Source organism: Pseudopipra pipra, chromosome 3 (genome assembly GCF_036250125.1).
Source record: "Pseudopipra pipra isolate bDixPip1 chromosome 3, bDixPip1.hap1, whole genome shotgun sequence".
Lineage (NCBI taxonomy): Eukaryota > Metazoa > Chordata > Aves > Passeriformes > Pipridae > Pseudopipra > Pseudopipra pipra.
The window spans coordinates 82,074,742-82,141,090 of NC_087551.1; the positions used below are offsets into that span (position 1 = coordinate 82,074,742).

At 39.9% G+C, this 66,349-nt stretch overlaps 1 protein-coding gene and 1 long non-coding RNA gene across 3 annotated transcripts in view; both read right to left on the minus strand.

The window, feature by feature from the left end:
* Positions 1-2,200: 2,200 nt before the first annotated feature.
* LOC135411901 (uncharacterized) lies at positions 2,201-9,547 on the minus strand. The gene is made up of 4 exons (XR_010429376.1): positions 8,948-9,547; positions 8,619-8,705; positions 8,344-8,441; positions 2,201-3,110 (listed from the first exon to the last, which is right to left on the minus strand). It is a non-coding gene; the product is annotated as an uncharacterized LOC135411901 (long non-coding RNA).
* A 55,546-nt stretch (positions 9,548-65,093) lies between these two features.
* TPBG (trophoblast glycoprotein) overlaps positions 65,094-66,349 on the minus strand; it is a 5,197-nt gene continuing 3,941 nt past the window's right edge. For both annotated transcript variants that reach the window (XM_064650059.1, XM_064650058.1), the window contains exon 2: positions 65,094-66,349. This exon is cut by the window's right edge and continues 3,075 nt beyond it. The gene's annotated coding sequence lies outside the window, so the exon portion shown is untranslated.

A 66,349-nucleotide genomic window follows, 5' to 3' on the forward strand; every position in this document is an offset into this window, starting at 1 on the left:
CTGTAGGAGAGTACAAGGACCTGTTCTGCTGACCACCCTGAATCACCTCTCTGCTCCTGCCCACTACATGCAACCCCACTTATAAGCCTCTTGAGTGTCCATGTATTTTCTTCAGTCATAAATGATCTAGAGGTAGCAGCCTGTAAAGTTTTCTTTAGAGTTAACAGCAGACATGCCAGCTAATTCAAACACCCTACATCTCAGTTTTATCACTCATAACTATTGTGTTTAAGCTACTAGATGTTAAAAGTAGGCTAATTTTCATTATATTATGAAAAGATGCATTTAATTAATAGCTTTGTAGTGAATTTCATCTTAAAGAACATAAAAAACCAGAATTAGGTTAATTCAAATACACATCAAAATGTATGTTAAAATCATTTATGAACAAAATGGGCTGATCCCCAGCCTTAGCATCACGTAATGCTGTAGGGCATCGTCACAAGAGAGGATTGACACACCTGCAAGAAGACAAAAGCTGGAGGGGTTGCTCAGCTTTATGCAAGGCAATTTTCCTAGAGCACTTGATCTGTATCTGCTATCCATCTTAACACAAGAAAAAAATATTGTTGCTCTAAAAGCCTTTCTGAGAGCTGTTTGCCTGGGGTGAGCCATAAAAACCAATTAGAGAGCCTCCCATCACAGCTAAAGTACTGAAACAACTAAGGAATGCTGCCACTTTTTAAAATGTCTTTAATTTTGACAATGTGTTTCCTTTTTTATATATATATTTTTTGTAGCCTTGCTTCATTGTTGCACTCTCCTGTGTCCTTATATGAATGTACTGTATCATCTTTACATCCTACCTTGGAATCAAGCTACACACAGGTGAGCTGGTGTGCTGCATGGCACTGTGCTACTGCCAGCTTGGGCACTCACAAAGGCCAGGCAGTCTTTCAGTCCTCAGCACGGTTTCCCAGAGTACTGCTCCAGGGCATGCAGAGGATAACAGGGAGTATTTCCACCAAGTGATACTGCCCAATTTACTAATTATTAAAGTGGGAAGACTGAGTGGAAGAAGCCTCTTCTGGGGGTTGATATTATTGAAGAAAATCCCTGCAGGAGAGTACCAGTGCTCTCGTCTCCCTTTGGGAATCCTCCAGGCTCATAGGGAGGTATCTTCAGTAGTGGAGTCCCTAATCAACCAGCCTAGCTATTTGGTCCTTGTCCTGGCTGTTAGTGAATCTGCTGAAGACACAAGTGGGAGAGAGTACCATCAAGCAAGGGATGGAGGCAGGGAGAGATGCTGATCAGACTCTGCTGCATGAGATGATATGTTATTAGTATGTCCCTGCTGTACTTATTTCTAGTCTTCAGTGAGTGATGAGAAGTTTGGGGAATGCCTGCTTGTTCAGATCCCTCTCTGGAAACCAGAGCAGATATTTGAGAGTATGGCTTCTGCTCATTTACTAAAGACCCATTTAATGTTATATGATGCCATAAAAAGATCCAGGAGAGAGGCCATGTCTTTAATGTAGCACTTTAAAACACTCAGCCACCAGCCGGGTTGGACTGGGACCACCTGGAATTCCTCTTGGCTTAGATTCAATACAGAAATCACCTAAGTTCATTTTGCACCTCTGAGTCTGATGGGCTGTGAGCAAACAGAAGGGGCCAGAGGGCTTGAAAAGCCCAGAGAGAGATGAGCAGAAAGGTTTGTTTGGGTCAGGCTGTCCTAATGTCTGGTCCTTGATACACAGGAACACAAACAGCCTTTTCTACCCAGGAGAGTGAGCAGAAGCACATTCACACACAGCTCTCCCCAAACCCCAAATCACAGCTAGTTACTGGCTTTGCAAGAGTTCATCAAGATGGATGTAGGTTCCTGAGCTGCTTTATTTCGGCTTTGTTTTCAGGTTTTTTTTTGCTATTCAGCTACACTCCTTAATATGTTTCTCAGCCGGATTTCAGCTCTGCTGGCTGACACCTGGATTATTTTTGGTTTTTTCCATTTGCAAAGTTATGTTGATTGCTGGGTAGTCCTTCACTCAATTAGAGGTTGTAAGCATAAGATCTTCAAACTATCTGATACAGTGCTAGAAATGGGAGAGCAGCTTTGCAGACTTGATACCAGTGGAAGCTGCAGGGGGATGCCAATGAGAATTTGGTGGTTTGAGGCATTAAGGTCTGAAGGAGCTTGTGAGCCTTGCTGAGAGCTGAGGCAGAGCCAGCTCAAGCCAGTTTTGTCTATGTAGTCTGTAAGAGTAGGCTGAAACACAAGCCAGAGAGAAGACTGGGTGAGCAAGCTCCAGATCTGGATACAAACTCAGGGCTGAGCTAAATAAGCAGATGCATAATGTATGCCATGCAGAAGCTACTGTGACAGTAAAGGTGTAATTTATGTCAAACAGTATAGATAGAATCATATCATAGAAACATAGAATCAACCAAGTTGGAAAAGACCTCCAAGCTCATCAAGTCCAACCCTTAATCCAACACCGTCGTGGTTACCAGACCATAGCACTAAGTGCCACATCCAGTCTCATCTTAAGAACCTCCAGGCACAGTGAATCCACCATCTCCCTGTGCAGCCCATACCAATGTCTGATTACTCTGTAAAATATTTCTTCCTAATATCCAACCTAAACCTCCCCTGGCAGAGTTTAAGACCATGCCCTCTTGTCCTACTGTTGGTTGCCTGGGAGAAGAGACCAACACCCACCTGGCTACAACCTCCTTTCAGGTAGTTGTAGAGAGTGAGAGATGTTGTATTCTTCTCATTGCTGAGTGCCAGTATTGTGTCAAGAGACACGAAGAAAAAACCAGTTTTAAAGTAGCTCAGCAGTTAAGTATTTTTATTGATTCAAGCCTTTATATCACACACAACAAAGTAGAAAAGCACGATCAGGGAGACAGATGGTAACGAGTCAGCTTCAGCTGAACATGAGTCATTTCATACAAAGGGTTTGGAAACGATGCTGTGATTTTTGCTACTTACCTGTCTCTTTGCTATTGGTGCCTGAGGCACTCTCACAGAAATGGTTCAAAGGACACATTCCATATCCTTGGATGCTGTGATGGAGAGAAGTGATTTCTTCTCAGCAGAAAAAAGTCTTCCAAGGTGAGGAGCTTTAAGTCATGACTCAATACCACTTGATAATCTGCTACAACTATATATAAAGAAAAAAGTGGTCATAGAAGAGGAAAAAAACTAAGTTGTAGACTTTCCTTGAGATCACTCAATGGAGAAAGACGTGGGAGGACATTAGAGAGGGAAGAAGAAATTAGGACCTGAGGGAGACCCAAATGGAAATGTCAGCCCTGTTGGAGCGTGCAACTAACTTCAATGGGGTAAATATATGGTCTAAATATTTAGACGAAGTTTAAGGACATTGATGGAGATACATTTATATGTGGAGCTTGAATGATTGCAATCACCTGAGCTCTGTTTCACCAACTTCAGTTACATTGCAAAGGTTTTTGTTTTTTACGAATAACAATAAAAACCAGATTTTGGCTTTCAATTCCTTTATGTAAAAATAGCTCTTGCATTACACTATAAAATAGAAAAGTTGAACATGAATTTTTTTTTTTACAATATACAACACCTATGAGCATAAACATATTTATTATATACACGACCTGGCTAGTTAACAGACGTTACAATAGCCTACACCCTGTTGACACAATTTTTCAGTCAGTGGGGTTTCTTGTGGTAATGGGCAAAAATGCAAAGTGGAATGAAAAACAAAGCAGAGGCCAAAAGTCATGGAAAGAAAAAGGAGAAACTATCACTTTTCTAACAACCTCAGGGGCTGACCCTGGTACGGCATTACTGGCATAAAGAGTACAAGTATCTTCACTGTCTGCCAGGAGTTTTCTGATATGCTGCAGAAGAGCTACTTGATTGTGCTCATTTGTAGAGTAAAAGCAAGGTCAGTTCTGCAGGGGTACAAAACATTGGAGGATACATCTTGTTTCTCTCATAGGTTCTTTTTTAAAATAAAAAGCAAAATAGAAAGAGCTCATCCTTTCAGCTGAGGAACAAAGTCATTCTGAAATACAAAAAAGCTGCCACAGATTTAACCTCTGATTTTGACCATAACCTTACTTTTGTGGGATTTTGGCAGAAGATCTTTGTATCATCATCAGTGATAACAATGAAATCACTTACGCGTGTCTAGCTATGGATTACAATGCACAGTAACATATAAGACAAAGTTCCAAATAAGGCACTGTATGGGTAGCACAGTTAAACATGGGTCATGCTCCACCGAAAATAAAGTGGAGGTGGAAAACAGATGAATTTAGGTCAGTGCTGCATTAGGTGTCCATCAGGCTCCTGCAGCAAGTCCACAGAATAGGTCTTGTTGCTCCTCAGGGAATAAAATTTAATGTAAATCATGCTGGTTTTCATCTTCATAGTAGAGATTGCCAGCAAGTTGATTTCCAGATGAATGTGTCCTCTTCCTGTCTCACTGACTTTTAACAAATGAGAATAAAGGACCCTTAAAAACAGGATTCCTATATCTTTTTTTTTTTTTTTCCAAATGGGAGCTGTCTGAGTCTTTGTGTACATGTGGATTCATGAAAGACTGTTAACTGTTTTGCGTATGAGGAGCTCCACCAGGTTCAGGTTTCTGCATCCAAAGTCAAATATGAACTAACATGCACACAAGGAATGTTTTTTATTCAGTGGCCAAAATCTTTTATCTAAAGCACCACCAAGCAAGTAAAGCATTTGTTCTCAATTTTCATAGCAAGTTAACAGGGTCAGACTGTTCTTATTCAAAGACTCTTGCCAGATACTACCCTATCAAACAGAATTATTAGAAAGTAGTCAATGACTTCAACATTTACAAATGAAATTATATTATAGACCAAGATCTTACTCTGGATTTGTTTGTGGTTTTTTCTACTGGCTGCTTGTCCATGCAATTTGTGGATCTATCAGGATAGTCATCCTTTTCAATATGTTTTCTTGGATGGGTGGGTGTGTTTATGTGCAGGATAAGAAAATAATTGTTTGTCATTAGCAAAGTCTCTAGATTAGTAAGTATCCTTGTACTACACACAAATGTGGGTCATTGAAACTACTAAGCTCAAAAATGTGTGGTGCTGATGTCTGGTTCAGGGAAAAGGGGTAAATCCTAGGAAAAGCTGCTGTAGACAAGAGGACAGACCCAAAACTTTATTTTGAAGAGAACTGTCCTGTGTTCTTTTATTCAAGTGCTTTTCACTTTATCTATGCAAACAATAAAAACAAATGACTCAGGATAAACCTGGTCAAGGGCTAAGATATATTATCACCTAGAGTCAGAAATGGATGTTCCCACTTAGTAAAACAGAGAAAGACTGGATGCATTGCAGATGTTTTACATCTTGGCAGTGCATCTGTATGAACACTCATTTATTTTAAGGAAATTCTGTTTAAAATAGAGGCGAATGTAAATCTATTCTCTTGTTTTCTCTGGTGGTCTCTATGCTGCATATAGCTGCTTTGTTGTGTGCAGCTCTTCTGGCTGTCTGTCAAACACATACAGATCTCTTGGGGGCACAGATGAAGGTGGAGGAACAAAACACAAGAAAGAGGTATATCGACACTGTGTAACAATTAGCAAAAAATGTACACAAAATGGATTTTTTGCTGATCTTACCAAGAAAGAACAGCAAAGGAGAAACAGCTTGCACAATACCATCTCCAGCAGATATTTCTACCTGAGAAGCTTAAAAATTAGAGAAGATAATGCAACGCTGTAATTTCATCCACTAAAGCAAACATACAGGCCTGTACCAGCACAGCTGCGCTTCTGATGGTTTGAGAGGCTTCCCATGCACTCAAAGGCAGAGAGATGGGTCCAGGGCAAGAACAAGATGGTTCTCTCTGCCTGTGAGACCAGACTCCTTGGGACTATCCCTGCTACAAGATCACAGCCAAGACTGACCTATGACCCTGAACTCCCATTAAACCTCTGAGCTGGTGGACTCCAGCTGCAAGTATCAGTGCCACAAACTTGTACAAAGCAGCAGCCCTGGCAAGCCCCAAAACCACCTAATAGAGTTCATCAAGTAAAAAGGATCATGCAAAGCTGCGTCAGACAGACAGTTTTGTGTAGAGCTGCCCAGTGACCTCCAAGTTGATTAGACAGTTGCTTTCCTTTGAATCATAAAATTTGCTTAAATTTGCTTGGACTGAGGATTTAGAAGATGTGAGAGGGAGAAGAAAGGAGAATTACTCCAGGACAACAGCCAAGTTTAAAACTGAAAGGTGGTAGAGATGATTGAATATAATTCCTGGGAGAATTGTAGGCTGACCTCTGTTCTTGACGAGGCAGTTCAGTAAATCTCCCCTTGATAATGAGGCTCAAAGCTTCAGAGGTTGGAAGGTCCCAGATTTTTGACAGACTCTACTGAAAAAACACCTCTATTTGAAAAAAATTGTTAACAATTACTCCCTGTAAAGGATATGCTTTCATCCACAGATCAAACATATTGCAAGTTACAACCCATTAAAAAGATTCTCTCTGGGCTCCTGTCCAAAATTAATGCCAGCTTTCTCCAAGCATTTGAGCAAACACAACTGCCACCGTCAGTTCTGCCTTCCTGGGGAAAAATCCTCTGATGGTCTGTGGCTGTGTTATTCAGCCAGACACTAACACACGCCTGCCATTTCCTACTGCTGCTTACAAGGTACAACCAGGCTGAACAAAGATGCATGACTAGGAGCTGATTCCCACAGCATGAGGTCTTCTAACCCTGCTCACCTTCCAGGCATTGTGTGGCTCCAAGGGTGAGTTATCCAGCTAGGCTGTGGGTGTGAGACAGGCTAGCTGTGTAAATGCAAGCACAGAAGCAGAAAATGTTCTGGCTCGATTACAACATCTTATGGCAGCACAGTGTCTTTTGGCTTTTCCACCATTGCAGGTGTCCAGGGTTTCCATGAAATTCAGAGGGAGAACAAGGCTGCTCATAATGGGATGGAGAGAGGCCAGCCTGCTTGGAGCAGAGAGCCAAAGTTAATAAGTAGGAAATGTGTAAGAAGGAGGAGGCAAGTCTGAATTCGTGTTTCTTTTGGGAGTGTAATTCCCTTACAGTGGCTGCAGTGCTGTAGCAATCCCTAATAAAGATGTAGTCCTCCAGTCCTCCAAACACCCCTGGGTTTGGATGCTGACACCAATCACAAGGAATGGAGCTAATGAGGGGCTTGTCATCTCTTTGCCACTGCCAAGCAGTCATTAGATAAGTAATTCTGGTGTCAGCTCCAGAAGTGCTTGAAGAAACAGGTAAACATCAATATTGCATTTGCAGATGTCAGGCACCTCAGTGCTGGTAGCTAGCTGAGACATTTGGGTTTTCTCCTAGGAGAGAGCGGAGTTTTAAGAGGGCACTTCAGTTCACTAGATAAAAGAGAGACTTAACATTTCATATCTGGAAAAGATCTAACAGATGTTTACTTTGTACCTCACCAGGGCTGGAATCCCCACTATTTAATACTACTTGGCACTCACAGTGTGCTAGTGAAGGACAAAGTACTGTGCAAATATTAATTAACCTTCAAAGAGTATGACAGGTTCCTTTCTCAGAGGCAAAGAGCCAGAGGGCAGAGATCTTAAACAAGGTCACACACATAGCATCAATGTTGTTTCAATATCCTCTGCTTTGAGAGAAGATCCTCAGGAGGAGGGGAATAACTTGAGGAATGCGGACCTAGTGGGGACTGCTGAAATAACTAATGGGTGAAGAAGGGGAGAAGCCTTTTGCTGAGCCAAGCAAAGAAGAAATGCCTCAGGGCTATTGGAGAACAGGAGTGGGCTACAGATTATGTTCAAGGACAGTAATAGCAGGTGTGCAGATGAGATCAACTCAGAGCAAACTGCTTCCAAAGAAGTGCAGACTCACAGGGATTAAAATAATTGGAAGGTTCCTGAGCTATAGCACCAAGTACAAAGTGTTAAGTTTCACCTCTCTTGGTCAAATAACTGCTCCAGCAGTGGCACTTCAAATGTCAACACTTGCCAATATTTACTGCTGAATGACTAGCTCAGCTAAGGGTCTGGCCCTGAGATGCACATTGTTCCTTTGTGATCAAAAAGGGAAATATGATGGTAAACATGCTGGAAAATATGGTAGGAAATAATTTTAAATGGTGGAAAATGCATATCTTATCCCCTTTCAAACCAGATGATGCAGAATCTAGTTTTAGTTTCACTGGCACTCACTGTGTGGAACTACCATGCAGAGACTTGCAGTACATTGCACAGCAATACTGAACCCACAGGCTTTTAAAGAAGACATGAAAATGCACCTTGAAAGAATGGTAGAATGTATTCCACAAAATGAACTCTTTTTTGTCTTTTCCCTTTTTTTGCCTGTAGAAATATTCTCTCCTGAGATGCTGCTTACCTTTGCACATCTGGTAAGAGACTTGAGAAGAATTTAGTGCAGGTGCCAGTTGAAAAAGTCACTTGCAGTCCTGGGATTACTTCTGACTTCCTACTTTCCTTTTAAAGCAAAGGAATAATGCAACTTTTCAGTACAGTATTACCATGCTGCCCAGAAAGGCAGTTTTAAAACATTCAGCGCCTGAATAACATTTTCAAATAGTTTTTACTGCTTTTTTTAGTATTTGGCCCTGCAAGTTACTGCACAGATAGGAGGTTTATTGAACAGCATCTTACCTGGATAACAGCAATATTAACTATAGTAACCAACTGTCTGTTTTTGTTTGGCTCCCTGCCAAGTCCCCAAGATCCAGCACAAAACCTCTGGCAAAGAGCAAAAGAGAAAAAACTATGAAAAATCCAGACTAGCCGAACTATATTAAAATATATATGTCTTTACCTATAATACAGTTATATACAGTTGAAATACTATACACAATCCCAAAAGGGAAAGGGAAAGGGAAGGGGGGAAAAAGGGACAAAAAAAAGGACAAAACCAAAACAGATATGCACAATCAAAAACTCAGGATCTAGCAAACGAAAGAATTAGCAAAAGAATATCTTACTGCTTTCCTTGGGACAGCAGAAATCACGTTGAACAACTGCTGGCACCCTCCGCCTCCCAAGGTCTCCAAGGCCTCATCAGGCCTCAGTCCCCCACACAGCAGAACAGACTGCAGGGAACCTGCGCCTCCGGAACCACCGGAAGGGAAGAGAGCAAAGGCCTCTCTTCCCTTCTTCTTTATACCCTGGCTTACGTAAAAATCATAGGGAATACTGGGTATATGGCCACTTCCTTGTTTACAAACTGGTCACCAAGGAAGGCCTAGACTAAAACTACCACACCAACTACGGGTTAAGCCTGGTTTTATGGATCTGCCATTTCTCTTTAAATCATTTTACCATTCTGCAGAAATTTGCTTGTTTCTTTTGAATGTCTCTGAATAGCCAACAATTATATATGCAGGCATCAAGGCGAGTATATTCATGGAATAAGGCTGGCAGCCTTTCTTTGAAGGTGGAGGAAAGGTGGCCACTTGCAAAGAGTATTCATAAGAAGTGAAATGACAGTTTTCCTGTCAAGGACAGCAGAACAACTTGGACCTTCTGGCTCTGAGACCGGTTCAAAATTAACAAAACAGAATTTCTTGGAGAACAAAATTGCAAAACACAATGCTGTTAAATAAGAGGTGTAATTCTGCCATATTTTGTTATCTTTACAAACAGCCACTTTATTTACATCAGTGAACTATATAGAGCTTTGAAGACTTTTTGCTTAGGTTGTGGAGTATATTAATGGATCATTCCAATGTATTAATATTGTGGTTTATCAGTATACCAGCTTCAGTACTCAATTTGGCCAGTTCTAGAGCATGATTTCATCGGCTTACTGTACCTTAGTTACTTACAAGTTCTGTACAGCAAGCTCCCTCCTTAAATTAGGGTTCTTCAGCAAATCTTTCTATAAATGAAAATGTAAATTTCAATGTCTGTGCTCAATAAGGTATTGTTAATTCCATTACAAAATTCTACCTATCATAATACCATTTGGGAAAACTAAGCTTATTACTGGAAAATTTAGCTCTTTTTAATTTTTAGTTTTGCATTTGAAAAGTAGGCCATTAAAATGACAGGTGAGTGCTGCAGATTCTAAGTAAACTCCTACCTATAGATACATGGGATAACTTAAAAACTGGAATTAAATCCTTCATAAGGGAATGGTTATAAGACAAGCAGACTTTGCCAAAGTGCTGTTGGTCAGGAATTTCTAAAGCTGAGGGATATCCCTTTTGATAGCTATAAATAACTTCTTATTCAAGATCAAATTCAGGAAAAAACATTATTTTGAGGTACCCTGCTTTGTGGTCCACTGAAGTCACTGAAGTGCTACAGAGAACATAATTTGGCATATGATGTACTTGTAAGTTGATGCTTGCATGTATTTCTTGCCTGACAGTAAGTGAAAGAATTGCAGCTGTACACCTGCAGAATTTTGTTTATTTTCCACTGATGCTAATCTGGGGTGATTACGCTGATACCAATTTGGAGACCCTAATTCTGCAGTAATGTCAGAGCCAAATTTGCCACCCCACTGCTTCGTTCTTAACCATAGTCTTAAACTTCTGAGTACACTGGAAAATGTTATGAGGCATCTGCTGGGTTACTGTAAGTTTGGCACAGAGCGTTTGCCAAAAAGCAGGGCTGTGAAAGAGACTTTAAAAGGACCTTATAAGAACAGGTATCCCCCAGTGATATGGCATTGCTCACACACATTATAAGCTTTGGAGTCTTCCCAGAAACCTAAAGATAATCATGTTGATTCTGGACCCCAGAACTGCCCCCAGTGCCCAGTTGCACACTGGTATCTGAAGCACAAGCAGCTAGAGAGGCTGAGCACACTGCTGATGTCTATGGGTTTGCAGTTTGCAACAATCTTTTAATTTTCAGGCTACATTTCTTTGTGATCAGTTTGTACTTTTTCTTTCACATAAACTGCCCTCCTGCCTCCTTGATGTTTACAAACATGCATTTATATGAAGCAGACACCTGTTCTCTCAGCATTCATTCTTCTAGTGTAAGCAAGGCAAGCAGTTTTAGGGTCTTCTCCTATGAAGACTTTCCACAGTTCCTCACCCTGCAGTAGCTGCTCTTTGTGCCTTTTACAGGTTGAGATCCTCTTTCTGGGGCAGAAATGACCAGCACTGTTTGCTACATTCCCTGTCAGTCATTGCCTGCTCTTTCCAGGTGCATTAATATTTCATGTTGTGCTTGATGCATCAATATATCTATCCCATATTGCAGATGGCTGCTCAAATGTATTGTGAGACTGACTGTACCAAGCTGGGAGCTTTCAGCCATCCTTTGCTCAACTGCTATGTCCTCTCACCTTTTGTATAATTTGGTTTAAGGTGAAAGCAATTTTAGCTACTCCACTTAATTCCATGACCCCTGGGGACTCACTGGGGGATCAAAGGGAGCAAGAAGTAACAAAAGAGCAGGGCCTGTCACGTCTCCTGCTAAAGTAAGCCATGATGGAGATAAGCTATTACCTGTAGCTGTCACCTTTTTTGCCCCTTGGCTGCAGACTCTTCTTCTTAGAATCATGGAATCATAGAATCAGTCGGATTTGAAGGAACCTCTGAGATCATCAAGTCCAACCGTTAATCCACTACTGCTGTGGTTACTAGATCATGGCACTAAGTGCCACATCCAATCTCATGTTAAAAACCTCCAGGGACGGAGAATCCATCACTTCCCTGAGCAGCCTGTTCCAATGCCTGATTACCCTCTCATTAAAGCTTTTCTTCCTAATATCCAACCTAAACCTCTCCTGGCAGAGCTTAAGACCATGCCCTCCTGTCTTACTGATAGCTGCCTGGGAGGAGAGACCAACCCCCACCTGTCTACAACCTCCTTTCAGGGAGTTGTAGAGAGTGATGAGGTCTCCTCTGAGCCTTCTCTTCTCCAGGCTAAACAAATCCAGCTCCCTCAGCCTCTCCTCATAGGACTTGTGTTGGAGTCCCTTCACCAGCCTTGTTGCTCTTCTCTGGACCTGCTCCAGCACCTCAATATCCTTCCTGAACTGAGGGGCCCAGAACTGGACACAGTATTCCAGGTGTGGCCTCACTAGTGCTGAGTATAGGGGAAGAATCACTGCCCTGGACCTGTTTGCCATACTGTTCCTGATACAGGCCAGGATGTCATTGGCCTTCTTGGCCACCTGGGCACACTGCTGGCTCATGTTCAGTTTCCTGTCAGTCCAAACTCCCAGGTCCCTTTCTGCCTGCTCTTGAGGCAAGAGTAGAAGAATACAAGCACTCGGAGCCTCAGGTGTTCCACTTCAGGCTGGTACCTTAGCTGAAATAACTAAAGAAGTCCATTCTACACTACTAGGCTGTAAGCTCTGGTGATTGAACTAAGGATGTTTACCCTGTCCTCCAGTTGCAGCAGAGTAGGAAGGTTTGCTGAGGGGAGAACAACTGGATGCAGTGTCAGCTTCAATTGCCCAGGCCAAAATCAGCACTGAATTTCTGATAGAGCTTGTAGTGGGCCTGCTGTCATCATCATTGATAAAAGAAGAAGTTAGTCCTTAAGCTCAAGTGATGGAGGTCTCCTTTCTGTGACTGAGAGCTCTGTATCCAATCCTGGCCAAAAGCGTTGCCATAAGGAATGTTAGCCTTGGCTGCAGAGAGCAAAAATCTCAGTTACCTTTGAAAATCCAATAAAACCCTCTCTTATTATACAGACAGCAGTTCAATAGATATGTTAGAGTTATTGATTTATCCTTCAACTTCTGATCTGTCCTTCATTTTATTAACCTAACTTTATATCACAGGTTTTATGACTGATTGAAAAATATAATTCTATTTCCATGCACAGGAAATGTTTCTTGTGCCAATTTCCCTAGAAGAGATGAGTGTCCAGTGACACCATCTTTGTGTCTTCACCATCATCTCTGACCACCTGTATCATCCAGAACCTGCTTTTGCCTCCCAATCAAAGAATCAGAGCAATATAAGCAGAAGTGCAGATGTTGAATAACAAATATTACTGTTGCTCACGGGTGAAGAAGAGTATTTGCGTGAACACCAGTAATACTCCGAGTATCTGTTCAGACAAACATTTGCTTTTGTGAATGGTCATAAGCAAGAATACTGGTCAAGCTGAAAAACAGCTGTTTCAAAAATGTAAAAATACGTATTTGGCCAGTTCTATTACTCACGTGTGTTTCTATCACATTTGATCTGAAACACAGAGAATATATTCCCTAGTTGCTATTTCCAATTTCCTGTTTGCTGATGGATTCCTCTTCTGCATGATGGTTTGCTACAGTATATCACTGAAAGATAATGACACATTGCTTAAGCATATTGTATTCTCATAAGAAAACAAAATAGAAAAAAATAGTTTGTACCTATATCTTACTTCTGCTGTCAATCACTAAGACTGATGGACTGTCTTCTGTTTCTTTCTTCATTCATGATGGTGTTTTTGTTCAAATAATTGATTTATCATGTATCTAATTATTCTTTTCTGGTTTTCACCTTGAAAAATATCCATGCCCTGGCTCATTGCTGTAGTATTTGTAGCCAGAATAACACCATAAATCATCTTAAGTTTAAGATCAGACTGGGAAGGTGGAGAAAGGTCTGGATGATTTAAAGATATGTGCAGAAGAGATCTGAAAAATCTTTTCTGCTTTAGAGAAAGATTTTAATTAATAATAAGGCTTTACTGGAATTTCTCTAGAAGGTGGATACTGTGAGCTGTGGAGTTGTTAGAATAACAGTATGCACTGTTTTATGTGTGCAGAACTTTGGAGGTATTTATTGATGGATTTGCACATTGTATTGCCAAGAAAATCTTGTATCAGCTTTAGCTTTGGTGTTCATATTTAAACTCAATGGCTACAGCTGTGGTTAAGTGAGGTATTCAACCGGTATGGAAGCAAAAACATGGCACAGGGAGAGGGGAGGGGAGTCACAGCTTGTCAGAGTCGCGGGGACATGCCAAAAGTGAGAGCTTGGCCATAGGCTGGACCATGGTGGAGACAAGTTGGTTAATAGGGTTTCTGTCTGGCCAGCAGTCTGAGGCTTCTGCTCTGACAACCAGGAGGTTGAGATTTGGACATGGAGTGAAGCGGAGAGATCAAGGGTACAGCTTGCCTGTAATTATATGCCTGTTCAGGGTCTATTTACAATTCCCCTGCTCTGGCTGTTGACACATAATCCTGGTTCTTCCTTGTGGAGGTACCTTCAATAGGACATTAACATAGAAAATGTGATTGAGGAAAGTGGGCATTGATTTCCACTTTCCAGTGAAGTTCAGGCACTTTGGCATCTAGTCTGAACTTCATGGCCATGAAAACTACTGCACTCAATTATTTTAAAGCAAGTTTTGAGTTTATATATATGTATACATAGAGATGATCTTTCAAATACAGCTTTTTTTTTTTAAATGCCCAAGGAGCACAATAAATAAAACAACATGTCATATTGCTTTTTGCATGATAACTTCAGCAATTTCAGACACTTCCATTTTAAAAATAGCAATATATGGGAAAAATAATTAGGTCTAAATTAATTCTTATTATATAATAATATTTACCAATTGCATTTCTGTGAGGAGTACTTGACTGGTCTATGAGGTCAGGTCTCCTTCATATCTGAATTAATATAACATGTTCTTTGTGATAAAGATAGCATTGGAAACCAGATCTTATCCAGTCTTCTAATGTGGTATCCAACTTAGCTGGTCTCCAACATACTAGAAAGTGTGATTTATTAGGCTGATATACATATTCTCAAAAAAGTCTAGAGAATTTCTTCAAATACATTTTAAAATCTGTTTTACTGAGATACTGACATTACCATGAGACGGAAAAAATGTTAGCATTGTCTTTTTAAATTAAGAGCTTGAATACTTAAAATTTAATTTAAAATTAAAAAAAAAAAAAAAAGAAAAAGTCCCATTTGGCTTCAAAGTTTCAGTTAAAGATGTTCAAGCTTCTAAGTTAGCTAAGGTTGTCAAATTTTACTAGATCAACACAGGCTTTTCAAATCTGAGCTTAAAAACATCCTGAGGGAGTAACATTATTGATTGAATGATATCTAGAAAAGTATACTAACACACAGTGAGGAATTGGTGATAACTGCTGCATGCAGTCTTCATGCCCGCAATATGCCCGCAATTCACTTAATATAAGAGAAAATGGCCAGCTGGTCCTGTTGAACTGAAGACAGCAAGCTGTGCTCCCTTGTCATTAAGCTCAGGAAAAACTCCGTTCTTGAAAATTTAACTTTTCAAAATGACTTGAACTTCTGTACTTTTCCACAGATATTTCTATAAATGATTGACTCTTCTAACTGACTGAAACATTTGAAAGAAGTTTTGAGTTGAGGTCAGAAGACATACTTGTTCTCAGAACTTATTTTGCAAATAAGAAAATGTGGCTCATTTTTTAACCTAATGTAAGGTGAAAATAAGACAGAAGTTTAATAATTACAATATCAAACTTTTCTTAGTGGATGAGTTATATATTATTGTTTCATATCTGGAAAAACATAGAGTAGAGCTCCATTACTGTAATAACCAAGTTCTCGTACTTGGCTACATTAAAGACATTTGCCATTATCTTCAAATAAGGATGGTAAATAAAGACAAAAACAGAATTAGGATTGCTGTGTCCAAATATATGGAGCAGTTAGGTAGAGAAACTGGTGTAAAATTATTTTTGATCCTTCAAGACTCCAAATTGTTTCTGTTTCACCCTTCTACTTAATTTAATTTAGCAAACATAAAATCAGAGTATCGTTGAGAAAAATGTTATATAAAGAGCACCAAAAAGTCCCATCAATCCTCACGGTTTCCATTTACTTTATATAATGCTTATGCTGTAAAACAGAAAAGAAGCACAGGCATCGTGGGCAGCATGCAGCTGAAAACAGTCTGCCCTTTCAGAGGCATTTGTCCTCTTATTTTTTTCCAGCAGTGAATCTGTACACAGGTTTCCTACACAGGGAATAAATTACTGGATCTATTTGAAAGGGATAAATATTATACTGCAAGCCATGCTCATTCTATCATGGCCAAACAGATGCCAGAGAAGCAGCCTTTGGACATTGTTTTTGCAGAAACAAAAGGTTCAGCACTGGAGTGGTATAACGTTAACATGGGTACTGACCTACTTACACACCATAACACTCTGAGGAGCATGTGGGGAGATGGGAGACCCTGGACCAAGGCAGGTTTTACAAGAAAAGTCATGAAACTACAACCAAGAGCACAATTTTCCTTGTAGCAGCTATTTATCCTTGACAGAGAAATATTGGGCAAGTTTATTACAATCTTAGTACAGATACTTAGGTTTAGTTGTCTGATTCTCTACTGACTGCTCTAGGTTTCCACTGCATTTGTTGGGGAGCAACCCACACATGCAATCTCTCTGACCTACTTTAACTACCTACCTCCAGATGAGATGAATTTCTCCCTGGATGTGCCTGCTTTTCCCAGCTGCCCATAATGGGAAGCAGTGTAAATAGCTGAGAGTTTGGAAACTAATTTTTGAGACCTGAGATAGATCCTGCTGTCTAAGAAGAGTGCCTCTATGACTTACAAACACCTGAGCTATGTAAAGAAATGAGCATGTTCTCATGAGTTTTTTATTAGTGTGAGTAATGGAACTATTATTAGCTGAATTGATAAGGGTTCTGTTCACACTATACCACAGACTCTTCCTGGTGGGTGAATGGACAAACTACCCAGCTTTCCCACTTAGATATTATCATAGTTTACCTCATGGTGAAACCTAGAAATACCTGAAGCAGAAAAGCTGAATAGCATCACGTCTACTCACCATGGTGACAAAGTGATATAAAAAGGTGCATCCAGCATAGAGACAATAAAATAGCTGAACTAATTTTACTGAAAAAAGGTAAATGTCTGTTATGCAAAGATATCAAAGAGGAGACTTATTGAGGCCTCTCAATATTTGCAGGGTTCTATAAGGAAGACGTAGACAAAGTTTTTAGCAGGGCCTGTTGTGATAGGACAGGGGTAATGGTTTTATACTAGAAGAGAGTAGATTCAGATTAGATATAAGGAAGAAATTTTTTATGATGTGGGTGGTAAAACACTGGAACAGGTCACCCAGAGAGGTGGTGGATGCCCCATCCCTGGAAACATTCAAGGTCAGGTTGGATGGGACTTTGAGGAACCTGACCTAGTTGAAAGTGTCCCTGCAGGGGAGTTGGACTAAATGGCCTGTAAAGATCAGGGGGGGTTAAAGTAGATGACCTGTAAAGATCCATTCCAACCTAAACTATTCTATGATTCTATGATCTTCTCTGGGGCATTAAGACCCAACTGCTATTTAAAGTAGTTAGTTTTATTTCCTCTAAGGTTCTGAAATGTATGACGTGTAAATGCCACTTTGCAGTAGTGTAAGGAGGTTATGATAAACTGGTTTTATGCAATTGAGATTATACAGGAATACAGACAAATTTACTATTAGGCAAAGTTGCTTCAGCTCAAGTGAATCTGCTGCTGGTAAGTAACAAGGTATGACAGTAACACAGAGGTACTCAGTTATCTCAGGGCAGTGGCACAGCGGTGTGTCACACTTGCACATTACTGATGACATATACCAAACAAGCCAGTTTTATCACTCTGTAGATGAAATAGGTAAAAAACAGGGAATAAAATAGTTTAAACTGAACTAAATTTTGTATATTAAAAAAAAAAACAACAAAACCTAAAACTCACAGACCCATGGGTGAACTACAGTTAGTTTTAAACTCTATCAAAACTTTCATCAACAGAATCTCTACAGCTTTTCAACTTAATTTGAGGGGTGCCTGCTATGGCTTGCATAAAGCCATAAGGGAAAAAGTAGTTCCTGGTACCATTACCCGTGTGTTTCCAATGTATCTGCTTCTTGGCTTGGGTTCCCTGTAATAGGTCAACATGCTGATGAATCGATAGCATGATTTGATAGCATATCTGCTTGTTCTGCAGGAATATGTTTTACAATTTTCCTTCTTAAAAAAATGGTCGTTTAAACTCTTGATGTCTTCATCGCAGATTGTCTTGCATGGAAGGAAGTATTAAATTCAGTTTAACTAAGGACAGAGGAGAGGATTTAAGGAGAGGTACATCTCCAGGGTGGCTCAGAGACACTTTGTTTATCTGTATCTCTGAATCTTCACCTGGAAAATGCTGAACAAAAAAATGAGTGCAACCCCACGCCTTATGAAGCTGATCTTGTTCTTGGCTTTGTGCTCTCAATCCAAAGCTTGTCTTTCCATCAGGTGCTAGCCGAGGCGCAGATATGGTAAATTCAATTGGTTTCTAACATACACATGAGATTCTGGTATATTGAGTTATCTTGCCTGATGCACTAACTTCCACTTCAGGGAGACAGGTGCCATATCCCATCTGCAGAGTCAGTGTTGTTCTGTTTTACACCATTTGGGGGTTAGCTCTTCAGAGCCTCTATCTGTTTGACACACTTTGCTCACTGTAAGACACCTGGTATTTCTGCAACACTATATAAATATTTATGATAGCTCCTATACACCTTAGTTGCTCTCATGCCCAAACTTCTCCTGTAAGGTGACACATGGCTATGTGACTTGGATTTCACACTTTTCCCTGCGTTTTAGTTCTGAATTAGATTCTAATCACCTGCTGAAACAGTGAATCCCCGGAGTCTACCCAAGAGCCCATGTGATTTTTATAGGTCTATGTACTATATAGCATACGTGTGGTTTTTTTATAGCAAAGCATCAAACCTAACTACCCAGTGAAGAAACAGAGCTGTTAGCATATCTTTTGAGTACAGCACTTGTCAAATATTTGTATTACAGCAGCACACAACTGCTCAGCCAAGACCAAGATCTCCAGTGTGATGCTTCAGGAGTCCTCAAGCAAACTCCAGTCCTTGCCCAGTCCCATAGGCAATGGAGAGGTGGGAAGAGAAGGGATAGCATGTGAGAGGCACATACTTTGCTTTTTGGAGACAGCATTAGCACATCATTGCTGATTTGAAAGCAAAGGGGCTTTGCCAGCAATGCTGAGGGACCAGTGCTGTGGCTCTTGGCTGAGTTGCATCCTCGCCAGAGCCAGGCGAAGAGCAGCACGTGTCAGGGCCTTAACAGCGGGAAGTGATCCAAGAAGACATTTCAGAGGCACCGAATAAATGGCATTGCATTTTGGAGTTTTGCAGACCAGAAAGAAGGAAGAAAAAAAAAAAAGGAAATAAAAGAACCAGGCAAGATGCTTTTAGTTTTAAATTTGTCATAACACCAAAAAATCCTGATGCTTTAATTCCCTTGGTGTTTTTATTACTTTGTAATTGTATAAATTCAGCCTGAATAAAGGCGAACAAGATGTGGTACACAAATATGCACACTGAGAAAATCTGACTTCATGATTTTTCTGTGGAGAAATTTTGGGTTTTTCAGCATGTTATTGTTTTGTTAGTTTTTTTATTGCTTGCATAGTCCCACACTGTTTCTGTAATTAAGTTTACAGGCTCATACCTTTGACAGACAGACAGAATTATTTATGTTCAATGTCCTGAATTTTAGTCTATTAGCTGGCCATAATATATCCTAATATGCAAGATTAAAAACCCAAACCCAACACAAATAAATACATACACATACTTGTCTCTCTCTCTCTCTGTATATATTTCCCTCTTTTCTAAAGTTAGTTTTAGTGAAAATATTCATACAGCTGCTTATTTTGCAATTGAAAAAGAAAAAGTATATTCCTGTGAGAATAGTAGAAAGCTAAAATAATGTTTCTCAGTAGAGCTTTTTACTCCTCCCAACTCAAATACCACAGAAAGCAGCTAGCAGAGGTGAGATTTGCTGCTGAAAATTAGGCTCTGAGCAGCACAACCTGAGAATGCTGTCCATGGCTGATAATAGATTTGGACATGCTAGGTATTGAAAAATATACCACAAACCACACTGCAGAGAGCCTTCTTGTCAGCTTATAATTTTTGGGACTTTTTTTCTTTTTACTAGTAAACAGAACTTTCCCTTTACTCTTCCTATTCTTGTTATTTTTTAATGCTGAGAGTTAGATGTGGTGTGCTCAGTGCAGCCTGTGCAGGACAGTCATAACACGAAATAACATGTAAGGTTTTCTTGCCTTTCTTTTCCTTCTGTCCTTCATACAGCTGCAACACACTGGTCCCAGAGGTCTTGAGGCTTTTCCAGTTCTCAGGGCTCTGCTGAGTTAACGAGTGCCCAGGGGAGCAGTCCTTGCTCCTTGTGTTGGCTGTCACAATATGCACACCATTTGCAGTGCCACTACAGTGCATCAGGTGCATTGTTTGTGGTATTTAGCTCCAAAACAGTTTGATTTTATTCTAGTGCATTGAAGGGGAATTCCTACTGGCTTGCTGTTCAATTTCTTGTGATTGCTTGCTTAATCTAGCAAGGACAAAGAAGGCTAAAGGTGGACTTGGATTATCCCTGTGAGGGCTCCTCATTCGAGAGTCACTTGTCTATTCATAATAAAAAGAACTAATCTTCCATGGTTTCGCTGTATATCTCTTCCAGCATCTCTTTTCCTTTTCTGGTCATTTACACTGTTTTCCCTTTTGACTTCACCTGGTTCTGGACACCTCTTCAGACGATGCACACCATAGTTGATATAAACTTCCAAATTCAGCCTGTTAATTTCTGCTGCCACTTTTACTTTCTACATGCTCTTAAACTTTGCTGCTTCTACTTTAGAGCATAACCCAGAGTACTTCAAAATAAAATTTTTAGTCAGCAGATTCAGGGCTCCTTGAAGCAAAGAGGGGAAAGAACATGTTGCTGTTCCTACCACCCACCTGGCCCTGGCTGAGCTCAATATTAAAATGCTGCTCAAAACAGAAGGAACAAATTAGCACAAGAAACTCACAGGGGCTTCTCGTTAGTTAGGAAGCTCCAGGCTTCTGGTTTGTCTGGAAGTTAATCTTACATGATGAGATCTCCATGTTTGCAGTCCTGCTTGAAAAAGTTTATCTCAGGTTTTTCTGGGGAAGGAGCAGGGAAGAGTTCCAAAATATGGAACTCTGAACATCTCCACTGTTAAACACTGAACTGAAACTAATTCAATATAAACAGGCAAATGTTTATGACCTTAGAGAAGGCAGAGGCATGAACAAGCATTTTGGTGCTTCTCAATCTGCTCCCGTTTGGAGTCTGTCAGTAGGGGTTTAATTTTGAGGACAGGGCGCTGTCCCTACCCACCTTCTCCTCGGTGTGCGTGAATCACCCAACCTCAGAACAGCCCGTATCTGGCTGCCTGTCTCATAGTACTGGATGTCAAAACACTCTGGCTCTCTTGCCTAACCTATGTCCAAAGACAATGAAAAGAAAACAGCGATACAATGTTTTGAGGGAGTCACTGAGCACAGAAACATCAGTTTCTGCTCTCGCCAAAATGAAATCTTCCTGTCCTGTAAAAGGACAGCAAACCTAATAACTTGAACCTATAGTCAAATCAATAGTGAATGGTGTTATGCAGCACTTCAGGCCACGCTTATTTAGGGATTTCAGTATGAATCTAGGTACAAAACCTCGGGCATCAAGGCAAAGCTCAGATAACAAGCAAACTTTGACTCATTTTTTTATTAAGGTAGCAGCCTTATGATAAAGGCTGTGCTTGGTCCTACATTTATAAATAAAACCTCAATAAAACAGTAATTCTGGTGCTACTGAACAGTTCAATACAGCAGGCTAAAAATATTACGAAATCAATCTAGGGTAGAAAGGTTTATGAAGTCACTAAAATTTCTTTTGTTTTTTCAAAACAGAGGTTTACATGTCGTTGTCACTCACAAACCCTGCATGTATCAGAAAGAAAGATATTTATTAAAATAATCAGATATGGGGGCAAGTGAAAGCAGAATAAGCCAGTTTGAGAAATGATGGATTGTACTGTGAGTTTCTAGAATGTATTTTTTACACAAAAAATTGCAATATTGTATATTGGATTTAAAAATATATTATATGTGATGAAGTTTGAGTATTTAGTGTTTTTACCAATTAAGTCAGCAGGAAAAGAAAATTATGTGGCAATGAAAACTGCTGCTAATAAAAACTTTGCAGTGCCAGCACTGCAAACAAGGATTTGAATATCAAATAAAAGAACTTGGCTGAACATTTAAATTGGAATTATGGAAGTGGGAGAAAATTTAATAGGGACTTACAGCAATAACTACCATTATAAACCTGAGATTTATCATCAAGAAAGAAGAGAAGTAGAAACATGTATGTGATGTTCGGTCATACTCAATGAGATGCTCTAAAGAAGAAAGGAAAAACACAACTGAAACCTACCAGATTAAATATTCCTACTGCTGCTAAGTAAGTATTAATCCATTGTACAAGCTGCTGTTAAAGTCTTTCTGGAAAACTGATTGCTACTTTGGTCAGGCAGTTTAAAAAAAATGAATAAACAACAACAAAAAAAACACTCCAAAAAAAACATGGATTCCAGCTGCCATAGATGCAGAGGAAGGTCATTCAGAGGGGCACAGACTTTCATTCTAGGGCAAACCGGAAGGAACTTGGCTTGCTCCCTCTGGCAAAGTGAAGTTTATATAGGGCTGGAAAGGCTGTTTTTGTGCTGACTGAATTGTGGGTTAGTGATGTAGGGTGTGAAGAGATAAGATAAAGGGTTCCATACCACAAAACCAGAGGGTACAGCTGTCTGTAAATAAATTTTAATTACAGATTTGAAGAAAGTTTCCTTAAGAATAGAGCTTAAAAAGGCTTAGAAATTGGGCAATCACCCACAACATTTTTAAAGATAGATTTATGAATTGGTTTATGTGGCATGATTGCTGGAGATAGCAGGGGTCTAGGTTTGATGACTCAGAGGTGACTGACAGTCCTGCAGTGTACTGAATGTTCTGCCTATATGCTGGGGCTCAAGGGGGTCAATTTATTTCATTATTTGCTACAAAAATACAGATTTCAAGCTATGCAGCAGACCACCCAGAAGGAATAGGAAAAAAAATTATGCACTCACTAGTTTTTTTTCTCTCAGGTGACTTCAACCAAATGGTGTGGGATTGTAAGGGAATAGATTGAGGGTTGACAGGGGGTGAGGCCCTTCAAACGTTCCTCAAAGTCACCTTCCATCTCAGAAGCAGGTTTGAATACCTAGATTTATTTTAAAGCTACCTCACTTCAAGTATCTCAGATTCTCTTCTCTTTATTTTTAAACCGTATCCTGGGTTCAGAAAACACATTTTACTGAACTACCTTTATTACTCTCCTGCTACTGATAGATTTCAAGAATTTGGAGCTCTTCATGATCTCTTTTTTACCTTCACTAAATCCAGTGGTTTCATCTGTACTTTTTTTATCAATCAAACTAGACATCTTAATTGAACATGCCTAAACTGAACCTGTCTATGAATAGGGAAAGGAGCAGGTGAATGAAATTCGCAACAGGAAAATACTCATTTTCCTCAACATTTTCCCATTTTGATGAGCTGGCCCATGCTGCTCAGCTTTCTGCTTCTTTTCTCAAAGCAAATTGAACATTTTTTTCCACATTATTAATGGACAAATTCATAACCCTACCTTCCACTTTCTGTGTCACTCAGTGACACTTTCCAGACACTCAAGTGGCTACATACTCTCATTCTTTCCACTGCCTCCCAAAAAAAATAGGATGCCAAGATGTGCTGTGTGAAATGAAGCAGGATTTTTGTGCATGAGGGAAGAGTGGTGACAGTGAATAAGTAAACAAAAGGACAATAAAACCTTGACTTCATGCTAAAATACTTCACAGTGTATGTATAAAAGGTGCTTCTTGCTGCTGAGCCTTCATGAACAAAGCCCTGTAGGAAACACAGGGACTGTCTCAGTGGTTTAGCCGGCCATTGGAGATACTTCTTTTGCTGTATCTACACTGGAGTTGCAGCAAAGACCTACCTGAGCTAGGATTAGGTTAACTGCCTCACACAACAGCAGGAATCCACCTAGGGCAACAACATGCTTGTGCAGACTGAGCAAGTCACCCCTTTTGGAGGGATACGTAGCCCATGCTGAGCTCCTTGCTACTGCAGCTAAGCTGCTACCCATCATGGCACAGTTGGAGAAGTGACTGTGTTATAGACATTGTCTTTGTTTGTAAAGCTTGATAAAGTTAGGCCCACAGCTGGTGCTGAGAGGCTGTTTGAGAGCCGTGATTCAGTGTGGAGCCCCCATCCTCCTCTGAATTTCAAAATGATGGAAGGGTAATATCCTTGCACCATTTGCTAATGCTTCTTCCTGTGATGCCATACAAAAATAAATCTAGTTCAGCATCTTCTAGTTGATAAAAGTTGTTTATCTCTGGCTGAGATGTTGGATTTGATTTCCATTAGACCGATTTTTCTTTTGTATGAAGGTCAGCCTCATTACCTCTTTATAAGGATCCTGGAGAATGGATTTAATTGGGATTGTACTGTAGCCCAAAGTTTTTTGTATTTTCCAACAAAGGTCGCTAGTAAATGTAACACAGGATGGCGAGCACTTAGGGCTAGATAAGGCATTAGAATATTTCCTAACTCCTCCTGCTGTGGAAGTGGGTTTACCTTCCTACAGACTTCTAGTGGTTGACTGCAGTACCAAAACACAATTTTGTGCCTGACACAGTTCTCTGGTCCTGAGACCAAATGGCACTGGGAAATACACTTTGAAGCTCTCCTACCTTGCTATGAAGAGTGCTCCCATTAAGCCTGTCTGTTGGGAATGGTCCCTGTCCCACGTGAATTGCCAGCCCACACCCGGAAAGTGTACAAGGAGTGCTTATGGACCCAGAACAACTGATGGTTTTGCAGGGAAGATGATTGAGTGTCTAGATCTATGTTCTAGTACTGCTAATTGCAAATGCTAACATAACCTGAGTGGCTTGCACTGATGAAAAGTTCATAATCTCATGTTGTCACCGTGCAACTCTCTCTCTACCCTACTAAGAACTCTTGCCTAGTGTCTGCCCTGAATATAAAGTTAGCAGGAAGAACTTGTAAAAATCTTTATGATGGTGGAAGATTTCCATTTCTTCCTCTGTCCTCACTTTCCAAGTAGAACAACACTGGTATTTTTTTTTTTTTTTTCCTCTGTAGATTTTCTTTTACAGACCTCTTGCTGCTCTTACTGCTCACATTTCCTTGCCTTTTCACTGGCTTATGTTCAAGAATACAGGTTGGGATGCAGTGCTCCAGGAAACCCTTCACTGTCACTCTGCATGACAGAAGAAATGTTGTCTTATTGTACACCCCATTTCTGTAATGCTTTCCAAAATGAATGCTGCCTTTCTTCTGCAGAGCTAGATAGCTGCGTACATACCAGTTTTGTGACCCCTGTAAGTCGGGCTCTTTCACCAACACACAGCTGTCTAGCTGATTGTTATCCCCATTGATTTGTTCTGTAATAGCTTCCTGGGAATAAACCCTTCGCTTTCCATTTGAGGCAAAGACAGGCTAAATTAATCTTGTTGGTTCTGGACAACTACATCACCAGTTCATTTTAAAATTTGTTTTGGTTTTCCACAACTTCTAGGACCTCTATAACTTCTCATTAACCATTTTACAGCTGTTCATAAATGAAAATATGGAGCAGATTGAGCAGGGGAGAGACTCATAAAGCAACTCACTTGAAATGTCTTCCCATTCTGTTTCTCTCAGTGTTTTTTAACAGTCGCTTGTGGACTGCTTTTATGATATTTTAAGCTAGGCTCGATTCCCTTAGGTAACTGTGGGAATGGTGTGCAAGAAAGCACCGGAATTCTCCCCTGAGCGCAGCTATATTTTAAAAACAAAGCATATTCTTCCTTTCTCACTAGGCATGTATCTGATCTTGGTAGGAAAATACTTTCCTGCACAAAGTCAGAAAGAGGTGACCTGGGCATGCAGTATTGGTTCAAAAAGTTCATCCTTGTGGACACCCTAAAAAATGTATACTCAGGAGTTTCAGTTAATATATGTTGAGCTGATCTGCCACTGTACAGCTTCTTATTGCAAAAAATAGCTGGGTTGTGTTTCTCTGTATGTAGTAATCATAGAATCATAGAATCATAGAATCAGCTGGGTTGTAAGGGACCTCTGAGATCATCAAGTCCAACCCTTGATCCAACACCGCTGTGGTTACTAGACCATGGCACTAAGTGCCACATCCAGTCTCATCTTAAAAACCTCTGGGTACAGTGAATCCTCCACTTCCCTGGGCAGCCCGTTCCAATGTCTGATTACTCTCTCTGTAAAAAATACCTTCCTAATATCCAACCTAATGTTGCGGTTGATGCTGTGACCCTCTGGAGATAACCTTTTCTGAATTACAGATCTTGCTTGCCCATTATAGGTAACATTTGTAAAGGGGTAATATATGAAATTGACTGATGTAACTCCTATTTTAAATAATTACTGTAACAGTAAAAAGAAAGGAAGAAAAGGAATTGTTTTGTTGTTCTTATGGTAATGACTGCATTAGAAATGCATACAAAGAGCATCTCAGTGACTTGAGCCATTGCTCATACAAACTGCTGGCTCTCGGCTTTTTGTGATGGCTTTTTTGTTTTCTCTGCTGTGGTTCTTAAATGGCTGTAACCTCAGTTTGTTGGAGAGACAGAACCTTGGGCCTGTGAGCAGCACTATACTGAGCCCCTCAGAACAGAAAAGACAGGATGCTTGTGACTAGTGGGAGTTCATTCCAGGTAGAAACCTGTTACCTGAGCAATGACTCTCACATTGGGATACACTTCCAGTTTTACCATTTGTCCTCTAGCTGTTCGACTGCATTTAGAAAGTCCACAAAGGAAAGACCAAGGAAGAGATCGATTTGTACCTTGGTGCTAATTGGTTAGCACTTTAAGACATGTAGAATGAGATTTTTTTTTGATGGTTTGGATACATAGTTCCAAATGCAAATCAGGGTGAGCTAAGAATCTGAGACAGTGTAGGAGGTGAGTGGGCATGGAAGCATTAGTCCATCATTGAAGCAAAAGTTAGTCCTGCACATGTTAACCAAATAATTTCCATTTTCTTATTACTTGTGGGATCTGCTTAGTACACTAATTTTTAAACTCATGAGTACTCCTGGGATTGTGTTTACTGCACAATTGAGACCAAGAGAGAATATTTTTATTCAGCTCCTCTTCAGTGTGTTAATCTCCTTGCCTGAAATATCTATCAGCTTGGCAGAAATGTAAGGGCCTGATTCTGAGAGCCATTGGATGCTGACTTGACCTCCTCTGAACAAGGTTTTAATCCATTTTGCTGTGACAAGACTAAATGAGTGTAAATGTTCCTTTTCCTATTTCTATTCTTTTGCCAGTATGCAGAGCTTACTATGCAGCATGTGCTATTTTTATTCATGAGCTGGGATGAACTTAACAAAACTACTTATAACTGCAGTTTACAAAACTGATTTCCATGCTATCATTTAGAAGGTGATACATTATGTCTTTTGTTAATTAAAGCAGAAAATATAGATTTAAGGGCTGCTACAAAGCAGGCTTAAACAAAAAACAAAAAACCCTAACAAACAAACAAAAAAAACAAAGGAAAAAACCAACAACAAAAAAATGCAAATTAAAAGCAAAACTTCCATTTTACCAAGCTGTTGTTTATCTCACACTACAATGTTTGATATGTAATTATGAGATGTTATGATGTAAATTAATCCCCTTTTATCATTCAGCCATCATGCCATAACAAAAAATACACTTAGAGTTTCTTTACAGTTAATTATTTTTTTAATATTGTTTCTTTTTTTCAAAGGGAAAAGCTTTCTCTCTTGCTGGTGATTTTGGCTTGTTTGGAGTTCTTTATGTGGCTACACATGAAACTATAAAGCACTTTTCAGTTTGGAGTTGTGTGCAAATGACACACTTCTGACATGGGCAATCTTCCTTTCCTTTCTAGGCAAGGAAGGAAATAATCAAAATAATACTTCAGTGTACATTGTCTTCTTTACAGCTACATATCAAGAATTTACATGTGCAGATGCTCACACCAATGGTCTCAGTCTTGTGCCTGTCTTGCACACCAAACATGAGCAATTTGTATATTTGGAAGAATACTGTTTGTACTTGTTGAATTTTTAGCCAGAAGCTGCTTATGGAGGACTTTGATAATCAAATCTAATTTCTAGTACCTTGTTCCTCATTCTTAGAAATGAAACTGGCTTTCTCAAAGTGTTGGGAAAGAAGATGTGGTGGGTTTACCTTGCCTGGATGCCAGGTGCCCACCCAGCCGCTCTATCACTCCTCAGCCAGACAGGGGAGAGAGTAAGATGAAAAACAACTCATGGGAATGGATAAGGCACTTTATTAAAGCAAAAGCAAAGGAAAAGCTTGTGTGAGCAAAAGTAAAGTGAAAAATAGCAAGGTTTATTCTCTACTTCCCATCAGCAGCAATGGCTGGCCACTTCTGAGAAGCAGGGCTTCAGCACGTGTTATAGTTCCTTAGCAGGTGGCCATTGGAGATATTGAATGCCCACCTTCCCAGTCCTTGCCTCAGCTTTTATATCTGAGCTAATGCCATATGGTCTGGAATATCCCTTTGGTCAGTTTGGGTCAGCTGGCCTACTTGGGTCCCCTCACAAGGAATGTTACAGTGCTGATGCTTTGCTCAGCAGTAGCCAAACCACTGGTGTGTTATCAACACCCTTCTAGCTACCAATGCAAAGCACAGCACTGTGAGGGCTACTATGGGGAAATGAGCTCCAGCTCAGCAAGACCCAATACAGAAAATGACGGATGTCTAAATCTCACCATGTGCATTCCCTTGAAAGTTCATGTACAGATATTCACTGTCCTGTGCATAGTGGTATGACATTCATTAGGCTGTTTTTTATGGCCCTGGACTGCGTTGTGGTAGACTGCACATTGTTCTGTTTGTGGAATTTCCCAGCCCTTCAGAAATACAAAAATGGTCTGACTGGAGCAGAACTCGTCTGTGCCTCCCCTTTCTTCTTCCATGAGCTGTGTACCTTCTGCCTTACCTGACTGGAAGTTCACAGCCTTGAAAAAAAACCAGCCAACAGGTCATGCTGAAGCATAGAGTGACATAGAGAAGTCTGGAAACTACTGTTTATGGTTCCTTCTAATACAAGAATGAGGGGAATCATGTGGAGTCAGAAAATTGCAGGTTCAAATGATTCAGAAAGAAGTCACTCACACACTGCAGAAGGACATGGAAACCTCTGCTAGTGTGTGTTGGAGGCGCTAAAAGTTTGCATGGGTTGAAAAAAGTGGGAAAAGTTTGTGTCAGAAAATTCCAGCAAGGATGCCTAATTGCAAACATTTCACTTGAGAATTTCTGGCTCAGGAAAGTTCCTAAATCATAAGTTATTTGGTCTAGAAGGGTATTCTGGAGAACATTGCTATGGGCTTATCTGTTGTTACACTCTTGGCATTCACTAATGTCTACTGTCAAAGACATACTGAGAGAAATAGCTGCACAGAAGATGCTGAGACTGGTCCACATACACAGTGATTGATTAGTAGCATCTGTAGCTGGTGAAATATGTTGATCTTAATGGTACAAATCAAATTGTGGGAAAACTGGGGAAAAAAAAAAAAAAGAGAGAGAAAGGAAAGGAACAGAAGAACTTTCCCAAGGGCGTAGCCATGAAGAGCAGTGGTGAGGTCTCAGCTGATCATACCCTGTGGGAATTGTCTCCAATGCAGTTGGTATCAGGGATGAAAATGACAGGGAGCAGGAGGAGAAGGACTTTTGCCGTGCTATTTCCCTAGAACATCAAAACTTGCACAAAATTTCTACTCGTTGCTCCTGTCAGTGATGTTATTAGCGCTAACTGGAGTATGTTTATCAGATACAAATGTTGCACATTGGTTAGTTGTTAACCTTCTGCACATTTACTGTTGCCTCCACCAGGGCCTCAGCATTACTAGGGCTAAGGCTCAAGGTCATTTTGGGCACTGGGCAGCAACAGGGTGTGGAGCGGGAATGGAGATGAGCACGTAGAAAAGAACTCCAGTAGAGCTGACAGCAGGCTAGGGGATGTCACTTTAAAATGAGCCAGTGTTTATATTTTTCAGATACCAAATACTATCTCAAGGAGAGAGACAAAAAAACACATGTTGCTTTAAAGAATTCAAGAATATTAAATAAAAGAGGAAAACTTCACAGTCAAGATCAGTGTGTAGCACAGGATTTAAGCTACAGCACAATGGTTATTTATTAAATATATTTTTAAACCATAATTAGACGTTTTAAGGATTAGTTTGCCTGTCATAATAAAACAAATTAAATGTCCCCATTCTTCTTTTATAGAAATACAACTGCTTTCAGAGTGACTCAAAAAGGGAAAAAAAACAAACCAAAAAACAACAACTAACCAGGCCTGCCAGCTTGACACTGTGTACACTAAGAGAACTCCTAGGTCTTATCAAGTGTTTATAATTTCATATTGAAAAAGATGACAGACTTTCTACACCACAAGTGCTACCAGGTGCTTAAAAAGAAAAGTACTTCAAAATACAGCCTTATTTCAAGCCTGATGATTTTCTAGCTTTTTCAAATATCAGCAAGGATGGAATTTCACCTTCTTAGATCTCACCTGCACTTTTACTCTCAATGATGGTTCTTCTGCAGCAGAATACATCTACCTATGTATACTGAAGTCAATGAGATAATTTTTATAAGTGCCTCTGATATAAGCAGGTGCCTGTCTGTGTTTACCAGCTGTGTCTGGCTGAGCCCAGAGTGGTGGTGAACAGAGTTACATCCAGCTGGCAGCTCAGTACTGGCATGAACCCTGTTCAGTATCTTTATCAATGATCTGGATGAGGTGATCGAGGGCACCCTTGGTTGGTTTGCAGTCAAAATCAAGCTGGGTGGAAGTGTTGAACTGCCGGGGGATACAAAGTCTCTACAGAGGGATCTAGATGGGTTGGATCAATGGGCTGAGGCCAATTATATGAGGTTCAACAAGGCAAAGTGCCCAACCTGCCCTTGGGTCACAGCAACTCCATGCAGCTCTACAGGCTGGGCATAGACAGACTGGAAAGGTGCCTGGTAGAAAATGACCTGGAGGTGATGGTTGACAGCAGCTGAACATGAGCCAGCAGTGTGCCCAGATGGCCAAGAAGGTCAATGGTATCCTGGCCTCTATCAGGAATAGTGTGGCTAATAGGACCAGGGCAGTGATTGTCCCCGTGTATTCAGCACTGATGAGGTTGCACTTCAAGTCCTGTGTCCAGTTATGGGCCTCTCAATTCAAGAAAGACATTGAAGTGCTGGAGTGTGTCCGGAGAAGTCTGGTGAAGGGTCTGGAGCACAAGTTTTATGAGGAGGGGCTGAGGGAGCTGGGGGTGTTCAGTCTGAGTAAAGGAGGCTCACTGGGGACCTTATGACTCTCTACAACTACCTACAAGGAGGTTGTAGCCAGGTGAGGGTTGGTCTCTTCTCCCAAGTAAAAGCATTATGACAAGCAGAAATGACCTCAGGTTGTGCCAGGGAAGGTTTAGATCGGACATTATGGAAAATTTCTTCATTGAAAGGGTGGTCAGACATTGGAACAGACTGGCCAGGGTAGTGTCACCATCCCTGAAGGTATTCAAAAGATATGTAGATATGGCACTTACAGACATGGTTTAGTGGCGGACTTGTCTGCGCTGGGTTAACAGCTGGTCTTGAAAATCTCTTCCAATCTCAATGATTCTGTGATTCTATGATTCTGTGGTGAAAAGAACTAATGACTATAAGCTCAAGCTTGTTAAATACAAATGAAAAAAAAAGAACATTCATTATTTGTAATCAATGAGAAACAAATTACCAGTGCTGGTAGCAGATTCTTAATTTTTAGATAACTTCAAATTATGACTCGATGGAAGATATACTTTAACAGAACACAAGTTATTTGGCTTCATATAATCAATCACTCTTTATTTGCAGTTGTTAATAGGAGTATTAAATCTTTTCAGCCACTAAGGTTCCAGAATGATATTCCATTTCTTTTTCTGTATAATACCAAATGTAATTTTATTGTTTAGTGGTTTTTTGGTTTTGTTTTAGGCTTTTTTCAGCAGTGATTGTGGAAGGAAATGTGCCTGAGAAACTACAGTATAATAAATAAATAAATAGCACACATTAAATACATTTTCAAACATGGCTTTATTTCCCCTCAAGAGGTTTGAATCTAATATTTGTTCAAATTTCAGCATTTTGAGTCCTTCAGCAAAATTCATGTTAATAAACCCAACAGTTTTGCATTCTTCCTCTACTGCACTGACAACTCAAGTATGTCATATTAGAACAGCAAACGCAAGAGTAATTTCCATTATTATTCCAAGCAAACAAATTTCATTGGAACCAGTGAAACTAATACATATGCCATCATAGGGATTTGTTTTCTTCATTGCCTCATTTCTTCCCAACAATAACCCAGTGCCTTCCCTAAGCCCTGCCATGGTAACCCACCAGATATCCCCTTGTATCATTGTCCAACTTCCCCTAGGTTATCTCCATTTTCCCTCTTTCTTTGGGCTTGAGTGGCTTATCATTCCATGCTCATGATGCACCTATGTCTTGGTTGTGTCCCTCTTTCTCCATGGCTAGGCAAGGGCTGTGTGAGGGTCAGAGTTGCCCATGTGTCGATTCATCAGCCAGCTAATGCCCATGATGACTTTGTTCTGACCAGGTTAGGTTCCCTCTGCAACCCTTCTCTCAGCACAGGACATTATTTAGATCTCTCTCATCTGCCTGGCCACAGACTTGATTTGTCATTGATAGTTTGCCTTTCTGTTAGACGGTCTTGTAGTCGTCACACGATAGATGGATGGACAGAGACAGAAAGATCACGTAAACTGCATTCCCCTGGGAAACCAGACTGAAACCCCATAAGGTATGTATTACAGAACACACTGGATTAACTTTTCCTGCCTGTAAATGTGTTTAAATCATAAATTTTCCATGGAAATATGCAAGCTAGTGAGAAGCGAAACAAAGTAAACTGCAGATAAGGATGATACACTGTTTGTATCTCCAGAAAAAAAAAATTATTCTTTCCACAGACAAGTACTTTCTTGTTATTTTCTTTACCATCAGATATTACAAAAACCTCAGGAAATATTCAAATGGATTTCAGAAGCTTCATTCTTCTACCATTTATAGACTGGAAAGAATTAAAAAGTTTTTCTTCAAAAGGCTGAAAAGTCTAAGCTAAGTATAGAGTTACATGAAATCTATTATTTCTTTACATGTACTTTTCCTGAGTGTCCATGTCTATGTTATTGTCATCAGCAAGTCCTATGAAGGTAACACCTTGGAATAATACATCAGATCAGGTGTTAAATATGCAGTACTGCTAGCTTCTAGTTTAAAAAAAAAAAAAAGCAATTGAGGCAACAGGAATCTTTGATTTCCTTTATAAACCCATTTAAATCAACCCTAAATTAATTTTTACAACTGCAGTGTTAATAACTGCTTTTATATTATTTAAAGTATTAAGAATGCAAACAATGACAATGACATCAGAGATATGAAAGTCTGAAGCTACATGACGAATAACTTTACATGGTAAAAATCCTTTTTGATAGAGCAATGTTTGCAGATCTCCATGTAAAATGATTGCTAAAGGCGTTAATGTAAACAAAAGGAACATCATTCTGAAGTCCACTTCTAAAACACTCTTAATTAAGCCCCCTGTTCCCTGAGACCCTTAGAGGAAAGTATTATAAAGTAGAGCCTGGAAAATACAGATTTAAACATAACTTGGATTTGAACTTATAAGAAATAATTATCACTGTGTATATGCCAACTTTCTAGTTTCCTACACAGGACTAACTGGCAAACAAAACTATATGGGGCCAACTAATTTATTTTAGGTATTTCACATTCACTTCCACATTTTTACATGGCTGTATTTTTTAAAGAACTATTGTCATGGAAACTAAAATATATTCCCCCCTTTTTTTTGATTTTTTTACAGGTAATTTTTTTTAATTAGATTGGTCTCTCTCTGATCATTAAGCATTTTTTTTTCTCTAACAGACTCAATGTCAGGTAGGAGGACAAAAATATTGCATATTAATGATAATAAGTAGTATGTCTAACCCAGTTGGCATGCTAGACTATGTTTTCCTGAGAAAATGCCCCCCTCTGAGGACAAAAGCAGATCATATTTTTTTTTTTAATTGAATAAATCCCTCCTGTCTTGCACACACTGAGGAGTTTTGGCTTTTTCAGTGCTTATCTGATCCTCTTTATAGCATTTAAAAAAAAAAAAAGTTACTTTGATTGTACCTGCTTCTGGTGGCTGAGTTTTGGCCTAAAATAAGGAATAAAGAGCAGGTATAGCAGAATTCTGAGAGACTTTACTCCCAGGTGAATATAAACTCATTAGTTCTCTCTTATTTCTAAATAAATAAAAAATATAAATGTTGGAATGATCACCTGCCTTGGCCAAGAATCTTCTACACCCTAACGGGTGTAAATGGACATGTTCATGGCTCTTCTGAGAAGAATAATGGAAGTTAAAAGGATCTTGATAGAGCTGTAGAAGAATTAGTGAAAACTGAGTGAAGGATTTGTTCATTTGGGATAAAGCAGACCTGTGACAATAACCTGCATGAACTCAAACAGTTCCAACAGGAGCTTAAAGCCATTCCTTATAAGTGAAGCAGAGGAAACTGTTGGGCCTGGATCTCCCACATCACAGAAGCATCTTCAAAAGACTGGGAAAGTTTTCCCTGTCAACCCGTTTGGGAAAATACTGCAGGAATTTGAAACCAGATACACCAAAGTCCTTAGGTTTGTAACTCTCATTTGAAAGCTAAGTAGGAGTTGCAGACTTGATGCCTCGGGAAACTGTTTCTTAATTATGAGTTGTGCTGCCATTCAGAGGGACCTTAAAAGGCTGGAAAAATGGGCCAAGAAGAATCTCATGAGGTTCAACAAGGACATATGCACAGTCCTGTCCCTGGGGAGAAACAACCCAGTATATGAATACAAGCTGGGGACAAACAGCTTGAAGGCATGTTGGCATAAAAAGACCAGGGAGTCCAGAAGGACAACCAGTTGACCATGAGCCAGCAGTGCATCCTCACAGCAAGGATGGCCACAGCCTTCTGGATTGCATTAGAAGAAGCATTTGCAATAGTGAAATACACTTGGAGAGCTGGGTCCAATTCTGAGCTCCCCAGCAAAATGCATGGACATCATGGAGACAGTTCAAAGAAGAATCATGAAGATGGTTAGGGAACTGAAGCACATGACATGCAAAGAGAGGCTATGAGGGCTGGACCTCTTCAGCATGCAGAAGAGAAGGCTCAGGAGGATCTTGACAGTGTGTATAAATATCTCATGGAAGGCATTAAAAATGATGGCTTTTTTCAGCAGTGCCCAGTGACAGGACAGACAATGAGCACAAACTGAAATATGGGAAATTCTCTTTAGAATAAGGTTGGGTTTTTTCTACTGTGATGATGGTCAAACACTGGAATGATTTGTCTAGACAGGTTGTGGAGTCTCTGTCCATGGAGCTACTCAAAGCCTGACAAAGGCCCTGTGCAAACCTGTTCTAGGTGACCCTGCTTGAGCAGGAGGATTGGACAATGACCCTGTGAGTCCTACTCTGGAGGACTGACTGACCAACAATCACTGTTTTGCCTCCTGTCACATTTTTAATGTTCTATAATGTTCAGCAATTTTGTTTGTTTTTAACATAATTTCCCTCTAATATTTTTACCACAGATTTTCATGTTAAACTTTCTAATCAACACCAATGACACACATTTCAGGAAGGGAAGATGCATTAGGTCTAATGCAACACTTGTAACATAAAAAGTGCCAATGAGTAGGAGCTGACAGCTCACCCTTGGGAAAATAAGGAAATTAGGCTTAGAGTTGCATTTTAAACTTGGAGTTTACTAGTTAAATTCCCAGCAGGTCAGTGATTCAGTACATGCATTCAGCTAACCAGAGACAAGATATCTTAAAAACAACATCTCGTTACAGAATGGGAAACATGTTATGAACTAGTAGTTTTCCTTCTGTTTTCTCCTATTAGCTTATCTATCCCATTTTTAACTCCTGTGTCTATCAAGGAAAGAAGAAAAAGAAACAACAATTAAACATATGGTTTTCATTATCATGGCTGTGACATGTTACAAGCACATGCACAGACTGGATCATCTCATTAAATTCTGATGACACGCTGTGCTCAGATGCCTCCCGCTTCTTCACAATGTACCCCTGACCTTTTCCAGCCACTCACCAGAAATGAATACAAGCTGGTACAAAATCAATACCAAATAATTTAAAAAGGCATGGCAAGCCTGCATAGTTCAGCATGTCCTGCTCTGTCAGAGAGACACATATAACTCCCTCTCATGGAAAAAGGTTACTTTCACCTTTCTAGTGGCAGCCTGAGGAGTGTTCTCCATCATTCCCTTCCACTGCAAACTTGATATTTGTTCCCAGAGAAACTCATGTCATTCCCCTTCTGAATCCTACCTTCCAGGTAGCAAAACATAAAAATGTGAGAATTTTTATTTTAGTTCCATTCTGTGTCTGTTATATCACCACCCACTATCTTCTCCTTAAACACTTGTTTTTGATGAACTGTGTTTATGAAAAAGAAAGTGCAAGCTAGAGTTCAATGAATAATGGAAAGAACTAAATTGCAAATATTTGATTTAAACTTTTGGGGAAAATTTTTCTTCTATAAGATGTGAAAGTAATGAAAAATGAATAATATATGGAAAAAATATCATTAAATGCAATGAGAGAGTTATTTGAGGAATATTATTCAATAATCCTTTAGGGAAACTAAATGCCCTAGATGTCATGATTCTAACTTGTCATACATCAGTTTTCCACATACCAATCAAATCTTTATATGCCATATTTGAGGCTGTTACTGCAGAATAACTCAAAGAACAAAAAGATAGGTTGGTAACAGCCATTACAGAGGATGATTTTAGAAAAAAGAGGCTCCTTGAAGAAGATTATTTCTTTTCTTTGCACTTTGCATACTGACAGATCATTATACCAAGTGGTCACTCCTACTACTGTTCCCAGGATACTTGTGAAATGATCTTGGTCTCAAAACTTGGGAAATACTAATTCTTTGTAGTTCAGTTATATGGGCTTTTGATGAAAACAATCAAGAGATCCAGGAACTGTTGAGGAAGAAGAGAACTGCTCACCAAGCACACCTTGCACTGCCATCCTGTCACGCAAGAGTAACAGCCTTTCGTCTTGCATGCAGCAAGCTCCAACAGAAACTCCGTGACATCCAGAACAAGCGGTGGATCGATCTAGCAGGAAAAAACTCAATTATGTGCAGATATGGTTGATCACAGAGGATTCTATGAGGCCCTGAAAACAGCTTATGGGCCTACATACCAAGTCCAAAGCCCTCTACTCAGCGCAGATGGTCAAACACTTCTAACAGATAAAACCTCCATTCTGAATCGATGCTCTGAACACTTTCAGACTCTTTTCAGTACCAACCGTGTAGTCCAAGACTCAGCAATTCAGTCCATCACACAACAACCGGTGAAGTATGAATTGGATACTGCCCCCACTTTAGGAGAAACCCTCAAGGCCATACAGCAGGTGAAAATCGGCAAGGCATCTGAAGTTGATGGAATTCCACCCGAAGTCTGGAAACATGGGGGCCTTGCACTCCATGCTAAATTTCACGAGTTTGTGGTGTGCTGTTGGGAACTAGGCGAACTACCATCAGATCTTCATGATGCAGTCATCATCACTTTGTACAAGAAGAAAGGAATTAAATCAGACTGCTCAAATTACCATGGTATTACTCTGCTCTCCATTGCTGGCAAAATCCTGGCAAGAATACTCTTGAACAGACTAATACCTGCTATAGCAGAAGGCATTCTACCTGAAAGCCGATGTGGTTTCAGAGTCAATAGGAGTACCACAGACATGGTATTTGTTCTCAGACAACTGCAAGAGAAGTGTAGGAAACAGAACAAAGGTCTCAATGTAACCTTTGTCGACCTCACCAAGGCTTTTGATACTGTGAGCAGAAAAGGTCTATGGCAGATTTTGGAACGTTTAGGTTGTCCCCCCAAGTTCCTTAAAATGATCATCTCACTCCATGAGGATCAGCACGGGCAAGTCAGATATGGCAATGCACTTTCTGAGCCCTTTCTAATTAAGAATGGTGTGAAACAAGGCTGCGTTCTTGCACCAACCCTATTCACAGTCTTTTTCAGCATGATGCTCCAAAGGGCCACGGCAGACCTCGAGGATCAGGACGGTATCTACATCTGATATTGTACTGATGGAAGTCTATTCAATCTAAGGTGACTGAAGGCCCGCACTAATACCTTAAACCATCTTGTCCGGGAGCTGCTTTATGCTGATGACGCCGCCCTTGTTGCCCACACAGAAGCAGCTCTGCAGCGTTTAACATCCTGCTTTGCAGACATTGCTGAGCTCTTTGGGCTGGAAGTAAGCTTGAAGAAGACAGAAGTTCTCTATCAACCTGCACCTCAGGAAGTCCCCCATCATCCCCATATCACCATTGGCCAATCAGAGCTCAAATCAGTCCAGCAGTTTAATTACCTAGGCAGCCTCATCTCCTCGGATGGTAAGATTGATGGAGAGATAGGCAACAGGTTAGCAAAGGCATATAGTGCTTTTGGAAAACTCCACAAAAGAGTATGGCACAATAAACACTTGAAGAAAAGTACCAAGATCAGTGTTTACAGAGCCATAGTGCTGTCTACTCTCTTATACGATTCCGAATCATGGGTCATCTACCACCACCACCTGCGACTCCTAGAACGCTTCCATCAACGCTGCCTCCGCACAATCCTAAACATCCACCGGTCAGATTATGTGACCAATACATCTGTTCTAGAACAAGCAGCAGTCACAAGTATTGAGGCCATGTTGCTGAGAACACAGCTGTGATGGGCAGGGCACATCTCAAGGAAGAAGGACCACCGCCTCCCTAAGATCTTGCTTTATGGTGAACTTGCCACCGGCTGCCGCAAGAGAGGAGCCCCGAAGAAAAGATACAAGGACTCCCTGAAACAACATGTCAGCCTTGGCCATATTGATCAACATAACTGGTCTACTCTGGCCTCCAATCGAGAGGTCTGGAGACACACCATCTATAACACTGCTGCTTCCTTTGAGAACGCACGCAGGATCACTCTTGAGGAGAAAAGACAATGCAGAAAGAATCGAGTCAGAACATCTTGGGTAGCTTTCAGTTGAAAGCCTTTCCCTCAAGAGTTCTACCAGAGCTCCTGTGCTCTGTTTCAGGCTGCTAGGCTTGGCAGCAGCAGCGAGGGGGGCCAAGGTCACCCGCTCTGCATTCCTTCTCCGTCCTGGTCTAGCTTTCCAGGACGCTTTGAGCTTTTCAGCTCTTCTCTTTGGTGCATGTTGCACTCTATGACTCCTCTCAAGCCGGAGTCCATCTCCCTCCTTCCTCAGAGGTCTCAGAGGGGTATAGTTCTTACCCCAACTTCCTCTCAGTAGAGTCTAATTTTCTCTCTCTGCTGCTCTTTCTCTCTCTGCTTCTCTCTCTCTCTCTCTCTCTCTCAGTTCTCTCAGACAACTCTTTGCCTTCCTTGGCTGCATGCTGTTGCTTTCTTATCTTTTGGCTCTTAGCCACAGTCTCTGGACGCTGCTTCTGCTGCTGCTCTGTCTCTGCTCACTCACGGTAGAGAAAACTTTTTTAGCTTTGAGCCACAGGTACTTAGCCCAGCATTACGCTGTTCCAAGTCCCTGCAGCCCCTCCCAGCCAGGGGCTGGGGGGCCCCAGAGGCCCCAATGGGCTCCGAGCCCCTTCCTCGTGGCATTCACAACATGGCCACCACTTCTGCTACCAAACTACAACTACAACTAAGTTTCTCTTCCGTTCTGGTTGTGATATGTTTATATTTTGCAGAAGCGCTCATTGGATAAAACCTCAAAACTTCAAGGGTCACCACCCTCTGGGGTTTTACCATTTTATAACTGCAGGGGGAAAACTGTTTCCCCCCACTACAACTCTGAAAGAACCTACCTGAATCAGAGTGCTCTCCAGGGCATCGGGCCACTGGATCTACAACTAAAGCAAAGAGAACCTGAAGGGGTGAACTTCAAGAATATATTTTGTGCCTTAGGATAGAGTGATAATACCTCACTACTTTTTATGTCTGTTTCTACATCTCCTTCTCAAGTTTTTTTTCAATTTTTATTGCTTGACACAAGACAGATATTTTCTTGGTGGACTTGTAGAGGCCCAGAAGGAGGAAAAGAAGGTTGTGGTCACTGCTATCAGCTACAAACCAATCTTCATTTCAAATAATTTTATTTTAAATCTACTTTTGAAACAAGAGTCTGATTTTTTGGGGAAACTCCAAAATCTTTAAAGGTGATATTGTATGCCATCAAGTAACAAAAATAGTGCCAACTTCTTAATAGTTTGGTTTTTTAAAATTGATGCTTAAGCTATTACAATACTGTCTTGCTACAGCCTGCACCAATGTGATGTAATGTGTGTTGCTCCACAGGCAAGTCGCTGTAGCTAATTTTCTCTAGTGTTTTGCTTTGGCACCAACAGCATCCCTCATTACTTACTTTATTAGTACATTTAAATACCCTTGTAGCACCATTAAGTTTGAAATGGCTTTATTCTTTGTTCAGCAATATTTGTGTTTAACACATTTTCTCAGCCCACCCTACAAGGTTCCTTACAACAGATGTTATGACACAGTTGAAGGAACGTGAACTAAATTGTAGGTAATGGTCCATGGTTATTTGTATTGTATAAGCTGTGGTTTCTATAGCTGCTGTACAACTGCTTCATGCCATTTGCTGACCACTTTCTGTAGCTGTCTCAGTCTAGATATTTAAAGCACACTGCACTGATTCTACTCAGCATAGCAATCTGACAATGGCCTGACATATGAACCAAGTTACAAATTTGGAAACAGGTTTGAAAACAGCTGTTAAGTCTACATATTCATTCTGCATCTACTACTGGCACAATGACCACCTCACCAAAATTTGAAACAGACGGTGATTCAGCCTCAGCAAAAAACTTGAAAGCATGGTCTCAAGCTGGTGGCTAAATTGGGCTCCAATGTGGGAACCCAGAAGCAGAGACAGCAAATCCCTCTGTATTCCGTGCTTTTACCAAAAATCAGAAAACATCCGTGGGTGACAGATATTCTGTTGAGGTTGGTGAAATTACCTGAGAGCTGTACCAACGATAAATTTAACTTTTTTTTACTGAAGTCTTTCATTCTGACATAGAAGCAGAGTTGCAGTATCTTGGCCTTTCAAACTTTGCCTTTATTGAAGCATTTCCTCTTCTGTCCTGAAATCTCTGCTTCGGTCATTGAAAATAATGCTATTTGGCTTAAAACCCCGGGGTTAAAGAGTGACAGCAAGCAATAATGTTTTGTAAATTTTAAAGCATTTGTGTATGTTTTTTCCCTGTCACTCTCTGTTTTTTCCATCAGCAGCCATCCCAGCTGTTTTTCTGGATTTGTTTGTTAGTGCAAGTTTGCTTTTCTAAGTGTGTAAGAGAGGCAAAAAAGCTTCATTGGTCCATTCTGCCTTCATAGCTGACTTTCCGAAGGATTTTGGGCTTATGTGATCTGTTTTTCAGATTTTGCTTTTATAATTGTTCATTTGTCAGCTAATTTCAGCTGTATTTGACCAAAAGGGTAGAAATCTCAAAGGTATTACATACCTAAAAACTAATTCTCCCTGGCTCCTTTTCCCCCCATGAAATACCCAAATTAGTTACTCCACTGAGAAAAAGGTTGCAATGTTTGGCTGCATTATTAGACAGCTGAGAGTCCACCTGGGAGACAGCCTCTGGGAACAAGACCTCTGAAGTGGATGGATCTGCCACTTTCAGACACAGCTAGCTGCTACTTCAGCTTTTATGATAAAGTTTAGAAGGTTGTTTTATGATAAAACTTAGACAAAAATTCTCTATATTTGATTAAGAAGCTCATTTATTTAAAATACAAGAAGGTACCCAGAACATTAATTGCCTTCAGCTACTGCCATGTAATAACAGGCTGGGTTTTATTAGTTCATAATACTGCTCTTTCTGTCATAATCTGACATTATTTTCTACAAAAAATGAATGAGAACAAATTTTCCCTTACTCTCTTTTCTGTTCTTCTCAAATATCAGATACTATCCACGCTTTCTTTCAGCTCCAGCAAAGCTCCCAGAAACTATATTTTGTAAGGAAGCAACGAATGCTTATTGTATATGAGAAGCTGTAACTCTAAGATAAATGTAAATTAGATCTAGTGGAAAAAGAGAAATCAGATTCTTTACTCTGGAAAAACTGTGAAAATTGGCAAGAAGAAAAACTTACTGAGATCTTACTTCCAGGGTAGAAGGATTAAATATGCCCATTTTAATAATTAAGTGGATGAGTTTAAGTTAAGCATGGCCTAAGCAAGAAAAGCCCAGCCTCTTTGTGCATAAGGTAGAGGCATTCAGGCTTGTTCTACTCTCACAGTGCATCATGAGGGGCCACAGTTTGCACTACACATGCTGCTACAATAAAGAACACAACTAATTTTACCCAGTTTGCTCAAAAAATTTAATTTTCCATTTAGGAGAAGTTCCATGGCTCTGTTCCAGCAGTTCATGGAACTGATGTGGCAATAAAATGGCTGTCATGCTGCTGGCAGGAAATTCTTACCCTCCTGGGAGCAGGGAGCCAGTGGCTGCAAAGGGAAGATAAGGCCATCCCATGCAGAGGCAGTGGGGAAATGGCTCCACAGGGCACAGTGGGGCAGTTTGTGAGGCACCAGCTGAGCAGGAGACGTGACAGCTCTCATCCTTCCATCTGGGGTGTTGGGCACGAAGAGGTTGGGCATTGGGTCAGGAATGGTGCTGCTGCTGCCGTGCTGTTTGCTCCTCTCAGGAGGCAAACAGGCATCATGGCACGGCCAGCTTGGAGTCATTGGATGAGAATGGGCAGTTCTGGGGCTCTTCTCCAAAGACAGCTCAACCCAACTGTTGTCCTGCCTGCTGTTCCAGGACAAAGAATGTTAAATGTGACTAGTGTACACCTGTCAACCAGTGCGTCGTTCCATACGGGAGATCACAGAAAGGGGTGGATAATGCCAATAAAAGAGCATTTGCTACATGATCCAACAACGTTGACTTGGATGTGTGGATCAGATTTAATACTCAGTCTTTCATTTTACTCCTCCTTTAGCATCATTGCTTCTAATCGTAATATATTGTTAGTTAGCCAAATATGACAAGGTGTTAAATTAGGGAAAAAACAATGTTAGTTAGTTAGTTTTTTTGTCATTCTTGGATGCACTAAAAATCATGGTAATCATAGCTATTAAATGAATAAAATGTATCATGATGCTATAACTGTACAATCTGATTTTATGACACTCTTTAAACGAGAAAACAAGGACAAAAAGTTGGGGTTTTTTTATATAAGCAAATATGGTTCAAATATCTGAAGCAAAAGCTTTTTCTTTCTTGCACATAACTAAAGGACTTAAAAGAATTGCTGAGAGTTATCTTCTTACTGCATTCCTAACGTCACTGAAAGAGCCCATCAGACTGATATTTTTTTTTACTTCTAGTTTTTACAATATTTTACAGAGTATAAAAGTACAGTTTTATAGACAAATAATACAGACTCCATGTGTTATATTATGTATCAAGAAAAAGAATGGTATATTGCATTTCTATAAAATTCTTCTTCCAGTGCTGAGCTGACTTTTATACTTTCCCTGCAGCCAGAGAGGCAATGATCCAAAGCATGAACAGACTTAAATGCATTTACTTCAAGCAAAGGGTTATGACCTGGTTTAACTATATCCTGGAGACTAGTTTGACTGGCAAGTGTATCAGAGTTTGCAGCGTTGGTGCCTTAATCCTCCAGGCCTTTCAATGACACCTGACACTGTATTCACTCTGTCAGGGTTAATAAATGGTCCAGTGGATGATTAACTTTAAATACTATAACCATTGAAAGTAAATTATTGATAGACACTACCTTATTTCTTTGAAGATAGCTTTTACTTCTACTACATTAAAAAATAAGGAAAATAACAGATGGATGTTCATTGATTTTGGTCCAGTAAAAAGAGTTTAATTGAATATTGCATAAATTTGTATGTGAATGCTAATCTAAATTAGAACACAATTTTTGGTCTTATTTTTTTTATTCTTGTATTTGATTTTGCAATTAAATCCATGTATTTTTTGTGCCTAAACAAACAAACAAACAAAAGACTATACCTATGTTTTGGTGAATCATTTTGCAAATTAAATTTGCAAACTGTAAGTAGATGTTGCATAGCTTAATGTTAAAATACTGACCTTCTGGTGCAAAGTAGACAATTTCTTTAAGAGGGTGATTTTTCTTCTTCCTGTGTATTTGGAACAGCGTAACCAGGGACTCAAGCTGTCACAAACACGTAGGAACATTGGAGGAGGGAAAAAAAAGTCTCTTTCTTACTGGCTATGAGAAAGAAGAAAATGGTTTGAGGCAGTCAAAAGCTCTACCTTTGCCTAAATTAAGAATACAGAGAAGGAGTCAAAATCCCTTGTCCTAGAAGCAGGGGTAAGTAACTGCCTCCTTGCTTGACTGCAGGAGGAAACCTTAGACTACATATAGTGAGGCAGGGAAGGGCTTCAAAATCATTTTCAAAACCAGCTTACTTACTGAGCCCAAAACCTACCTGATAAGAAAACAGGGAAGGAGAGCATCTCCCCTATTGGCAAGTTCACATGCCTGATGCAGAGGTGTAGAAAAAGGTAGCTGCACTGGGGATCCATACACCACAGACCTTCCTTCCTGGCCTGCAGCTGCAGGCATAGTACTCAGCACCAGCACTGGGTGAACACCTACCTTTGCTGCAATGGGCTGAGGATGGAGCCTGGGTGAGGCACAGTGCTCTGCACTGAACTGTGTGTGGAAGTGGTAAACACCCAGCATGATGGGTTTTGCATACAATTAGTGGGAAAGCCTAGGGAGAGTACCCAGCTCTCTGTGAGCCATGGCACATGATCAGGCCACCTTTTGTCTGTAATTTCAAGGCCTGGAGACTTAGTATCCCTTCCCAAGTCTCTCTGAAACTCTTGAGTTCCTCATGCTCGCTATAGTACACTGGGACTCAGAGCCAATATGTCCTGGGACATGGTATGGGTTTCTGCTGCTCTGGGGCAGTGCTCTTCATGATTTTAGTACCAGAAGTACTGCTCCTTACCACAGTGTAGAGAATTGAGAATTATGTTTCTGTATTTTGGATACCTGCTCAGGAGTAGGTATCCTGTCCTACAAGGAACAGCAGGAGTACCATTAGGTGGAGAAATTTCCCTGTCCTCCCCAGCCAGAAGCAGAGCAAACCTGTGCTGCTTCTACGCATTGAAGGACTCAAGGCTTGCCTTTCAAGTTTCCCTGCCTTACTGAGACCATCGATCATTTTTAGTGTATGTCATCTGTTAAGCACTGAAACAAACTCTGACATTCAGATTCAGAAGCTGATGTAGATGGGATTTCTGTTCTCAAAACCTGTCCCCCTCAGTCACTCTGAGGGACCATGTCTCTGCTTCAAAGGGGGCTGGAGATGGAGAGGCATGTGAGGATGCTGAGCTGTCAAATCACTTAGCTCCTCAGTTCATTCCTGGGCTCTCGCATCCACACTGCATAGAAAATAGGGGGGGTTTGTTTTGGTTCTTTTTGGGTTTTTTTGTTTTGGTTTGGAGTTTTTTGTTTGGTGTTTTTCATTTGTTTGTGTTTTGTTTGGGGTTTTCTTTGGGTTTTTGTTTGGATTTTTTTTTAAATTTTTGTTGTTGTTGTTTGGTTTTTTTGTTGTTTTTTTTTTTCCCCCTGAATTAAACCAGTTTGTTCTCTTTAAAAGAAAACCCATGAATAGACATTTCATTCCACAGTCTCCTCCAAGCCAGAGCTTTTAGATATAAATCACACCAAGTTTAGCTTCATTCATGATAGTCTTGTAACATCATCCCAGCAAGAAGTGGAACACTGGTCAACCCCTTTTCAGAATAATCTACCTATTTTTAAAATAATTAATCAGGCAACTAACTAAACATTTCTTCACCATTACTTCCTGTGATACATTTCTTCTGGTATTATAGGCAATTATTTTCTAGATAGAATAATCCAAATTATGCTGCCTCCGATCACCTCTTTCCCACCACTGACTTGCTCTAAGAGATTAGTTATGCACATCTCCAGCAATGCGTACAGTTCCTCATAAGGATACAATTTGGCATGTTTGTTCTGATCTCTCACCTCTGTTTCTTTAGGTGTTAGAAATGACAAGACCTTATCCTTCCGCACGATCACAAGTCAAGTGAAAATAACTGCTTCCCTACCTTCTGGAGACTGATCTGGATACTGTTATCCCACATTTCTTCCCTTTTCTTGCCTATCAGTAGAAGCCCAAGATTTCACATCTTTGAAACACAAGTGAAACGTTGAAATGTTTTTCAGGACCACAGTCTTGATTTTAGGCATTTCTCAACACTTGCAGAAAGAGGCATTGCATTCATGATTTGACATTTTCTTAAATAGCCAGGCCCCCAGCTCTCTAGGTAGCAATTTCTTGGTTAGAGCTGGAGAGTGTACAAAGGAGGGTAAAAAGAAGTGAGGAACTAGATTCAAGGCTGGAAGTTATTGCTTCCCTTTCGGTAACACCCTACCCATCAACAGATCTGGGCAAGGCAGCGATTCCTGGCTCTTGTTGCCCTCCTGCAGGTGCTCTGGCAAGACACCACAGGAACTTGCCTTGCTGGGCCGATGGCTCTTACACCAGCCATCTGCAGCAGGGTTGGAGGAGCCTGCTGGGAAGCACTGTCCTGCTTGGCATGGTCTGTTAGCTGTGTCTTGCCCTGGTGCAATGCCTCCTGGCATTGTAGAGCAGGCTGCTTGTTCCAAATGTCACTCTTTGGCTAAAAAATGAGACAGGGTGGTATTTGCTACCCTTCACCCATCTCTGAGCATGGCTATAGAGGAACTGAGTAAATTGTCCTAAGGCTACTGAATCAGACCAGCTATATCTATCTCAGTTCATACAATGAAAGTCTGAGCATGACTCCCCTGGCTTCCTTGGAAATAGTCTTCTGGTCACTTCCTCAACTGTTGCTTATCATTTATGAGAGCATATGTTCTTTTGAGTAATAATTCAGGAATTACATCTATTGCAGAGCATTAGGCTCCCAGAGGAGTTCAGAAGTTCTCTCTCAAATTCCCAGAGCAACTCAAAGAACTCTCTCAGGTCTACCCTCCTTTCACGTCTCTATAAAACTTAATTCATGCATGATTTAAAGATTGTAGAAAATTATCACATGTGCAATAATATCTTCAAGTTTAGAAGGATCAAGTTTTTTAATCCATATTATTTTCCAGCAGTGGTGTGGGTTTTTTTTTTAGTATGGTTTTTTCAGACTTGCATTAGTTATATTGCAACTCTTCCCCCACGGCTGCTTTATCTTTGCTTTGATATCTTATTTAGTTAGTCTTTGAATCGATAGGCTGTTCATAAAACCAAAGGAACAGGGTAACTAGGTTGTCTTCAGATTAAGTGAGGAGACTGAGCCATTATCAGGTAGCAATAAATTTCTCATTATAAATCTGAGCTTGTGATTTCTCTCTCACCAGTATCAAACAAGACCAGCTTTGCTACTTTTCTGGGTTCTTTTGAGGAATATAGTACTTTACCTTATGCAAAATGGATTAATACTGAAATACGTTTGAAATAACCACTGGAAGGGAACTCATCACCCAACAAAAAAACCAGTGCAGTAAGCAAAGACCAGGGCTGCCCTAAGCTGCTTTGAAGTTGCTCTCCTGACATGCCACTTCTTATTGAAAAGGACTGCAGTATCACATCCAAGCTCAGAGTTCGGAAAAGAGATGTAAGGTCTCCAAACTCCATTTTCTTCAGTTAGAAGCATGGGCAGGATAAAACCATGCTTGTTTGCATCTCTGCTAGATTTATGTAGTCTGAGATGGAGCAGAAGACTACCTAATATAAAGCTTTCCTGTACCATGTCTTGCTCAGCCACCACAGCAAATCTTTCTGACCATTTCTGTCACTGGGGGAAAATGAGTAATACCATCAACAAGGGAGGCTTACCCAGTTTTTGAAGACTACTGCCTTGGCCTAATTTTAAGTGATGATAATAAAGCATATGTACTTCACAGGAAAGATAAAATCCTTTTTTTTAGTTATTTTTTTCTGAGAAACACAATATATGGGCTTTATGCTCCAGCAGCAGGTTCATCTCACTCCTCTGACGTGTATAAAACAACATTAGAGGTCATAAAAGGAAAATCCACGCTACGGGCTAATTGGCTCCATGTGGTTCCAAAATGCACAGGAAATCTCCTGCCATTGCACCAGCACCAGTCCACCTACACTGCGTCACTGGCAGCAGGGCTGCCCTGGATTGGGATCAAATATTCCTACTGCTCTGCTGTCTGGACCAACCCTGTGCAGAGACCTGCAAACTTGTGGGGGAAATTAAAGGTGGATTTCTGGGTGTAAAAGGACACAGAATTAAAGGGTGGATGGGGAACTGTGGGTCTTCAGCCCACATTATAGGGAGAGCAGTGTTTAATCTTTCTAACTTTTTGTAAAGATTTTTCTGACTTAAATTCCCTGCAGAACCTAGTACCATAGTTTGTGTTCATGCATATAAGAAACACTCTGTATGTTATTTTTTAAGCTGAAGCAGTTCACTGTGCAGTGCATTGGCCAATGTTGCTGCCTTGTTAGAAATGTGTAGGGGCCCAGTGACAGGTCACACTAAATAAAGCTCTGTGGGTTTCTGTACTTGGAGTAGTATATGCTCTTAGTGTCCATCACCATCTGCATCAGGAAACACATGAACTCACTATTTTTGTACACATTCAAACTGGTCATAAATTTTTATAGCCAAGTTTACTGAACTTTCCCATACACATGCTGCAAACAGAATAATGAAGCAAACCAGCTCATGTTTCAAAGGCAAGTCACACCAGCTAGCAATTTATCATGGGTTATTCGGCAGGGCTCTTTTTTGTCTGCTCACAATGCACATACCCTTACTGAAGACTCCCAGGTGTTCTGGCTCCGAGGGATGCTCTATGGTGGGCATTGCCCTGAAACGCTCATTAAAAATTATTTCTGGTACGAAATGGAGACAAGTGGCACTTAAAACATCTCCTTGTGACCCTTCTTCTCCCTGAGGAGGTAGGATGTGCAAACATGGCTCTGAGTAATGATAACATGTTAGAAAGGAGCACAGTCTGGAGGCAGGGGAAGGACTTCTGTATTTTGCTCTCTTCAGTGTATGCGTCTACATACTTCACTTGTACAAGTGAAATTGCCTGATGATACTCAAAAAATTGCATTTGTGACTACACAAGAGGAATGGCCATCAGCTAATCAAATTAATAAAATGCAGCATCTCTGCAGGTGGATTAAAATGCAATTAAAATGAGATTTCTCTTTCAAAACTGTTCCTTTTAAATACCTATCTTCAGATGGTAAAATCCAGCATAAATTTGGTCGGGTTATGAAGTTCTTTTTTCAGGATGCTGGATTAAGAGGTAGAACTAAGTTAAAATAATGTCATTTTCTATTAGGCTATTTTTACTTTTACACTATGTTACTGGATTTCATTAACTTTTCCTAACAAAATTAATAGAGTGGACATCCTGCCACATGCCACAGACTTCCATACCAAGTGAGGAAATTCTTGCACTGTATTTGTTATTTAACTGTTTAGGTACAGATTTTAGTGGAAAATAAATGAAAACATTTTCATGGCTATTAAAGTATATCAGATATTCAAACTGCTTGTTTGTATGTCAGTAGGCTCTACACTTGAAACATGGGGCTTTTTCTGTCTTGTGGTTGCACTGCTCAGCTTCAAACTTAGAGAGGACTCCATATGATAAAGTTTGAAAAATATTTTTAACATATCATCTATTCCTGTTTTAAATGGGAATGACTATTTCTACACATTTTATTGCTTTCAACTATTTTAGTTTGTAGAAATGACCAAGGAAGGTGCTAAAAAAAAACCCCTAAAGCATGATTACTGCTAACTTTCTCTGCTTGCCCCTTTCTTCACAGTATATTTCTTCCAGCAAAACATTCTGCAACAAAATGGAAAAGCTGAAATTTCCCCTCTGGAAGCCTTTTTAAAAGGAGGCTATAAATGTTTTATATTGCATCTCAGGGTATTATGCTGCTTCCCCAGGAGGCCAGGTCTTCAATAGGAAACCCTCAAAGTGGTGCAGGTTAGTTACCTGCTTCCTCATTTACCTGCATGATCATAACATCCCTTACACTAACTACTCAGTAATGACTGGCAGGCAGAGTAGTGTCTTTGGCTGTATGAAAACCTCTCTTGTAGACTATTATATTTGCAAATTAGGTGAGCTTTCTGCCACTGGTATTTTTTCTACATCTTGTCGCTGCTGATCAGCATGAAGAATCTTTACAGAAAACTCCCATTTCCATCCTAAGGGTCTTTTTCCATGGTTATTCTATTTTAGAAAGAAACAATTTTGTAAACTTGTGAATCCTCTTCTTGAAGGTCTGTCTTTCACCCTCTCTCTTTACAGCCATAAAAACCCTAAGAGTTTTTCAGCAAAATGGCCAAGTACATTGGGCATTAGAAGAAAATTATTTTTAAAATCTTTCTTCAGTTTTGCTTTGGTGATTTTGTTTAGTTGTTTTGGTTTTTTTTTTTGTTTGTTTGGGTGGTTTTTTTACGTTTTACCTCTGGCTACACTGAGACTGACACCATAGCTCTTTCTTGAGAAAAATGAGAATTCTAAGTAAGCATAGAGTTTATAAGTGATGTCACCACAAACTGGAGGCACGTGTACCAGAGGAGTCAACTCCCATGTCCATGTAACAATTCCCTCTGTAAAACTCAGGGCTGCCCTGGCTCCATGTGATCCCATTAGGCAGCTCTCCACCTCATGTGAGACCTAATTGTGCTGCACAGCCTCCAGATCCCATTCCCTCTCACTTTTGCCACATTAGGCTCTGTGCTGATATTTTGAATATCAAAAAAAACCCCAAAAACCCCAAACAATTACATTGTAAAGGGCTAGCACAGATTCTGTCCATGATATTTGCAACTCATGGCAGTTAATAAGGAACTGAATGATTTTAAATACATCATGGATACAGCTGTGATCATGGTAGAGAGAACCTTCACTGCATGTGATAAAGAAGTGACAGGTAAAAAGTAGTCTGATATTACTGCTTAAATTTTAATAGTATTTGTTAAGCTTCAGAGTTAGCATCTACAGCTATTAATGAGGACAGTTCCCAGCTCTTAGAATTACGGTCAGAAACTCCTCTGTCTGCATCCGAAGGTGACCTCTGTAACTGTAGAGGTGAGGTACTAATGAAAGCTAATTCATTAACTAACTCACGGAAGCTAATTACGCTGGAGCTTAAAAGGAGTTGTGGAACTACATATTGTGGTTGTATTACTGCATTAAACATTGAGCTGTGACTTGTGTAAACAAGCTTAGGTCACCAGACCATAGTCAGCTCTTGCTGATGAAAAGTGAAATGCGATAAATTTCTCCATCCCAGACTAATTTCTTTAATAAGGTTAGGTTTAATGAGCAAACCTTGTACAAAACAAAACATATAGATGATTAATAACAGTTTCATATTATATAAATAAAAATATAGCTTTTATTGTTTCCTTTAATAACTACTTTGCAAATACTGCCAGCGAAAAAATCAACAAGAATGCAATTTAATGAACTGTTTTTTACAGCATGAAGTACTGCTTCACGTAGCTTTGTCAAAACATCTTTTCACTGGATGAAATAAACAAAGTGAAACTGGTGTGAAGAAGCAACACTTTAGATTTTACTAAATAACTATATTGAAAAAATTGTGCTGATTGCCTAGACGGTCATTGGTTTATCACTACTTATAACATCAAATTTTTCCATGGGGTAGTACGTTCAGAAGAAAATGAACTGACTCCTGTCCCTCAGCTATTTCATCACTTAAGAAAGGTTTTTGTATAGTGTTTTGAAACTGAAATTGCTATTTGTTCTAAACTTCTGCTCTGGAAGCAGGCTGCTCTGACAGTGCAGAGCAATAAAGTAAAAATATAGGCTATGGGAACATTGGGACAGTGAAGTCCTCAGTGAAGGCTTTCCATTATCAAAATCTACATACAGAATCACAGAATATGCTGAGTTGGAAGGGACCCACAAAGATCATCGAGTCCAACTCCTGGCCCTGCACAGGACCATCCCCCAGAGTCACACCATGTGCCTCAGAGTATCATTCAAATGCTTCTTGAACTCTGTCAGGCTTGGTGCTGTGACCACTTCCCTCAGGAGCCTGTTCCAGTACTCAGCCACTCTCTGGGTGAAAAATCTTTTTCTAATATCCAACCTAAACTTCCCCTGACACAACTTCAGGCCATTCCCTTGGGTCCTGTCACTGGTCACAATAGAGATCAGTGCCTGCACCTCCTCTTCCCCTCACAAGGAAATTGTAGACTGCAATGAGGTCTCCCCTCAGTCTCCCTTCTCCAGGTTGAACAGACCAAGTGACTTCAGCTGCTACTCATACAGCTTCCCCTCAAGGCCCTTCACCATCTTCATTGCCCTCCTTTGGATGCTCTCTAATAGCTTAATATCTTTCTTACATTGTGGTGGCCAAAACTGCACACAATATTCAAGGTGAGGCTGCACCAGTGCAGAGCAGAGCCCTCGACTGGCTGGCGATGCTTTGCCTGATGCCCCTCCAGACACACTTGGCCCTCCTGGCTGCCAGGGCACTGCTGACTCATATTCAACTTCCCATCGACCAGGACCCCCAGGTCCCTTTCCTTGGCACTGCTTTCCAGAAGCTCATTCCCCAGTCTGTACATCATATCATTCTGTCTGTACATGTCTGTACTTACATCCAAGGTTGCCTTGTCCGAGATGCAGAATCCAGCACTTCCCCTTGTTGAACTTCATGTGGTTGGTGATTGCTCAGTCCTCCAGTTTGTCAAGGTCTCTCTGCAGGGCCTACCCTGTCTTCAAGGGAGTCAACAGCTCCTCCCAGTTTTGTATCATCTGAAAATACTGTTGAGTGAATGATATGGCAGCTCACTGGAGCTATTGGATTGAGTCAAATGCTTCCCTCTCTGCATGACGAAGAAGAAGAAGAGAAATTCTTACCTGAAGACATTCTCCAGAAGGGTCAAGCCTTGTCTTTCCAAGCCAAAGAGGACCCATGGAGCCAGTCTGTGATTAAGTACTCTCATTGTGCAATCACTACCTCTCTTCATGGTTTTAACTGGCAGATCTGCACACGGACCAGGCAAAGTCATTTGGCTTCAGACATTTAAGAAGCTGAAGTCTTCATAACCTTAAAAACCTGCGATCATTCTCCAATCATTCCTCTCTTCAGCCTTGCTCTACAAGATCCTCTTCCACAGCCTTTCCACTTAAGTGTTCAGCCTCTTCCTTCAAAATACAGCAAAAAGATGCGTCTGTATGTATTGGGTCTGGCTGAGATGGAGTTCATTTCCCCATAGTAGCCCTCACAGTGCTGTGCTTTGCATTGGTAGCTAGAAGGGTGTTGGTAACACACCAGTGGTTTGGCTACTGCTGAGCACAGCATCAGCACTGTAACAGTCCTTCCTCAATTGAGGGCAAGATCCTGGGAGGGGACCCAAGTAGGCCAGCTGACCCAAACTAACCAAAGGGATATTCCAGACCATATGACATCAGCTCAGATATAAAAGCTAAGGCAAGGAGCAGGAAGGCAGGCATTGTCTCCAGTGGCTGCCTGCTGAGGAACCACTATGTGTGCTGAAGCCCTGCTTCTTGGAGATGGCCGGACATCACTGCCGATGGGAAGTAGAGAACAAACTCTTTTGCTTCGCTTTTGCATGTGCAAGTTTCCATCCAGCTTCTGCTTTAATAAACTGCCTTATCCGTACCCACGAGTTGTTTTCCATCTTACACTCTCCCCTGTCTGGCTGGGAAGGGGAGTGATAGGCTGGCTGGGTGAGCACCTGGTATCCAGCCAAGGTCAACCCATCACACTGTAGGAGCAAATTTGGGGAAAGACTCCAGTCACAGGAAGGAATTGTCCAAGGGAACAACTCGGCAAGCAGAGGGTTGTAGTCGCTTGAATTTCAGTTTGCCTATTTCCTGATCCAACAACCCCCAAACTGCACTATATATTCTCTAAGTCACAATGTCCTAGAATTATTTCAGTCTTTCCTAAAGGGGTGTGTGTGTGTATAATACCTGACATATAAATTTGAAACATATATGGAAAGCCAATTTGTGTCATAATTTGATGAGCAAATCACATTCACCTTGGTGACGGGATTTTTTAAGGATGTTTAGCTGCAGTGCAAGATGAGTCTTAGGCCTTTGGGTGATATAAAAATCTAAAAATCCAATATAAATCACACCATTAGAGAGTATACCAATCTCATTTTACTAATAAAGTACTAAAAACTGGGTTTAGCAGCTCATTGTACTTAACATCTTTTCTAATGATGGATCAGAAAAGTTATGAGACAAAATCATGATCTGCTCTCCCAGAACAGATGTAAGTCAATCACCTGCTCTCTCCAAGCTTTTCTCCCTCTTCATGAATTAAAAAGTATCATTGATGTGACATGATCATAAGCAGAATGTACTTAAGCTATTTCAGGATATCAGAGGTGCAGTGTCCAAAGAAAGCACATCTACCTGTTTTCCTTTGAAGTGAAGTCAAAATTTACAAGACACAATACAAAACACTTGGGAAAACTATCTTCTACCTCCTGCTGCAGTGTGTTAAGACACTTTTACTTGTAAAACCAATGCATTACTTTACTTTGTGACTGAGTTGCTCAGAAGTTCAGCTTATTTTGCTGGCCAGGAACATGAATAGTTGGCTCAGAGAAATCACCTGCTTCAAGTATTGGATACACCTTTCTGAGCATTCAGCTACTTTCAGGTATTTCATGCACAGCTCCCACCGAAGCTTATTAATTACAACTCAGACCTTAGGAAGTTCAGGTCTTTTGAGAAGGGCCAGCTGGAAAAAAAAAAAGGAAGGAATGGAGCAGCTGCATACCTGCCTTGCTCAAACGTCTGCTTGCAAGTGCTGCTGTGTACTCATAAGAGCTCAGCTCTAGCAGAGGATAAACATTTGTTACAGCTAACAGACATCTGTGCATAAAATTAGCACATTTGGAAGCATGTGAAAGAAAATAAATGAAAGAGAATCAGTGCAGTGTTTATGTTACTTTGATACAAATACTTCAAAGCAAACTGGTCACAGTCCTTAAGACTGACTGGGACAGAGCATCCCTCAGAGGTTTCTGCAAAGTCTCTTGCACAGACCTTTTTATCAATTCATTTATTAAAAGAAAGCTCATGATCTGCTTTACTGCTGCCCTCCTCCACAGGGAATATGCTATGAGCACAGGTGCTGTGATGGCTGAGGCACACCTGGCTGTCCCCAGGAAAGATGGCATGGTTTGGCTGGGCTTTGACAAGGAGCTTAGTCAGGGACCAATGATGTTCAAAGTGGCATGAAATCCAGCAGAAAATCTGCTTCTGGTACAATCTAAAGCATCTGGGATGATTTCATCCTCTTTCACTGCAGTCTTTTCACAGCTTCATTCTTCTTCACTAAATAGGATCTCTTTTTTGAATTATTTTTCTACTAGGGATTTGTCCTGTATTCATTTTTTAATATTTTTTGAAGAATTGTTATGGCAAAAAAGAAGGTATCTTTTTGCTGTTACTGCTGTTGCTCTTCAAAGATGAAATCTCTCTGGTAGAGTAAATTCTCTTGCAATGAGTTTTGTATTGCCACAGCTAGACTCCTTGTACACAAAGCAAAGCATTTAAAGCCAACTCGGGAATCTCCACATTAAACTAGAGGCTTTCCCCCAGTTTAGCATGTAGTATTTATCTGTTTCAAGAATTCTTAGGCTTGCCTCAACTTTTCTCATTTAAAAATCTCTTTCATGGCAGAGCCCTTTCATAATGCTAAGTACTTTGTACCTAGAAGGTACTATTTACTATTTTCTAAAAACATTGTTCCTAATGTAGGCAGAACGCTTACCTATTCCTACTTTACAATACTCTATTGTTGAGTCATATAGTCATGATCTGACCTCCACTAACTCCTAATTTTTGCACTATTCACAAGTCCTGCTTTGTACTATCCATTAGTAAAAATAAAGTTGCAAATGAAATCAACTGCCTTTCCCCTTCTTTTTTCAAAGGCAGTCCTCTGTGTTACTACTTTGTGCTACCAGGTAACTGGCAACTGATGGGCTAAAGAGAGCTTCCATGAGTGCTTAGCACAAATTGCACCCTAGAATATTTTTCCTGTCACCGATAGAGCTCTCTCTCCCCAAGCAAATCTAAATAATCTCTGCCAAGAACAGTTTATCCCCAGAGCTCAAGGAAATACCTCTGAAGCTCCTGTTCCTCTTGTTGGAGTGCCCCAGGTCACATTATGGATCATGCATTTTTGTGATTTTGGAATAAGGATGGAGGTCTAGTCCTCCCCTGTAATCAGTCTGGTTTATGTTGCTTTGCCTGTACAAAACAGCCACCAAGTCAGGATAACTGGCCACAAAAAGATCACTGGGAGCATAGAGAGACCAGAGGCAGGAATGCCAAAAAGCCATTACATGATGTCTGACAACCTCCTTCACTACAACAGCTCTTAAAACCTGCAAGATATTGGCACAGTGTGGAGGCCTCTATCCTTTACAACCCAGCAAACAGGCACTCCAGGACAAAGGCAAAGTTGATCTTAGGCCACCTTTCACGAAGTGCCCTTGCTCCCCAACCGCATTTGAAGATGGAGACCCTTTCACATTACAGAAGCAGGATGAGACACCTGCACAATGCACTCACCACACCAACACTCCCTCACAATGCATAAACACCCACTCTCCTGCTGACAAATTGTATCATCTCTTGGTAATTATCCTGTCGGTGTTTTGACAAGAAAATTCAAGAATATCCCAACCCCTTGCTCTTTTTCTCTGAAGGCATACCATCACAGACAGAGATATGCAGATTTTAAGGAGGAAAAAAGTGTCAAAATATTGGCAGCATCCTCATGCTGAAGGAGCAATAAAAACAAAGTAAAGACAAGGGAGTATTTTGTGCTAAACTATTCACCCAGGATAGGCTTCTATCTGACTTGTTTTACAAGTTACAGAATTCTAAAGCTACTCAGAAAGCCGAATAGATACTAAAAATTGCCATGCTAACCTGAACTACCATTCCTCTTATCAAAAATACTTATCGCAGAACTTACTGCAATAATTAATTTTAAACCAGTGACTCTACTTCTTTTATCTAAAAAAGTGAGCAAAATATAAATAGTTTTCAGTTAGCATTATTTGTAAAAGCCTGTACATGAGATAAAACTGAAATATTATTTTCCAGCAAGAATTGCATAGCCTGTATATAAGGAGCATGTGTTTACATACATACCAAATATGCAAGAATTTTAAAATGTACTATATAAATGTGCACATATATATATGCATGTACATATACAAATTGAAAATGCATAAAATGTATTTTATTTATTTGTATAAAATAAAGAGGTATGGGGATGTTTCACCTCATCTTTTAAAGGCAGTGAAAGCAATTCACAAGATGACTAAGTTGCATGCACATCTCCAATTTACTTTGTATCCCTGATGCACTTAACTGCAAAGCTCAGATCAGCACATGCTACACTTTGGCTGATGCAGAAAAGACACTAAAATCAATCCCTGAGGTACAAATATTGTGTCTCCAGGAAGGTAAAAGGGTGAAATTCATGTCCTTTTAGCTGGATGGTGGGGCCCTGATTAGTCAGGACAACACAGCCTACAGGAGAGGAGAGAGAGGAGAGAGGAGAGAAAAGAGAAGGGAGGGGGGAGAAAGCGGAGGCAGGAGAGTTCACAGGGTATTATGGCACCCACATTTCAGAGCTTTGCCTACGGTCTGGCCTCTTGCAAAAATCAATACCGTAGCAAACTCATAGAATCGACCCAATACAGAAATGCAAACCTCATTGTGCTGTTGGAACACTTAGCCCTGAAAGCTGACTATATCATAATACTGGGCTTTCTGCTTGGAGCAGCGTTACCAGGAGCAGTGGGGGTGTCTGCAATGGTATAAGCTTAGACTTCATTTACTGTGATGTACTTTAAAAACTTAATTGGTAGGATCTTTACTCATTTTTTCACTGTTTCTAAACAATAATATTCCTGTGAGTTTCATCATGCTACCAAATTTATGCCCAGCTGATATTCCATTTACTGATGCAAAAGACAATTTTAAGACTATTATATTCCTTTGAAAAGATGAACATTTAGGGCTAAATTAAAGAGGAGAAAAATGTACCTAACATTTACTTCTAAAGAAGACAAAAGGCCTATTGCACAGGAGACAAAACTTTTCCTAGCAGTAAGCTTTCCAAAGGAACTTATTCATCCAGGAATTAGAGAGTACCATAAAGCAAATCAACTCGTAAGTACAAGGTGCTTTACTTTGCTTATGACTTTTTCCAGAAACATAAGGCAAGACAGTATCCCTCAGCCAGTGTACACACTTCCCCTGGGAGGAGAAGGAGAGAACAACAGCCACTTCATGCATTACTGGAAGGCACAGAGTGCAGTGTAAAAACTACGGGAAGAAAATGTATAGCACATTCTGGCAGTAGTATTTTATGGTGACCTAGATTAAATGTTAATGTATTAATTAGCTGTGGCTCCAACAATGTAAAACCCTGAGTAAACCTAAATAACCTGAAGCTTCCAAGGGAGGCTCTGCTCTGCCCTGGTGCAGCCTCACCTTGAATATTGTGTGCAGTTTTAGGCACCACAATATAAGATATTAAGCTCTTAAAGAGTATCCAAAGGTGGGCAATGAAGATGGTAAAGGGCCTTGAGGGGAAGCTGTATGAGGAGCAGCTGAAGTCACTTGGTCTGTTCAACCTGGAGAAGGGAGACTGAGGGGAGACCTCATTGCAGTCTACAATTTCCTTGTGAGGGGAAGAGGAGGTGCAGGCACTGATCTCTTCTCTATTGTGACCAGTGACAGGACCCAAGGGAATGGCCTGAAGTTGTGTCAGGGGAAGTTTAGGTTGGATATTAGAAAAAGATTTTTCACCCAGAGCGTGGCTGAGTACTGGAACAGGCTCCTGAGGGAAGTGGTCACAGCACCAAGCCTGACAGAGTTCAAGAAGCATTTGGATGATACCCTGAGGCACATGGTGTGACTCTGGGGGATGGTCCTGTGCAGGGCCAGGAGTTGGATTCGATGATCCTTGCAGGTTGCTTTCAACTCTGCATATTCTGTGATTCTGCATATTCTGTGATTCTGTGAAACTTCTGAAAGAAACCATACTATCCTCTACGTCAGCATCACTAACGTTGCCACATCATTCTTCAGTAAGTGCAAAAAGAACTACCATTGGAGGAGATTTCTGGCTCTACCACCTTCCTTTCTTAAACAGTTTGTTCTGTTGAAGATTTTCCCTTTTCTACTTCCCCCCTTCACATGGTAAAATAATGGAAAATAAGATTGGTGGGTCCTCAGTAGCACTGTTGTACTATCCATTGATCTCCTTGTACTGAACATTGTCTCTGCAAACTTACGTGTTTTCACTGTCTAACGTATAAAGATAAAGAAATATGTGAGGCAAATACATTTCTGTGAACAAAATTTCTTGAATTTTCATCAATAATAAGATCGGTAACTAGTATAATTTTGAGAGATGAGATTTTTGGCTATTAATGTGATTTACATTAATCAGTTGTCACTTGCTTCAATTTTCCTTCTAAATGACATAGCAGACATAGAGATTTCTGTGAATTCATACACAGAATTTTTTTTTGTATACAAAAAAAAAATAGAATTACTGTGGTGGAGGTGGTTCTTCACACCTATAAATGAAACCTTTCTGACATCCTATATTCTATATCAACTGCTAAATGCTAAGCATAGTTTGTATAGCTCTCTGCATTTACTAATACTCAGTTTTGAGTCTTTTCCTGCCAGTTAAAATGATTCTAGCTGGTGAAAGCACTATTACCATCTACCCTAAGCTGGTGCATCACTGCATCATCTGTGTTTGAAATAGGTCACATCAACTCATGTTACTCAGTGTCATTTATCAAATCCTATCTGCTATCTCTGTGATTTTGGTCAGAAAAATTGCTAAAACTACAAATCTAGAGAGCTTTATTAAGAACAACAGTAACCCCTACTGGATTGTGATTGTCTCCCTGGAAACCTAGGAGATAAAACACCTTGCACTGCTTCATAGAAAAGGCATAGTCTGCATAACTGCAATGAAGAACGAGTAATTTCTCTGCTTGCAGTAAATTTCTGTGTCATTATTTCCTGGATTAAATTGGAAATCCTGCTGAATTTACACTCAAGCTTGCTGAAAGACATCTGTTCCTCGCAAACTCAAATTCAGAGCATTTTTTTGTATTTACAGATAAGTTATGAAACCAGGCGTATGCCAGCTAGTTTTTACTATGTTAAAAATTACAAGTACTAGAACATACTTCTTTATGTGCCTGAAAATAAGGGACTTCACATATGATTAATAATATAAATAAATTACTACAATCTGCTGAATGCCTGTCCTAAACTCATCTGAGTCCTGTTCAAGCATATTGGAGTGTGTGTAGGGCTGCAAGGAGGAGAAATCAGAGCAGAGGTAGAAACCTCACAGGCTCGTTAAACAGCATCTATATCAGTATCACAAATTCAGCATTCCAGCTCTTTCTGCACATGTAGCATTTCTGACAAATGGATATGTTAGCAGAGCTATTTTCAGCAACATTTTACTATCCTGTCAGAAAAGTTCGAACACTGTCTCTGCAAGTTTTTTTTGAGGCTATCGTCTCAAAAAAGATCTTGTTCGTTACTGGGAGTTGGAATCAGAGGGTTCCTCTGGGCTACCACAGAAGCTTTTTAGTATGCCGAAAAACTAAACAGAAAGGGACAAACAGGAAAAAGGAAAACCTGAATGAAAGACTAAAAATAGATAAAACCTTAATCTGGTTAGTGACAAATATTCAATATTTGATTTTATGCATGATTTGTTTCCTAGGAATTCTACCTTTGCTTATCAATGTGAAGTAATCAAGTTTGGTCATAAAGGTGATGGAAACAAGTCATCTGGGTTAGGGATGATTAAATAAGCTGGAGAAGAGGAAGGATATTCTGGATAGACGGTGTCAAGAGATCTCAATCTGAGAAACAACAGAGAGAGAAAAGACTGCAGAATTTCAGTTCTTACAAGTATTTATATTTTCTCTCAAGTATATACCAGACATATGCCTTTCACATTGAAATTTTTCTTTCCACATTTCATTCAATTCACTTAAAACCAGTATAATTTTCCAAAAGGTGTTCAACAACTTTTGAAAATGAAGCCCCTTTATGCTACTTTGAAAGCAGAACCCCTAACTGTCTCCACTTTGGAAAATCTTGGCCACTCAGCACCAATTTGTGTTAACTTGTTGGTAATGGTCACACTAGGCATGCAACAACACAAGCGTGCCTTAAGTGCTTCTCAGAGGCATACCAACTCCATTTAGGCACTTAGGTCCCCTTTCCAAAGTGTGAAGAAAAATAGGCCCTTAACTTAGCCGACAGAACGTACTGGAGAGACCACTGTGCCTTGGATTCTACTTCTCTTCAGTCTCCATTATATTTATACATGTATGTGTGTGTGCATTTGTGAAATGCATATCTGTACATATAAAATAAAAATTCTTTTCTTCTGATGTTTAAGAGCTCTTATTCCCCTCCAGGTTCACAAAAGCACCCACCTCTGAAAAGAGGGAACCAGAAAATCGCTGGGGTAAAGCCCCTGACTTAAATGGATTCAAATGTATAACTATCTATAGGATTCGGTTACTGCTCCTATTAAGGAGAATGAAGACACCTACCTGAAGAAAAAAAACTGTCAATGCAGTAACTACTTCTTCATTCTTTTTCTGTCTTCAGAACAAGCTTAAATTACTCACATGCCCCAAAGTGGTGTCAGTTCATGACTGCTTACAGCATTCTTGCAATAACAGGTATTTTTTCTTATTTTACTATTTCACTACCATTACTTGATAGCTTTACATTGCCAGCATGAAATATACACTGAATTCTGTTGAAATGTCTATTTGACATTTGATAATGTCAATTTGACATATGAGTTCTTTATTGTATGCATGCCCACAATGTCATGCAAAGCTACCCTGGGCTATGCCAGGCTATGCCACAGAAGAGAATTTCTATCAGAACAAATGGAACATCTGAAGCAGACTGTGAACAGATACTAAGACAGATCAGTCCTATGATAAAACCTAGGACAGATCAATCTGTCGTGTAAACCCAAACACTCTTCCATGTTAGCTGTCCCAGGAATATGAAAAAAAACAATAGAAAACACAAGACTAAGTTATCAGCTGTGCTCCTGGGACAGCCCCAAAAAAATCACTCCTACCTTTTAAAATTTCGGAGATCTGCACTGGTTATCTATGAAAAGATAAAACATCATCCGTTCCCTTTGAATTTCCATGTGGTTACAATATAAATAATTGCATTAAAAGAAGTTGAAGAACATCAGAATGCTTTTTTTTTCCTCTGGTTTTCACCCTTCATTCTCTGTTTCAGCAGTACTTTTCATTAATAGTTCCATCAGTAATAACAGTGTCTCTATATTTCACTATGTAAATATGTATTGGAAGACTTTAAAACACAGTTTGATCTAGTCATTAAAAACCTGAAAATACATTACTGCTAAATTTAGAACTGGCAATTTGAAAATCAATACCCCATATATTAAAACCCAAAAATCTATCAAATTATGTCCAAAATAACAAGAACAATTAAAACACAATCCCTTATATTCATTGGTCAAATTTCTTTCTAAATAAATCAAACAGGCTGTCTTAATGGACTTTGTTTTTTTCCTATTCTATCATGCAAATCCACAGCACAATCATCAATTTAAGCTAAAAAGAATACAACTACACTTTTAGTAAAGACCTCAGTATCTGTAAGGATTTACAGTAATAAAATCAAGAGGGTAAAGATACAACATTTATAGGCAATCTGGTAAATATTTTATTGGGGTTTTCTTCAAGAATAATTTTTAATTAGGAAATCAAACTTCAGTCTGAAAAAGTTACAGCTGTTTTTAGCACATCTAAAATTTCTGTAATAGTGAAACATTCTAGAACACAAAATTTCTAGCATTTTCATCACTGTATGTACTGAAACATTGCTAATTTATTCAGATGCTTCCATGCATAATTACTAGAAAGACAAATCTGTTATTTTGCTAGTCAATCATCAGAAAGGAAAAGCTATCTAGTGAATACTTTGAAAAATATAAATAATTGCAAGTATTAAATTATTAACCATACCATGAGTACACTGTCCAAAATACCGGCTTAATTTTCTTAATAGTTTGCTTTTTCTATTTAGGCTAACATTAGGAATGCAAGGCCTGATTTCAAGCTTTGCCTACGCAACAGATGATTTCTGGTATAGCAAGGTTTTCCAAGGATGTGACAACACGTAAATTGTAACACAGTTGAGAAAGTCAAAGTCCCTTCTAAGGACATACTTATACTGCAAACCCCTACTCTTACTTCTAAAGGGTTGGTGGGGTTTTTGCCAATGTGGGACAGAAGTGCTGCTAGGTTTATTGTGTTGGTACAAAGCATCACTTTTCTGCTACTGCTGTATTGACTTAAGAAGCTAACAGAGTACACTTACTTCTGTATCACCAAGGGGACCCTCAGCTCCCACGTGGTTTAGGTCTCTTTTCTGTGCGAAATATCAGATAAATGCTACATTCTCCAAGCGTTCTGCTTTCTCTCTTCATTGGTGGGCTTTTATTGTTTGATTTCAAGCCAAGGTCTTTGCAACTAGTAAGCAGAACGTGCGCAAGAGAAAAAGGAGCATTAAGTTATGGGCTTGATCTGGTCATTATTAAATCAGCAGGCATTGAATTAAATTAAATCTTCTATTATATTCAACAAGAAACTCACTTTGGAAACACCTGCATTACAAATATTGTAAGATGGGATGCAGCTTGTTAGCAAAATCTATTTACAGCAACAGGAAGAAATTAGAGCTGTTATCTATAAAAATGACCAGAACATAATGGACAGAATCAACCAGCAATTGTTCCTATTCATAGCATTGTGGTTTCCAGCGCTGACCCATTACGAAGAGAAACCTGTTTCCTTCACAAGATTCTCACTTCCACCTTCTCTCATAGAATATAAATGTAGTTTTGAAGCTTGAAACCAAAATTTTTTTCTTACCAAATGCTATTTTCCTTCATCTTATGCTGAGAATGAATGGTTCTTCTTGAACATTCAGCTGCTAAAGAGAAAAAAAAGTGCATATCAAATTTTCATTCTGTCCACTTTGACAAAGGCTCTTTTTTCCACATTAAGATTTGAAGGGAAATGAAGATTCTAAACCTCAAAATATAGTTGCAGTCAGACTGATTTCTCTACCTGTGATAATCACAATATTCTTTTTAATGGATTTCCTGAGAAAATGAGGCAAAAAAGAAATTATGCAGATGCATAAAGACCAGAGTATACCACAGGGAAAATGCTGGTAGAATAATGAGGACTGGGATCCTAGTGCAGTCATATTTTGAATAATCTGCTATGCTTGTTTTCAGTGACGTCTCAGTCAACAACAGAATACGGGTCTGAACAGACTGCTTCAGTACCTGCCACATCAATGGGGACTGTCACCAGTGCTTAAAAGGTAAATTACCCTGAATGAAAACATTTAAAGCAGTTTTTACAAAACTTCAAACCACTTTCCGGATGTCAAAATTATTGGTAATGTTATGGCTTGATGATATAAAAAAAATGCCAGATGATCTAATATAAAGCTACCTTGGATAAAGAAGGATTTGCAGATTTTCTTACCTGGCAACAGCATCGATTGAAAGTATTTTAAGAAAATATATTAAAACTATGTCAAGAAAATTTTAAGCTTGTTACAACTAAAAATAGTTTTAAGAAAGCAGCTGAACCTTGGAAAAGCCATCCTTTCCCCTCAGCTGCGCAGCCTTCCCTGAAGCTTTGCCCACGACTTTAGTCTGGATGTTTTTCAGTGACAACTGTGTCATACAGAACTTTAAGGGTTTATGTATACAAAAAACATTTTAGAGGCATTTAGTACTGCATGTGTTTTATTGAAGAATGAGTGAATAAAACAGCCGTGCTAATTAAGCTGCTCTGGAAATAGCAAGCAACTGGAATTTCTGGTGTCAAAGCAGAGTAAGATTATAAAATGTGCTTCAGAAGAACCTTTAAACTGATGTTATTTTAGATTTATAGTTTTTAACCAAGTTCCCAAGTATTGTGGGAGTTACTTTTTCTGTGTCTTCAGAGTACCACTGTTAAGTATGTTGGGAAAGGAACGCAAAACAAATTTCAAGCACTGTTTATGAAAGGGGATTTAAGATCAAATAATGCATTGTACAAAACACCAAAGCATTCACTGCTGGTCAAACACAGTAGGAGAACATTATCCACCACAACACTGACACATGCTAAATGATACATCCTAATAAATACACATGTAAGCAAATGACAAAAATTGCTTTAAAGTAGCTGTTATCAGATCTCTAATAAATTTCTATTACATTGACTTTCTAAGATACAAAAATAATAGTAATAATAATCTTTAGAATAATAAGTGTAGTATAACAGTTACACTTGCCCACTATATAAATACTTGCTCCATTGGTGAGAAAATGCAATTAAAGTTGTTGCCTGTCCTTACACAGCTCTATAAATGCACAGCCGTTACATTAAAACATCACGGATAACTGCTTTTACTGTAGTTACTTTAAAGTGTCTGTTAACAAAACTCAGGAAATTGCCTAAGAATTGGCTTGGTTTATACATATTTTATCTATTATATTACAGGAGCATCTGAAGCAAGGATGATGCTCTGCTCCTCTTGGCACTGTACAAGTAAGTGTAAGTTGACAATCTCCAAAATGACCGATACAACGAAGCACACTGCGTAACTACTACAAATTCCTGCTTCTTACATAAACTATCTGATGTATACTGAGTATGAACAGTTTGCATAGGGGCACAGTAATAGTTCTTCACACTGGTGTTTTTATGCTATTCTTAAAATACGGGCAGCTAATATTCAGACTGGCAGTCTGCTTTTTAAGAATTCACAAACTTAATTCATATGCTGTTAACTAGATATTGCTCATACATTTAAATGACAGCAGAAGAGAAAGGCTATCACTTAATTTACATTAACTGTAAAATATACTGATTTACAATACTTCAATTGTATTTAATACCCATTCCTTTTTTCCTTTTAAGGGTAAATGCACAAAGCTACATAAAAGAATTCACTACTGTTAAACAAATCCAACTTAAAGCAACAGAAAATCAATCT